General features: G+C 41.2%; 1 protein-coding gene and 1 pseudogene across 2 annotated transcripts; one reads left to right on the forward strand and one right to left on the reverse strand.

Moving 5' to 3' along the window:
* The first annotated feature begins 11,843 nt into the window (after window positions 1–11,843).
* Window positions 11,844–27,301, forward strand: SC5D (sterol-C5-desaturase). Of its 2 annotated transcripts, none has more exons than XM_003923584.4 (5): window positions 11,844–11,948; window positions 22,263–22,482; window positions 23,241–23,373; window positions 24,995–25,095; window positions 25,682–27,301. In XM_003923584.4, the coding sequence occupies exons 2-5, from the start codon at window positions 22,273–22,275 to the stop codon at window positions 26,135–26,137; spliced, it is 900 nt and encodes a 299-aa protein (XP_003923633.2). In that variant the 5' UTR covers window positions 11,844–11,948; window positions 22,263–22,272; the 3' UTR covers window positions 26,138–27,301. The 2 variants fall into 2 exon arrangements, with proteins under 2 accessions (XP_003923633.2, XP_010332724.2); XM_010334422.3 differs by lacking the exon at window positions 11,844–11,948 and adding an exon at window positions 12,003–12,204.
* A 5,300-nt stretch (window positions 27,302–32,601) lies between these two features.
* LOC101051563 (zinc finger protein 574-like) lies at window positions 32,602–35,937 on the reverse strand (annotated as a pseudogene).
* Between the last annotated feature and the right edge of the window lie 36,152 nt (window positions 35,938–72,089).

Here is a 72,089-nt window from a genome sequence, read left to right on the forward strand (position 1 = left end):
AGCCTCTTTTCAGATACTCCATATCAATCTGTAGACTCAAGACAATCACAGTTGATATGCCTGAAGGGTGTTTTTTTGTGAAAATTGACAATCTGATTATAAAATGGAAATGCAAAGGGCCAGAAGAACCAAGATGATCTCTAAAGAGGGTAGGAATATTAAAGGGCTTATTCCACTGGATATCAAATCTTGTCATAACGCTTCTGGAATCAAGTTAAGGTAGTGTTGGATTAAGGTTAAGCTGCTAAGCTGCTTGGTTACAAACCCCTTCTCTAAGGTTACAAACCCCTTCTCAGTGTAGTCTACAAGAACAGCTAGAAAAAGCAATTAGATAGATCAGAGTTCAGAAACAGACCTTCTATATATGAACACTTGAATTTTTGACAAATATGGCACTGTGAATAATAGACATTTTTCAGTAAATGGTGTTGAGTTGATTAGATAGCAGTGGAGGAATTGATCTTGATCCTTACCTCACATGGTTCATAAAAATCGATTTCAGATAGATTGTACATGTAAATGCAAAAATAAAGTTTTTAGAAGATGACATAGAATGTTTTTGTGACTTGGACATGCAATGATTTCTTAAATAGGATCAAAAGAGCACCAAATAAATATAAAAGATTGACAATGTCACTACATTAATGTTAAGAATCATACAATTCTAAATCACATAAAAATCCAACACCTAAGAATAAATCAAACAAAAGACATACACCAAAATATGCCATATGACAAAGAAAATTCAAGCTACAATCAGAGAGAATATATGTGCAAGACATATAACCGACAAATTATGTATGCAGAATATATAAAGAATGCCCCTGGCCCCAGAGCTACAAAAGTAAATAAATAAATAAACTCAAATATTGGTGTTAAGCAAACAGAGGAAATCACTGACAAGAATTTAAACTGAAAGCTAGCCCTTATAAATACTAGAGGCCAAATTCTTGCCATCTTAGAAACCTCAGAATGAGAATTTCAATTAGAGTGATCTTGGATTAGAAGTATCCTCAGAGGGCTGGCTGAAGCAAATTAAATTTCCCCATGGACAAACTCATCCGGGTCTCAAAGGATTCCAACACATACAAATCATTCATTCTTGTTCCTCATTTATAAAATGATTCTTCACTTGAGCCTTCTAATGCCATTCTCACATTCCAGAATATGCTGCTCTTTCACGTCTGTCATCCTTGCACCGGCAAATTCCCTTCACCTTTTAGTTCTATCTCCCGACCCTGTGAGCTCCCTTTTCTCCTTCCAAACTTAGCTTGAGCTGTGAAGCTTCTTGGACTCCCTTTGACAGTTAATATCCGCTCTGTGCTCCTGTCCTATTTTAGCACTTAAATTGCATGTATAACCCAAATTTCCCTGGGCCCCACAAGTCTGTGGTGATGAGTGACAACACATCAATATTAATAGCTCAGATGTCACAGATTAATTGTTCCTTTTCCTCTCAGTCCCACATAAAATCTCCGTTGGATAATTCTGGAGATGTATGGGTGTGTCCCGATTGCGCTAGTGAACAATGCTGTGCTCTGCTGTTGCTAAGAGAACCACATCACCAGCTTTCTGTAAGAGCATTGTTCCTGGCCCAGACTCCTAATCCCAGGACTCTAAAGTGAAAAAGTACAAAGATATGCAAACACCATAGCAAGCGTCATCATTCTTTGTTTGTTTGTTTTAGTAAAAGTAAATCGCAGAATATGCAGCTAGAATTGTAAAGCGCAGCTGCTCTGCAGAGCAGCATCGGGAGACAGGCACGGCTTTCCTTTGCTCTCTTTATAAGCTATGGTATTATTTGTATTTTTAAATGTTATATATGTATATCTTTGATACAAATAGACCAAAAACTTTTTAAATGGCACAGGATGCCTTTCATTCTCCACTGCATTGCAGTCAGACTGCCTTCTGTGAAGAAAACGAGGAGCCTGCCTCTTCTCACAGTGTGTCTCATTTTGTCACCACCTGGCCCCGAAGCAAATTGCTTCTACCTCTGTAATCCGCAGAGGTCTTTACGAAAACATCTCCTTCAGCCTCTGCTTGCAACTCCATAACCTAGGATCATGGTTCTACATAATGCAGTAAGGATGGCCTCACATTTCTTGAATAACATATGCACGTTCTTACATACTGCAGAAGAGAGTATAGGTAAGTGCTTAGAGTGTGAGCTCTGACTTTTGCTGTTGGACAAGATGGAATAAGGGTCAGGATTTACCCTCCTGCTTGAAACAACAGCAACAACTAACACAACCAAAATACATTTAAAAATGGCTTTTAAGATACTAGATATCAGGCAATGAAGGATAGCATTGCATAAAAAAATGAGAAATAAATCATCCATCAAATTGCCAGTGTACTGCCCTGAGAGAGTTTCTAGGCTGTAATGCAGGGACAGAGAACTAAGATGGAGCCTGGTAAGACTCCCTGAAATAAGGAAACAGAGCTGAGAGTATGGAGAGACCAAGGCAGCTAGGGTTCATTGGACAGAGCATCAGAGAGGAGAGAGCTGCACAAAGGGAGAATCCCAGAGATCTGTAGAGGGTCTCCTTGAGTATCAATCAGCAGATACATTTAAGAAAAATACCTAAGGCTGGGGGGAAAGTATCCAAGAGAATTAGAGGGAACAGGGCCCAACACCCCGTTGGCCATGGGGCCAATCTACTCACCACCTAGATAGGAAAAAAATCACCATTCTGGCTCTACCTTTTAGTCTTTTCAGACTGATAATGCAAAATGCCATAGACCAAATAGCTTATAAACAACTGAATTTAATCTCTCACAGTTCTGGAGGCCAGGATGTCCAAGATCAAGGTGCTGGTAGATTTGATGTCTGGTGAGGGACTGCCTTATAATTTATGAATGGCCATCTTTTTGCTGTGTTCTCACATGGCAAAAGAGGCAAGACAGCTCTTAGGGGCCTTTCATAAGGACACTAATCCCATTAATGGGGACTATGCCCTCATAATGTAATCACCCCCAAAGGCCCTACCTCTTAATACTATCACATTGGTGATCAGTTTTCAATGTATGAATTTTTAGATGACAAAAACAGACCATAGCAACCTAGCAACCTCTTACAAGCTGTGTGCCCTTGGGCAAGTGATTCCCATTCTCTGTGGTTCAGAGGGAAGGAAATAAAGATTCGAGCACCAATAAGTGAAACAGTGACTAGAAAGACAATGGAAGAGATCAACCAAACTAAGAGCTTTAAAAAAATAAACACGGTTGACAAATCTTTAGCTAGATTAACTAAGAAAAAAAAAGTGGATTTGAATTTTAAAAATTGTAAATGAAAGAGAAGACATTACAACTGACATTACAAAAATATAAAGCATCATACAAATCTACTACAAACGATTATATGCCAGAGAATTGAAAAACCACCTCCACCTCCCAAAGTGCTTGGATTACAGGCATAAGCTACCAATTGTTTTTCCCTTCACTTCGTGTATCATTTTTTGGATTTCTTTGCACGAGGCTTCACCTTTCTCTGGTTGCTCCCTGATTAGCTTAATAATTAACCTCCTGAATTCTTTTTCAAGTAAGTCAGGGATTTCTTCTTGGTTTGGATCCTCTGCTGGTGACCTAGTGTGATTTTGGGGGGTGTTGACAAGCCTTGTTTTGTCTTATTGCCAGGGTTAGTTTTCTGGTTCCTTCTCATTTGGGTAGGCTCTGTCAGAGGAGAGGTCTAGGGCTGAAGGCTGGTGTTCTGAGTTTTTTTTGGTCCCATAGGATGTTCCCTTGATGTAGTACTCTCCCCCTTTTCCTGTGAATGTGTCTTCCTGTGAGCCCAGCTGCAGTGTTTGTCTCTCTTCTGGGTCTAGCCACCCAGTGAGTCTACCCAGCTCCAGGCTGGTGCTGTGGGTTTTCTGCACAGAGTCCTATGAAGTGAACTATCTATGAGCCTCTCAGGCATGGGACCAGTGCCTTCTTCCCATGGAGGTAGCAGAAAGTGCAATGGACTCTATGGGGGGCTTCAGCTTTGGTGGTCTAATGCTCTATTTTTGTGCTGGGTGACCTCCTGCCAGGAGGTGGAACTTTCCAGAAAGCATCATCTGTAGTAGTGTAGCAAGAGACCAGTGGTGAGCAGAACCCTAGAACTCCCAAGATTATATGGCTTTTGTCTTCTTCTGCCAGGGTGGGTAGGAAGGGACGATCAGGTGGGGGTGGGGCTAGGCTTGTCTGAGCTCAGACTTCTTAAGCCTGTCTTGCTGCAGCTGCTGTGGGGTATGGGGGTGACATTCCCATGTCGCTGGAGTTGTGTACCTGGGAGGATTAAGGCTGCCTCTGCTGAGTCATGTAAGTTGTCAGGGAAGCAGGAAAAACCCAGCAGTCACAGGCCTCACCCAGCTCCCACGCAAACTGAAGGGCTGGTCTCACTCTTACCATGCTCCCAGCAAGCAGCCCCGAGTCTGTTTGCAGGTGGAGGGCAAGATGGGTTTGAAAACTTGCCCAAAGTTTTCTGTCTCCCAGCTTCAGCTTCTGCAGTGGGGGTATGTGTTTGGGAGGGGAGGGTCTCCCCCATTTCCACAGTTGGAGTACTCACAGTATTTAGGGTCCTTCAGGAGCAGTCTGCTTCCTTCAGAGGGTCTGTGGTCCTCTAAGGATTGCTAGTTTGCTCTTGTAGTCACTGTGAAGCTGTGGCACTAAGGGCTCCTCAGCTCCTATTCCTTGGATACTTCTCCTTCTTCCTTTCTCTCTTCCTCTCCCCCTCAGTCTGCGGGACACTCACAGAACTGCTTTTTTTAACTTTTTGACACTTTTGCAATAATACTTACCTTAAAACATGAAAGCATTGTCTAACTGTCTAAAAATCCTTTTTTCTTTATATCCTCAGTATAAAACCATTTTTCTTTTTCCATTTTTTACTGAAAAATTTTTTGTTAAAAACTAAAACACAAACACACACATCAATCTAGACCTACACAGGGTCAGGATCATCAATATCACTGTCTTCCACCTCCACCTCTTGTCCCTCTGTAAGATTTTCAGAGGCAATAACATACATGGAGCTGTCATCTATGATAACATTGTCTTCTTCTGGAATGCCTCCTGAAGGACCTGCCTGAAACTTTTTACATTTAACTTTAAAAAATATATAAATAGAAGGAGTACATTCTACAATAGCAATAAAAAGCATACTACAGGAAATACATAAACCAGTAACAGTCATTTATCATCAAGTATTATTTACTTTACATAATTGTATGTGCTCTACACTTTTCTTATAGGACTGGCAGCACAGTGGATTTGTTTATATCAGCATCACCATAAACACATGAGTATCATGTTGTGCTATGACATCAATAACAGCTATGACATCACTAGGTGACAGGAATTTTTCAGCTCCATTTTAATTTTATGGCCACCATCATATACACGGTCTGTCATTGACTGAAATACTGTTATGTGGCATATGGCCTTATATTGCAAAACTATAGTTGTCAAAACTGCATTGTCCTGGCATAAAAACAGATACATAGACCAATGGAACAGAATAGAGAACCCAGAAATAAACACATACATAAATAGTCAATTTACCTTTTTTTTTCCCCTTGAGACCAAGTCTCTCTCTGTCATCCAGGTTGGAGTGCAGTGGTGCAATCTAGGCTCACTGCAACCTCTGCCTCCCAGGCTCAAGTGATTCTCCTGCCTTAGCCTCTCAAATAGCTGAGACTACAGGCAACCACCACACCTGGCTAATCTTTTTGTATTTTTAGTGGAGACAGGGCTTCACCATGTTGACCAGGTTGGTCTAAAACTCCTGACCTCAAGTGATCTGCTCACCTTGGCCTCCCAAAGTGCTGGGATTACAGGTGTGAGCCACTGTACCTGGCTGTCAACTTACCTTTGACAACGGTGCTAAGAAAACAATGGAGAAGGGACAGCCTCCTTAAATGGTGCTGGAAAAGCTCGATATCCACATGCAAAAGAGTGAAACTGGACCCTTATCATCCACCACATACAAAAAGTAACACAAAATAGAATAAAGTCTTAAATGTAAGACCTAAAATCATAAATCTCATAGAAGAAAGCATAGGGTAAAAGCTCTTTGACATTGGTCTTGGAAATGATTTTCGGATATAATACCAAAAACACAGGCAACAAAATGAAGAAAAAAAGACATGTGGAACTACGTCAAACTTTTTTAAAAAGCTTATTCCCATCAAAGGAAGCAATTAACAAAATGAAATGGCAGCCTATGGAATGGGAGAAAATATTTGCAAACCACATGTCTGATAAAGGCTTAATATCCAAAATATATAAGGAACTTGTCTTAGGCCCTTTGGTCTGCTATAACATGATACAATAAGCTGGAGAGTTTACAAATAACAGAAACATATTACTCACAGTTCTGGATGATAGGAAGTCTAAGTCTAAGGTGCCGCCAGATTTGATGTCTGGTAAGGGCTCATGTCCTTATAGATGGCTGTCTTCTCACATGGCAGCAGGCCAAGGGATCTCTCTGGGGTCTCTTTTAGAAGGGCACTACTACCACTTATGACTGCTTTATCTTCATAACCTCAACACTCCCCAAAGGCCTACCACCTAGTAACATCACTTTGGCAGCTGGGATTTCAACATAAGAATTTTGGGGAGACATAAACATTCAGTTCATTGCAGAACTCACACAATTCAACAGCAAAACAAACAAACAAACAAACAAAAAGCAGCCAAATAGCCCAATTGAAAAATGAGCCAATGATGTGAATAGATATTTTCCCGGAGGAGACATACAAATGGTACAAATGGCCAAGAGGTATATAAAAGGTGCTCAACATCATTAATCATTAGGGAAAAGCAAATCAAAACCACAGTGAGATATTACTTCATAGCTATTTAGATGGCTATGATAGAATAGGTGAAAGATGACAAGTGTAGGGGAGGGTGTGGAGAAAAGGAAACGCTTGTATACTGTTGGTGGGAATGAAATAAGTACAGCCATTATGGGAAACAATATGGAGGTTCCTAAAAAAATTAAAAATGGAACTACAATATGATCCAGCAACCCCAATACAGGGTCCATAGCCACAGGAAATGAAATCAGTATGCTGAAAGATGTTCTGTGTTTCCATTACTGCAGCATGTTCACAGCAGCCAGGATAGGGAAACAACTTAAGTATCTGACAATGGCTATTTTTCTTAGCTATCATTCTCTTGATTTTCAGAGAAAATGATTTCTTTTCTTTGCAGACTCAAATTTTATCATTTTATGCAATTCAATTACATTATGTAAGTATGAGGTATACAGTAGAAATAAAAGTTTGTGAACAAACATAATTGACTCTTGGGGAGTATTCCACTTAGCAGTTGGAAGCAGATATGTACGAGTAAACCAAAGTGAAGGCTACTAGCTATGAGTCTTCAGTATTTTATGAAAATTGTTTGGCATATTTCAGAAAGGGAATCAAGAATATTACTTAAGTAGATGATGATTAGAAAAACTTCTACTGTATGCACATATGTATGTCCTGGGGACAGAGTTCATGTTGTCATCTAATTTTTGGAGGGATCTATGATCATTAAAATGTTAAGTGCTGTTAACTTAAAAATTACACAATTTACAAATCTAAGATAGAAGAGAAGAATTTATTTCTTACAAAGTGTGACAGACTGCAAGGTGACCATTCCACAAGACGGGAAGTGTGCCTTTAGCCAAAATCAGAGATGGGCACTTTGAAGAAGAAGGGGTTGGAATAGGAGCTTTATGCTTAACACGTTGGCTAAACATGCATATTCAACAGGTTATAGGAGGAGCAATGAATATTCATGAAGCTGATCCTGACACATGCATGTTGAACAAACATACCTGTAACATATGGCCATGTTCACTTTTGGATGAAGATTTAACATTTAAATATATTACAATTGGGCCTTATACATCAAAATGTTTTTTCAGGTCATGAAGTCACACTGATGTGCAACTTCTGTAAACCAATCAGGACTACCCCATGGTCAGTGGTATTCTTATCAGAAGAAAGTTACTAAAACAAGTCTTTTATCCAACAAAAGCTGTAGTTGTAGTTTGTGGAACATGGGATCAGTTAGTCAGCATCTGGTGAAGCTGCAAACTGTTCTAATATTGCTTATCTGAAGGCCAGTGTTTGTTTAGCTGCTAAAGAAAAAGAAAAATCTTGTGACAGAACATAGTTTATTCTTTAAGTGTAGGGTACATTACTTAACTCTTGCCTGGCACAACCTTAGGTCCTGATTATAATTTGGTATCGTGTTGTCACAAATAATCTGTTCTGCCAGTTTTGCAATCTTTGTTTTAACATCAGTGCTGGTCAGTTGTGTTTAAAAAGGGAGGGGGTAAAATAAGGCCTGTCTAACCTCTCATTCTATCATGGCTAAGTTTTTAAGGCTTTTCTGGATCCCTCTGGCTAAGAGGTGGTCTGTTCGGTCTGTGGGGAGCTTAAGATTTTATTTGTAGCTTAAAGTACCATAGTATAAATTAAAATCCAATCCATGAGGCCAGGTTAAGGAATAAACACTTTCTCTTCCGGTAATCTATTTTTGGACACTTGTGCATCCACATTTTTCATGAAGATTCTTTTCTTTCTAAAAAATAAATTCATGCAAACAGATGCTTCTGAGCTCATGCCAAACCAGCTCATCAGAAATATTCACTCTAAATAACCTGGTGCCTAGTGTTCTTAGTACAGTCCAATGTGATGTAATGAAGACAGGTTGATAAATTACTGATGCATTCAGTGGCAACATTTCACTAAGAAGGCTGTTCTGCTTTACACATCTGAAAGTCAGTTAGAAAGTAACATGGTTTGGATGTTTCCTCCCCTCCAAATCCCATGGTGAAATGTGACCTCCAGTGTTGGAGGGGGGCCAAGTGGGGATGCTTGGGTGTTGGGGCCAGATCCTTCAGGAAGGCCTTGGTGCTATCCTCACAACAGAGTGAATTCTCACTCTATGAGTTCACAGGAGATCTCGTTGTTTAAAAGAGCCTGAACTTAAAAGACAGTCTCCTCCCTCTCTCTTGCTCCCTCTCTCCATGTAACAGGCCTGTTTCCCCTTTGCCTTCCATCACGATTGTAAGTTTCCTGAGGTCCTCTCATCAGAACCAGATAGCAGCATCACACTTCCCGTACAGCCTGCAAAACTGTGAGCCAAAATAAACCTATTTTCTTTGTAAATTATCCAATCTCAATTATTCCTTTATAGTAATGCAAAATGAATGCAGAAAGAGAGTCTGCATTTCCTAACTTCAGAAACTATATTATCTGTAGTTTCCTTTGTGGTACCTTTGTAAAGCCAAAGGTTGTTAAACAATTTAGTGTTCTTGTTAAAGTATAACGTTATGTAATGAACGTGGGCTAATAAATTATTATGCATTAAATGGCAACGTTTCATTTAAAAAATTCTAACTTGCAATCTCAGTTTAGAATCTTCCAAGTGAATGAGGATCCCTAACTCTGTCAGGTCAAATGTCACCCCCTCAGAGGAAGTGAGTGACCATGCTGTCTAAAGTAACAGCTTCCATTAATTTTGATTCTCTTACCCTGTTTTTTCTTCATAGTATTCATCACTATCTGACATTATATATCTATTTATTATTAATTTTCTATCTTTTTACTAGTATGTAAGCTTTGTTAAAGCAGAGACTATTTCTTTATCAATGTATCTCCTCTGCCTACGACAGTACCTGACACTTACCACTGTTACATAATGATTTATTGAGTAAATGACTAAATGGTTTGTTTCCATGCTCATGTTCCAGCCAGACACATAGGCAGGTATTGTGGCTTATCTCTGAATTCCTTGGCACTGACTGGCTGGCATAGAACCTTGTAAAAAATGAATAAATAAATTACCGTTTGATCAGTGTGCCTGGATAGAGAAGACATGTGGGAATGCAGCACCCCAGGATGTACTATTAATATACTTATATACCATGGAATGGTATGCAGCCATAAAAAATGAGTTCACGTCCTTTGCAGCGATATAGGTGAAGCTGGAAGCTATCATTCTCAGCAAACATACACAGGAACAGAAAGCCAAACACCACATGTTCTCACTCATAAGTGGAAGTTGAACAATGAGAACACATGGACACAGGGAGGGGGACATCACACACCCGGGCCTGTTACAGGGTGGGGAGCAAGGGGAGGGAGAGCCTTAGGACAAACACCTAATGTATGTGGGACTTAAAACCTAGATGACGGGTTGATAGGTGCAGCAAACCACCATGGCACATGTATACCCATGTAACAAACCTACATGTTCTACAGATGTATCCCAGAACTTAAGGTAAATTAATTTTTAAAATACACTTAAAATTCATTTTTTTAACTAGATTGTCTCTTGAGGTTTACTTATGACTTCTTTGAGTTACCAGGAGTGAGTGCACATTTCTTGGGAATCCCTAACTCACCAAGAATACAGACCACTTGTAATAGCTAAGGTATATTCAACAATAAAATTTTAGAGACTCAGGGTACTTGATATTTGCTTATAGCATTTCACTTTTGAGCTTTTATTCATTTAATAAATGTTTTATCATCTTCTATGCTCAAGAACATTTTTAAGTGTCCATTAAAATCATTTCACTGGGCAAAACAATGTTCCTTTCCTGATATCCCTCATCAGAATAGCCATTTTGTCTCTGTGCCTATACCACCGGTTATTGTTTATTTCCTGTCTTTGTAATAAGCAACATAGTTATTTATACATGCCCATTTCTCCCATAGCACATAAGCTCTTTAAGTTGGGGACCCATGTGTCATTATTGTAACATCCCTTTCCATTCCCAGTTTTTAGCAAGATGTGTTATACGAAGTAGACACTCAAAAAACTTTTTAAAATTTAAGTTAAAATTATTTTTATTTACATAATCTGAGTCACTTTTTAAAAAAAAAAAAAAACCACCTACAGTATTTTAATTTCATTTTAACTTTGTCCAGTGTCCTATGTACATTTGAAGTTTAACTACCAGAAAAGGCTTTTCAAGGCAGATGGAATCACGTCTTTTTTCCCCTTAAAAATCCCTCATTTGTATCGTTTGATCTTCATGTTATTCATATAATAGATAAAGTGGCCCAGTTAGCCACTTTGAAGTGGCTAAGCTGGTATGACAAGTCAGTCCCCTCTGTTTTAACTTGTTTAAGGAAAGTCACTCTGAAACGACCAATCTTTTGGTACCTTATTTCTGCTTTCCTCCGTCCTCTTCTGGCTATGAAGCCACCCTCCTCTGCTAAGCTGTCCCTGGGAATGGGAGCTGCCCGATTCACGTGTAGCAAATCAAAGCCAATTCGATCTGCGGTAACTTTGGTTTTCAACAACTTGTCCTCTGAAAAGCCTTCTGTCCATGTTTACCCTCATCTTGCCACCATTTAGATCCCTACATAAACCGGCTCACTGAGCCTCCAGCCATTCAGCGCTAGAAAAGCAGCGTCTACGCGTTAAAACCTTGAGCACCTGTTTGGGAACGTCTGTGCTTCCTCCCTCGAGGGCGAAAACGCCCCCGACCCGCGAGTCAAAGGAAGTGTCCTCTATTACCCTCAACGCAGGGAACCCGTTCTAGAAATGTTTGCATCAACACCGTAAACCTGCCTGGTACCACTCTAAGTGACAGTCACCAGAGACAGTTTACAAAGAAAGCAAAAAAAAAAAAAAAAAACAACAAATGTAAAACCCGAAACGCCATCCTCCTCCCCCTGGGTCCAGGAACCCGGCGCCCAGCACTCCCCACAGCCAGAGGACGGAGGGGGCGTGGCCGAGCGCGCGGGGCCCACGTGACCGCGGAGAGCCACGCGCAGGCACGTCGCGCGATCTGCCGTCATATCAGCTTATGGCGCTGGCCGCTGATTGGCTGGCTGCTCTATCCTCGGGCGCCGGCTCGGCCCCTCCCAGCCCGGCCTGTTGGCTGCCAACCTGCCGGGGCAGTCTGCAGAGCAGCGGCGTGCGGAGCAGCGGCTGGCCACCTCCAGGTGGGGTCGGTGGGTGGGCGGGGAAGGAAGCGGAATACACCTGAGCGGGCCGGGCCGGGGAGCGGTGGAATGAGAGGGACAGAGACTTCAGCGCCTGGGACTCGGGCGGGCGAGGCTGAGGGTGTGCCCGGAGCTCGGGTTTTCTCCGCGCCGCGGGCGATTAGCGAGTGCCCTCTGGATGCCAGGCGCTGGGCGGGTGCTAGGAACGCGGTGGTGAAACGGATCAGAGTCCTGCGCCGAGTGGGAGGATAGGCTGGTAGGTAGCCGGGCGTCCCGGGGGGTGGCGGTGAGGGCTGTGCCGGGGGAGCTGCGGGCGTGCGGCTGCGCCACCTGGGAGCCCAGGAGGGATCGCGGGGCCCATGGGAGGCCTGGCCGTGAAAGAGCCGACCGTGGACGGGCTTGAAAATGCAGTGTTTTATGCTGGGTGTTTCACGTCTCTTACTGAAGGGAAGTCTGGTCTGGCTGCTGAACAGGAATGCTTTACTATTCCCTTCGTTCTTGCAGGAGTTTTTTTCTTTTAAGTTCCAAAGGAATCAGGCTCAAGAACTGGTCGGTATCAGAACTCCTGACCATTGCAGTGCAACCTTCTGTTACTGCAGCTTAATTAGGAGGGGCAACAATCTGGGATTGAGGAGACTAAAAGGAAACGGGAAATAATCTATTCCTTTAGCATCATAAAAGGAAAAATAATGTATGCTACCATCCCTGTGTTACCGCAGAGTAGATTTGGAGGTGGTACAAGTGAAGAAAACAAGACCTCAGTAGATAAAGTTTCCAAACTGGAAAGTTTGTGGCAGCTTGGTACTTTTAAAGGAAACTCTCTGGGAAGTTGTCTTTATATCACTATCATTTTTTTTTAAGAGTTTCTAACGATTAATACTTGATAAATAATAAGGATCACCTATTGATCTTTGATCATTTACAGAGTGCTTTTCCATTCATTATGTAATGTAATTAATTAGCATGGTACGCAGAATTCCTCATCTGTATATAAAACTTTTGTTTGTTTTTGTTTTTTGAGATGGAGTCTTTCTCTGTCACCAGGCTGGAGTGCAGTGGCATGATCTCAGCTCACTGCAACCTCTGCCTCAGGGTTCAAGCGATTATCCTGCCTCAGCCTCCTGAGTAGCTGGGACTACAGGCATGCGCCACCATGCCCAACTATTTTTTGTATTTTTAGTAGAGGTGGGGTTTCCCCATGTTGGCCAGGATGGTCCCGATCTCTTGACCTCGTGATCTGCCTACCTTGGCCTCCCAAAGTGCTGGCATTATAGTCCTGAGCCACCACGCCTGGCCAAACATCTTGATAGGTAACATAATGTGGTAGCAAAGAGAAAGGGTTCTGGATTGTACATCCCAGCAGGTTTTTTGTTATTGTTGCTTGTTACTGAACAAGTAATTTAAATACTCCTCACCTCAGTTTCCCTGTCTATAAAGTGGGAATTATAGAAGTACCTATCTCATAGAGCTATAAAGATTAGACGAGGTTATACAAAAATACCTGGTTCTCAATGAATATTATTTTCTATACTTTTTTTTTTTTTCTTTTTTGTGATGGAGTTTTGCTCTTGTTGCCCAGGCTGGAGTACAATGGTGCAATCTCAGCTAACCACAACCTCTGTCTCCCAGGTTCAAGCGATTCTCCTGCCTCAGCCTCCCAAATAGCTGGAGTTACAGGCATGCACCACCACGCCTGGCTAATTTTGTATTTTTAGGTAGAGATGGGGTTTTTCCATGTTGGTCAGGCTGGTCTTGCACTCTCGACCTCAGGTGATCCACCTGCCTCAGCCTCCCAAAGTGCTGGGATTACAGACATGAGCCACGGCACCTGTCCTATTTTCTATACTTTTTAAGTGAAGCAAAAAGATAATAGTAGACTGAGTTGTTCTAAGCCCAATATTGTTATTGTAACTGCATTTTAAGAAAAGGTTTCTTTAATTCTCCAAGGACAAAATATTTAAGCTTCTGTTTGAAGCAGTGATACTTAATTTAGGGTCTTTGGAACCCCTTACTTCAGGGCTTATAACCCCTTAAAATTATATGAGCTTGTAGAGGCACTGAGAATTAAAAAGAAAATTCAGGGATTACAACCTGAAGTAATGGTGAAGAGGCAGTAGAACTTGGCAGAAGTTCACAGACTTTGCAACCAGATTGTGTGTATTTGTGTATTTGCATCCTAGCTCTAGCATTTATTTACTCTTATGACCCTGTGCAAGTTACTTAAAATTTTTGTATCTATAAAAGATAAAAAAGTCCAGCTTCTTTATCTATAAAATAATACTAATACCTAACTTTTGGGGTTTCTCAAAAGGGTTAAATGAGTAAATATATGTACAATATTTATATTACCTAGTATGTAGTAAATATTACTATGTACTAGTAATATTTAACTGCTATCAATTATTTTTCAAAGAAAAATCAAGTGGTACCTGTTTTATCTTCATTGAAGTAATTTTGACTCATTTTTGACTGCCTTAATGATAACAATATAGGTGCTATTTTATTGCGTACCTTTTGTAGGTCAAATGATGTCCAAAGGCTACTTAGTTCCTAAACTTTATGGCAATCAAACATAATGTTTGTGTCCTTTTTGGTTGCACCATATACTGTTCTAGGTATTGTCTTGAATTAGGGCTACCTGGCACTGTAGGGAACATGGAGATTGGTTCATCAACTCTTACTAACCTTTAGTGATGTAGCAATATCCTTTTCAATTTTTAAATGTTTATCTTCCTCTGGTACTATGTACTTGGTACACTGTCCCTGCTACACCACCTCCCTTGACAGTCCTCACCCTTATCACTTCAACTACTACCTGTATACAACTAGCCTCGCTTGTGAACTTCACATTTATGTTTACATGTGGCCTATTGCTTATGTCTAGGATATAAGATGAGCCGGATAATTAGATTTTAAGATCTGCATTGAACCCATTGTGAACCCCAGGTATCAATTTAGGAAGTTTATTTTGCCAAGGTTAAGGATGCATCCGTGTCACAGCCTCAGGAAGTCCTGACAACATGGGCCTAAGGTGGTCCGGGATATAGTTTGCTTTTATACATTTTAGGGAGACATGAGACATCAATCAGTATGTGTAAGACGTACGTTGGTTGGGTCTGGTAAGGGGGGACAACTCACAGTAGAGGATTCCAGGTTATAAGTAGATAAGAGACAAAGGTTGCATTCTTTTGAGTCCTTGATTAGCTTTCCACTGCATACACAATTTAGTCTGGCTCAGTAAATCTGCATTTTTACATAAACAGTAGGGCAGAAGAAGCAATCAGATATGCATTTGTTTCAGGTGAGCCTCAGAGGGATGACTTTGAGTTCTGTCTGTCCTTTGTCCTCAAAGGCATTTTCTGAGGGCAAATTACTAGGGAGAGATGTAGCTTCTTATTTTTGTAACTATCTTATTTAGGAATAAAATGGGAGGCAGGTTTGCCTAACATAGTTCCCACCTTGACTTTCCTCTTAGCTTAGTGATTTTGGAGTCCCGAGATTTATTTTCCGTTCACACCATCATTCCTTACCTATCTCCTATTCCTACCCTACCCAAATCTGCTAGCTCTGACAGTATTCCCTATTTCAGTTACAACGACATCACCATCTACTCAGACCAGCTAAAAATCTCACAGTCATCCTAGATTTTTCTGTCTTTCATATTCCAGCATCTGTAGGTTATCCAAATCCTGTGGATGTTTTTACTTGTGAAATCTCTGCTGGCTAGTCTAACAGCCACTGCCTGAGGTCAGGCTGTCATTTTCTCTGGGTTAGTCTACCACAGGAACAACCAAACTAGTCTCCCTTCTTCTCACTGATAACTCATATTTCTTTTCTTTATTTTTTTGTAGTGACAGAGTCTTGCTGTGTTGCCCAGGCTGGTTTCGAACTCCTGGCTTCAAGTGGTCCTCCTACCTCAGCCTCCCAAAGTGCTGGGATTACAGGCATTAGCCACCTCTCCTGGCCCAGTACTCCAGATTTCTAATGCAGTGGTATTTTTATGAAATATGAGTCTAATTGTATCTTTTTTTTTCCTCCCCAGAAATCTTTAGTGTCTCCCCATAATGTGTGAAAGAAAGTCCAAATTCCTCAGCAGGATAACAGATCCCTCCATACATAGTCTAACAGCAATCTCCTTTACAAGTCCATTCCCTAACATGTTTTTTCCCTTCGTTCCACCCCTATCACTCTAATGCCCAGCAACCACTCCCAGTGAGCCATGAATACACCATGCTCTTCCCTGGCTTTGCAGTTGTGATTTCTCTTTGGAATGGCTATCCCTAACCTTTTCTTTCTGATGATATCCTTCCAAGTCCAAATCTAATGTCATATTCACTAGGAAGCCTCTTACCATAAACTGAGATAGTTGTGTTGTCTTTGCTGGTTTTATAGAATTTGCATATATATCTGTATTACAGCACATGTCATATTTATATAATTGTTTTTGTAATTGCCTTACCTTCAAAACTGATTTAGACTGTGTCTTTTTAATGTTTGTATGCTTACTACCTAGTGTAGTGCTTAACACTTAATAAGTTCTTATTTGAATGAATTAACAATGGCATGTATGATGAGGGATATACGTTGATATCTGGCATTCGGTGCTAATTAAATTTTTATTTCCCTGACAAAGTGAGGAAATGTTTATAATTCATATCATAAATGGACCACCAAACTCCCTAATATATAAGGAGCTTCTAGAATTTGACTTTTGTAAAGATACTAAAAATCCAGTGGGAAAATGTACAAAGATAAAAATGGATAAATGCAGGAAATAAAACAAATTATTCTAAATTTATGGGGTGATGCTCAACTTTACTTATAATAAGATAGATTCAAATTAAGTATACCCTGATATAACCCTTCTTTCCTGATGAATATGTGGATGTTTGGTGATATCCCCTGTTAGTAAGATTGTAGAGAAGTAGGTAAAGTACTGTCCTACATCATTTGAGGACTGCAAAATAGTTACAACCCTATGGAGAGAAATTCAGAAGTATCTACAAAAGTTATGAGTGCATAACTCTTTGGCTCAGCTCTTTTGGTTTTAGAAATCTGCCTAATGCAGGGCTTGTCATTGTAGCATTATTTGTAATAGCAAAACATTGGAACCTATCCAAATATCTAGATATGTGTTAAGTAAACACATATGTAACACTGAATTAGACATAATTCAGCTGAACTCACACAAAGGGACACAGGTCCATAGTCCCTAGTCACAGTTTGGAAGTCTGGAAAGCCCTGAAAAAACAAGAAGTTGTTTTGTTTTTGCTTTAAGTTCAGCTCTGAAACTCAAATTCTGACTCCAGCTGGCTGGGGTGCCGGTCATGTCTTGGCACACCTACCAGGTATTTCTGGTATTGCTTATTGTTTTGTTACTTTGGGTTGAACATGGCAGTGTGGGAACTACCACCATATGTGACTTAAAGAATAGAAGAACAGATTGTGGATGTTTTATAGTGGTAGTAAGGATTAAGAATTGATGAAAATAGGGAGATATTGCACAGGACCGAAAATGAAGATTCAAACAATGTTTTGGTTAAGTGGATTTCACGATAGAAAGTAAACAGATGTCACTGATTTCTTTGTTGATCATGAAAAAAGCTGGCATATATAATGAACTGCTACTGAAGGATGTATGTTAGTCTTAACAAGGAAGAAATTGAAATTCAGGGAGCAATGTGGTGAAAAATATCTAAAAGTATGGCCAGAGTCCATTGAAAAGTTCAGTATTTCTAGACAGCTCTTTTATGCATTCTCCTCAGCTGTATGTTATGTTAAAAACTTTTTATCATTTACTTTTCCCTCACTGTGACCAGAATACAGTCATTTTCTTTGGGTCTTGCTCTGTTGCCCAGGCTGGAGTGCAGTGGCATGATCATGGCCCACTACAGCCTTGAACTCCTCAAGCAATCCTCCCACCTTAGCCTTCTGAGGGTAGCTGGGACCACAGGGCTGTGCTACTATGCCCAGCTAATTTTTGTATATTTTGTAGAAATGGGATTTTACTGTGTTGCCCAAGCTGTTCTCCAACTCCTCAGCTCAAGCAATAAGCCTGCCTCCCAAGTGCTGGTATTGCAGTCTGAGCCACCATTCCTGGCCCGAATACAACCTTTTTCTCCAAGGAGTGTTACACTCTGGGAAAAATCAAGTGTATTGCCTGCACAGTTAAGGGAGGCCTAGGAATCAAAACCTCTTTTAAGACTTCAGTTGTAAAGATCCTGTTTCCAAAATTACTTAATACTTGAAATGATGTTAATAAATCAGCAATAATAAATGTTTAACATTTTAGCTGACACTGGGGTTTGAAAATGAACCTGTAGATACTTCGAAGGATTTTCTATCACTAATGAGATGATGGTACCTAATCCCTTTAATTAATTATCCCATACATTTAATGGCCAAAGCCATAAATATGTCTGGAGAAGCTGATGTTGAAGAAATGCTGGTGGCTGGTGGGCACCTGTAGTCCCAGCTACCCGGGAGACAGAGGCAGGAAAATCGCTTGAATCCAGAAGGCAGAGGTTGCAATGAGCCAAGATCACGCCACTACACTTCAGCCTGGGTGGCAGAGTGAGACTCTATCCCCCACCCCCCAAAAAAATGGGCTGGGCACGGTAGTGCACACCTGTAGTAGCAGCTACTTAGGAGGCTGAGTTGGAAGAATCACTTGAGCCTGGGAGGTGGAGGTTGCAGTGAGCTGAGATTATACCACGGCACTCCAGCCTGATTGACAGAGCAAGACCTTATCTCTAAATAAATAAATAATTTAAACACACACACACACACACACAAATATTTGATGTGTTTAAGGACAGGGTGAAATTTTGACCTTTGCAAAATGTATTCATAGAAATTTTGAATTCCAAAATATATCTGATGCCAAATGTTTTAATTAAAAATGGTAGTAGACCTGTACTATAAAAAAAGGAGGACATGGTGACTTCCAGAACAGCAGAATAAGAATCTCTGAAAATCTCTTCTTTATAAAAAGCAGCAAAACACTGACAGAAGTTGTCAGAATCAACTTTTGTAGAACTCTAGAAATTAAAACTTCACAAGTTGAAGCTTTACAATAATCTTAACAGCCTTTATTTGAGAAAAATGGTTGAATCTCAGTAAGAACAATTAGCTTTGTAGCATTTTTCATCTTTTTCCATGGCCCTTTCCCTAGCTCCATGGTAGCCTTGAAAACTAAGCCTTACAACACAGTAACTATGAAAAACAGCAGCCTAGCAACCGTGGAAGGTACAGAACAGGTTTGCAGCCCCACCAAAGGCCACAACCCAGAGAATCATCACCACTTGACCTCTCTGGCAGTTCTCAAGACTTGTGTTTACATGAACTGTCTTAAAGCTTGCTTAATGTTGTCCTGCCCCAGTGTATTTGTCAGGAAGAATCATTATTTAATATAACACGTCTTAGAGGCACTGTTACCAGCTGGCACTAACAAAAGCCTGGCCAAAAATACTTAAAAGGGGACACAGAAATGAGATATCCATAGGGGGCTTTGAAAAGCTCTAATATTTTCCTGAGAGTCTAGAATGATTCCTGTGAGAAGGGCTGTTGCACATACCCAAGAAAGGGGAGAAGGCCCTAATTTCTCTTCTTTGGCTGCCCTTGAGGGTTTATGCAAGCAGAAAGTTCAGGCCAGTCAGAGTTTTAGACTGACGACAGAAGTATCGAAAGCATGGCCCAGTACAGCATCTTGGCAAATGCTGGGGAACTTACTGGTTCAAGGCATTTAAGAAAATCCCTCCAGTTATTAGTAAGAGACTTGTAGCTGGACACAACAAAGAAAACAGGTATGTCATTAGTCCAGAGAGTCACTTAAGGCACAGCAACAACAGCAACCTAAAGCCCTGGGGCAGGGTGGGCGGTGGTGCATACAATCTGATTTCCAGAGTTACCCCATCATATTACTTAAAGTGTTCCATTTTCCACAAAATGTTACAAAACACACAAACAGAAAAGTATGGCTTATACACACAAAAAGTCAGTCAGTATAAACTGTCTCAGAAAGCCCATATGTTGGACTTACAGGGCAAACACTCTAAATCAGCTACTACAAATATGTTATAAAAGAACTAAGGAACATCATGTTTAAATAACAAATAGTAGGGAATTCCATGTTTAATAAATAATAAGAAACACCGTGTTTAAATAATAAAAAGAACATATCAGAACAATTTCTCCCCAAGCAGAGAATATCAATAAAATGATAAAACTTACTTTAAAAAGAACCAAACGAAAACACAGGATTTGAAAAGTACAGTGATTGAAATGAACTGTCTTGCTTAACAGCAGATTTGAGCCAACAGAACACAGAACCTGAAGACAGGTCAATTGAGATTACACAACTGGGAAGAGAAAGAAAATGAAGAAATATGAACAGACTTGGGGGAACACCATCACGCATTTCGACATAAACATAATAAGAGTCCCAAAAGAAGAAGAGAGGAATGCATAGAAAGTTTAAGAAAGAGTGGCCCCAGAATCACCGAATTTGATGAAAAACTTTATACATCCAAGAAGCTCAACAGTGTAGCGTTGGGGTTTCTTTTTGGGGTGCTGAAAATGTTCTGAAACTTGATAGTGGTAATGATTGGCTAGCTCTGGGAATGTGCTAAAAAACTAGTGAATCATGTACTTTAAAATAGCAAATTTTACGGTATGTGAATTGTGTCTCAATAAACCTTTTTCATTAAAAATTAAAAAAGGGGGAGCATGATCTTTATGTAGAGATGGAAAGATCTCCAAGATATATATTCAGTTTAAAAAAAGGAACTTCACATTGTATATAATGTGCCACATTTTGTAAGGAAGGAGAGAGAAATTTGTAGTTCTTCCATCTTACATTAATAAACACTGTAAGGATTCTCAGGAAATGGATAGATATGGTCACCCAGAGAAGCGGAAGTGAAATGACGGTGTGGTTTACAGTGACATGGATGGAAGCAGGACTTCACTGTATATCTTTTTCTATTGGTTTCTCATTTTGAAGTATGTGTGTATTATTTTTTAAGAAACTTTCTTAAATCCCTGTGGAGATTTAGTGGAGAAATCTCATAGGGAATCTAGTGGAGTGGAGGAAATAGGCTACAAAGAAGTAAGTATTTTCAAAATTTTCCTTACCTATGGGCTGTTTTATTTCATCAATTGATATTTATTAACTCGGCCCAGTATGTAGGAGATAAAGGCCATTTGAACACCTGAAATCTATTGTGGGTAGGCAATCTGCAGATTGGCTTCTTGTTCAGAAGTTTCAGTTCTTAGTGAGAGACGTTTTAGATTCTGAGCACATTTTCTTGTGCAAACAATGTAGTGAATGAGTAGATCATTAATGATAGATTCCATGGTCGGATCACAAAAGCTGACCATAATATCACCAAATTGTATTGTAACAGGACCAAGAGTATAGAGTGGACTTAAATATTTACTGAATTGTTTAAAGTGTTTTAGAGTTTAAGCATCTGAAACAGGAGTTGGCAAACTCTCTGTCAATGGCTGGGTAGTAAATGTCTTTGGTTCTGCGGGCCATACTGTCTCTGTTCCAGTGATACAAGCCCGCCTTTGTAGTAGAGAAACAGCCATGGGCAATATATAAACATCTGGGTATAGCTGTGTTCTATAAAGGTTTTTACAAAACGGCCTCCGAGTTTGGCCCATGGGCTGCAATTTACCAGCTTCTGATCAGGAGTATTATTAGAGGGAGAGAAGTAAATGTATTCTAGTTCTTAACACCAATAATACATCTTCCTTTGTTCTGTCTATTGGAGTGTCAGAAGAACAGACAGTCCCAATTCTATGGTTGTGGTGGCAGCATGGATATCGTTTAGGGAATTTATCTTAGGTGTCAGCACTGAAGCAACAATCTCTGAAGTACGAGTCCTTGAAGGAGAGAGATGCCACTGAAACTTGTAGCTGAAAGAGGAAACTATCTGTCTGAGTACTTAGTCCCCTGCATTCCCACCTTTACTACTTGCCATGCTGCCATAGGACACAGTAGGGAAGGATACTGAAATGGAATTCGATCTGGGCTTGTGCCACTTAGCAGCTTGATGACCTTTCCTTGGCCTCAGTTTCTCCAACTAAATTTTAGTATCCCCATACATAATGTGAAGAAATTAGACTAGAGATGATATCGAAGACCCTTCTGGCTCTGAAGATAGCATTTAGGGGATTCTGATAGCAGCAGGTATACTACATGTGATTGTTTTTAAATCAGGAACTTCAGATACAGGATTTCTGAAAAGTGTTTGCTTGGAAAAATGTAGACATGGTAAGTAATTGTCACTCATGCTTATCTTTTAGGGGCTAAGCGATGGACCTTGTACTCAGTGTTGCAGATTATTATTTTTTTACACCATACATATATCCAGCTACATGGCCAGAAGATGACATCCTCCGACAAGCTATTAGTCTTCTGATTGTAGCAAATGTTGGTGGTTACATCCTTTATTTCTTCTTTGCAACATTTAGCTATTATTTTGTCTTTGATCATGCATTAATGAAACATCCACAATTTTTAAAGGTACGAAATTTTTAAACCTATTTTCTAACTACTATTACAGTCAAAATAACAATATGATATATTTCTGAGATTTTTAGATTACGTGAATTACATGTAACCATTAAATAAAATTTTGGAGACTAGCCACAAATGGGTTAGATATTATAATGAAGGTTAATCCCATCTCTCCTTCCATTAATTTAAACAAATCTAACGTTTTAATAAACTGTAAGTGTAGTATCTTATCTTGCTAGATGCATATTGGAGCATTTCTATACTGATATTGATGAATAAATAAATGCATACATTTATGTAATTATTTTAATATGTGACTTTCACAAACATTTTTTTTACCTTTTTTTTTTTTTTTTGGCTAGATAGGGGATTCAAACTCAATAGTTTTAAAGTTGTTTATAATCATTTTTAAATTTCAGTTATTTGTGCTTGTCAGTGACTCCAGGAACTGAACGGCAAAAAGTAAAAAACAGAGAGGATTGGGGATGGAAGTTAATCAGGAAAGAACTGGGGTTTAGAATACAGATTTTATGGGAAGGAAAAAAAGGTTTCATAATTTTAAGTACTTATTGCATTTGCTCAGTACAAAAGGAATGATTTTCTTACATACCAGTTTTCATGTATTTAAAATTTTAGTAGAAACAGTTTGGAGGTAAGCCCCTTTGTGTAAAAGAGATTTTAAAAATCCAGTCCAGAACAGTTCAATGCTAGTTTTGTTTAACACAGATTTTGTGATTTTTAAGTACTGGAAATTTCACTTTCAGAATCAAGTCCGTCGAGAGATTAAGTTTACTGTCCAGGCATTGCCATGGATGAGTATGCCTACTGTTTTACTGTTCCTGCTGGAGATAAGAGGTTACAGCAAATTACATGATGACCTGGGAGAGTTTCCATATGGTAAGTAAATAATATGAGTGTCAGGAAGAGAGTAGTCTAAGCACAGATTAGTTTCCTTAAAAAAGTAAATCTGCCTCTTTTTTTTCCATCTTTTAAAATAATTACAAATTATTCTGTTGTTTTTAATGTTCTGTTTTCATGTGTTCATGTCTTGCCACGTGTACGTTTCTTTGCTTTTTTCTATCAATTTTAAAGTATGTTGTAGATGAGATTGGGTCTGGTGGAAGATTGGAGTGATTAGAGATTGGTACTTGCATTTGTTTTCTATTAGTTATTCAACTTCTAAAAAAACTTGAGTAGTTTATGGTAATTGCTGAAAGTTAGAAAATACAGATGTTTAAAATCCATTATTCTGCATCTTAGAAACTGTAACTCTTTTGGCATCTGTCCACCCACTTTTCTGTGCCTATATACTTCATTGTTTACATTTCACAGATGAAGTCCTGAGGCACATGGTGATTTGGACTCTTAATTTTTTTTTTTTCGCTTAGCAACTTACATGGTTGTATTTTCATGCCAATAAATATTGAGTTTATGTAATATATTAGTCATAGTATTGTATGGCTATTCATAAATTATGGAAATGACACCTAATTGTTAGACCTTCAGATCATTACTCTTTTTTGTATGATAAACAGTCCTGCAGTGACTAAACTTTTATGAAATTTTGGAAGTTTTTCAAGATATATTTCTAGGATCTAGTATGTATAAAGCAAGAATCATAGTATTTATTGAAGGCTGATATGTGTCGGTGACAGTTCTCAGCTCTTCACAAATACCAATCCATTTTTTTCCCTACAATTCCATGAGATAGGTACTATCACTATGCTCCTTTTATAGATGAGTCAGTGAGGTGTACTTAAAGTTTCAGTAACAAATAGGTAGCAGATCTGAGACCTGAACTCAGGCTTCCTGGCACCAGCACACCCACTCATTAAGTAATAAGTTACTTATTTAGAAGAGGGAACAAAAAATTATATACTAGGGTAATGAATTGGCTGGGCTTTGAAAAATGGATATGATTATGAGTAAAAATAAAAGGAGGCGGGTATTTTAGGTTCTTAGACCCCTATGAGGAAAGATACAGAGGTAAGACTTCCAAGACGTTGAGAGGATGTTGAGTAAACCTGTCCGGATAGAGCAGAAATACAGGAATGATGAGGTTGGAAAGATCCAAAAGGGTTGGAGTATGGAATAAATGCTAAATTTAAAGTATTTCGTGGAAAGTACATTTTAAGTAGGGAGATAATGTGTAAAGATAGGTTTTAGGAAGATTGATATGAAGGAAGTGATTATTCTCAGAGATTTAGATATAAAGATGCCTTAGGAGTATCCTGTATCATAAATAACTTTATAGTTTAATTAAGTACTTTAGGTAGAAAATTTCAAGTACTTATGAGAGGGAAATGAGGAAATGACTGGATTCTAGGAAGTCGGGAGAGATTAGTTTATATTGAATTAGCCAAAACAGATTGCTGATAGTGTTTGAGGCTAGGATCAACAGCTTGCTGATAGTGTTTGAGGCTAGGATCCCGTTTTGCACTTAGATGGACATGTGAAAAGTGAACTCTAATCCTAGGAGCTCAGTTTTGATTCTTCTGTTTCCCATTTTCTTATCTAGGATTGTTTGAACTCGTTGTTAGTATAATATCTTTCCTCTTCTTCACTGACATGTTCATCTACTGGATTCACAGAGGCCTTCATCATAGACTGGTATATAAGGTAATGTCACTTATGGGAAAAAGAGAAAAAAAGTTACACATTTCAGCAATGTATGATTATAAATTCTGTTCTCTGTTTCCAAGAATGTTCCTCTAACCATATTAAATGTCTAAGTAGCCATAATCATAACAGGTACAGGGTGCAGTTTGTTCATATTCTTCTTTATGGATCTAAGGGGCTGTCTTAAAATTGTTCTGTTCTGGCAGTAGGTACACATGGACTCACAGAGTGGAATAATAGACATTAGAGACTCCGGAAGGTGGGAGGATGGGAGAAGAGTGAGGGATGAGACCCTCCCTATTGGGTACAGTGTGTATTGTTTAAGTGTTCAGGTGCTGGGTACACTAAAAGCCCAGACTTCACCAGTATGCAGTATATCCATGGAACACCGCTGCACTCGTACCCATAAATCCATGCAGAATTGTACTGTTTTAGGGCAAAGAAGAAGGGCATTTTATAAAATAATTCTGCTGATTTCTACAGGACTTTTTAATTAGGTTGTTTCCACACCGTGAGTATGAGAAGCTGGGTTGAACGTTGTACAGGGTCAGGTTTGTGGTGCTAATTGTGTCCTTTTCCTCTGTAGCACCTGCATAAACCTCATCATGTTTGGAAGATTCCTACTCCATTTGCAAGTCACGCTTTTCACCCTGTCGATGGCTTTCTTCAGAGTCTCCCTTACCATGTATACCCTTTTCTCTTTCCATTACACAAGGTGGTTTATTTAAGTCTGTACATCTTGGTTAATATCTGGACGATTTCCATTCATGATGGTGATTTTCGTGTCCCCCAAATCTTACAGCCATTTATTAACGGCTCAGCTCATCATACAGACCACCATATGTTCTTTGACTATAATTATGGACAGTATTTTACTTTGTGGGATAGGATTGGAGGCTCATTCAAAAATCCTTCCTCCTTTGAGGGGAAGGGACCACTCAGTTATGTGAAGAACATGACAGAAGGAAAGTACAGCAGCCATGCAGGAAATAGTTGTAAGAATGAAAAATTATTCAATGGAGAGTTTACGAAGACTGAATAGATTATTGCCCAGTTATTCTTAAGTAAGGATGAAGAAGGGAATATAATATTTCTTTTTTTTTTTAATAAGGAAAAAGTGATCTACATACATCCAGGATACATAGTAAGTAAATGGTATCATTTGGAAATCAGCATTGTGGGCACTGCTGAGGAGTGATCATAAGCGTAGGTCAGGAGAAGATGCTGTGACCACTAGGATTTTAATCTCATGCTTAAAATGCCACTAGTTGTCCCGGGGACAACTTGTGTCTTTCTAGCAGCAGATCTGTAGTTTGTATAGTCTCAACAACAATTTTAAATAAAGATAGAGAATAAATTATTGAGGGGACTAGGCTATATCCATTTGCCTTAATCCACTCATTTTTGTTAAGAATTATTGTGCTTAATAATACCAAGACTAAGCACCATTCAAGAAATACTAATATAAAGACTGTTTCTTGTTTCAGGAGAGGTTAATTCTTCAATGTTGGTATGAGAACGATGACTTGTAGTACTTTATTCAAGTCAAAACATCAGTGTGGAAAAAAAAATTATGACACATTAGAGGTGAGGTAAATGACCTAATTGATGGCAGGTATAATAAGACTATCGTCTTCCTATACGTAGAAGGCTCATTTTCTGGGCACACTGTCTCCTGTTACATTTTACTGTTGAATAAATAAATAGGAATTTTAAAATATCGATACCACCATGATTGAATCCAGATCTGGGATTATGTAACTAAACATTGTGATGGTTATTATTTAAAACCATTATTTAATAGAGTAAAAATATGTGAATCTGGATATATTTAGAAAGAGAAAGTTGATGCCCAAATAATATATTAGGCACTACTGATCGTTTAGTTAAATTGATGCACTGCACTTTTGATATTTCAAAGTTACAAACCTGTGCGTTTTTTTGTAAAAGGAAATAATTGCCAAATACTGAGGCCCATTGCTGATGATTAGTTTTAAAATCACATTCCTCCTCTTCTCCCCTCACTTTTCCCTACTTCCTGTGCAAAAAAGATTTAACAAATACTTTCATAAGGAAATGTGTGTTGTAACATAAATATATTGCAAAAACATAGTTTGTAAAGGCATTCTATAAGCTATTTATGTAAAATCAATAAAAGTTGATCATTATAATTAAAGTGTATCAGTTAATGTTATAACAGCACAAAGTATTCTTTGTACAGATTTTGTGCCAATTTGAAGCCACAAAAATGATGTGGATTGTTAAATGTGTTTCAGAATGTCCCCAGATACTCAGTGTCAAGGGGAGAAAAAAAACCGGGTACCACATTCTGTTTATATTTCACATTTTAACTAGATTTGAGTGTTTTAGCAAGAAACCAGTCATAAAATCTAGTGTCTGGGGTCTAGAAGAAAATGTCTTTAATCTTTGAGTTATCGTCACAGTGTCGTTTTACTTAGATGTACCAATTAGTATTTTGTGATGGGCAAGTGTCGTTTAGAGCTTTTCACTAATCCCACCTGCTCCCAGTGCTCCACCTTGCCCGAGAAAAGGAAATTAAGGAAAAGTAAACTTTGTTTCCTAATATAAGGACAGCTAATGTTTATTGAGCGTTTCCTCTTTGCCAGGAGACTGGGACCCAAAGAAGTTAAGTAACTCTTCCAAGGTTTGTTTCTCTCTCCTATAATGTCCCATGTGGATGTTTGTGGTCAGTGGACAGCTTTCCACCTAGTCATTCTGCGACCCAGGCTCCTTTCTCTTGGGGCTCTGCCTTTCTCTCTGTCCATAGAGACCTCTTTGTTGAAGGAGCGCATAGGGAAAGAAGGAAGTCTGCGTGGAAAATGTTTATGGGTCAGGCCTGGAAGTGGTGCATATCTCTTCTGCCCATGTTCCTTTGGACAGAGCTCGGTCATGTGGCCCACCTAGAGAGATTTTAGAAAATGTGCCCAGCTGTGTGCCTGGAAAGAAGGGGTCACCATTTTCTTGAGCAGCTAGCCAGTTTGCCATATTTGTGTTATTCATTCCCCTCTTCTTGATGATGAAGTGGTGAATGAGCCATAAAGTATTTCAAGTTATCCACACACTAATCATCTTAGTGTCTTTAATTCAGTAACTCCAATGTGAATGTTAAAGTTTCTTCTAGATTCTTATTCCTGTATAGCTAATAGAGAAGAAAGAACAGCTTCCCATGAGGAAGACAGAAGCTTCCTTATAGGTGTTAGGAATAATCAGACTTGCCTCTGCCCTTTCATCCATGTCAAATTCTGGTCTTTTAAAGGAGTGTTACGTAAGTAGTCCTAGCATTTTAATATACACTACAACCACATTCTCCTATTTTCTATTAGAGGAAGTCAGAGAATATTCATGGAAGTGAAGACCAAAATTACCTTCTACGGGTGACTTTGAAACCTTTTGTAGATTACAGGACAGAAAGTGAAAATCAAGATTATGTTTTCTACTTTTGTGGTAGAAATTGAGAAGTGGGTAGATATGGTTTGAGAAGACCTTTCAGAAACCTAGAGACTGAGTCTTTGTCTTCCTTCCTGTCTCTGCATTACTGAGTGTGAATTTCCTCATTCCCCTGGATCATGTTTACTTCCCATCTTCTAAAAGCTGGGGACAGATTTGGAAGAGAATTGCAAGTCCAGTTTTTTGATACATGGAGTTTCAGCGCAGGCAGGTGATTTATATAGAAAGGGGGTCTGGGAAAAAGATGGAAACCAGGGAGACAACTGAGAACAAATGTATTTGGGATGAACCCAGATAGAAGAGAAGTTTGAAATCATGAGATTGCCACACAGAGCCTGAAAAAAAAAAAAGATATTCAAAGACACTTACCAACTTGAGGGGTGCAATGGTCTGAATGTCTCCTCCAGAATTCACATGTTGAAATTTATTCGCCAGTGTGATAGCATTTAGAGGTGGGGCCTTGAGCGAGTGATTAAGTCATGAGGGCTCTGGGATTAATGATTTAAAAAGAGGTGTGAGGCAGCTGTTCAGCCCTTCTGTCTCTTCTAACATGTGAGGACCCAGCAACAGGGTACCACTTGGAAGCAGAGACTGGGGACTCAGCAGACACCAAACCCACTGGTGCTTAGCCTTGACTTCTCAGCCTCCAGAGCTGTAAGAAAATAAATTTCTATTATTTATAAATTAGCCAATTGAAGATACTTTGTTAAAGCAGTACAAATGGAATAAGACAAGGGGGAAGAAACTTCCATTCCTGATCTTCCCAACTTCTTCAAATTCATAACACTTGAATGACAGTCTTATTTCAGCACTTACCACTATCACCTATTATTTTTATGTGTGCCTTATCTATTCTAGATGCCAGATTCCTTGGAAGTAGAGATTATATCTGAATCATCATTGTATTAAACCACTTATCCTTAAAAAATGCCCAAGACGTGGTTAAGGTTCAGTAAACACTTTGTTGAATTGATTGATAAAACGGCAGAAATGTCATTCTCTTCAATATATATTTAATAAATCCCTGACAGTTGCCAAGCAATGCACTCGGTACAAATGTTAAATCTCTTCTGATGCTGTCTTTTTAGCCAACGATTTGTTTCTCATTTATTCATTAGCTGACATCTGCTAAGTGCCTTGGAGAGGTCAAAAGGGGAAGTAAGAAATCAAAGATGGTCCCTACATCAAGGATAAACTCTTTTTGTCACTCCAAGTCATAACCCTTTGGAAACCAAACCCACCAGTATTCCAGATTTTGACCACAGATGAATCAGTAATACAAGAACTGGTTAGAGGGTTGAATGAATCTGTATACTCAGCACTTAACACAGTACTCTGGGTAAAAGGAAAAAGATCCTCAAAGATACTAGTTGTTTACATCAAGAAAGGGCAAACCTAGGAGTTTCATCTATCACTTCATCTCAGAGGAACAAGAGCTTTGGAGTTAAATAGGGCTCTGCCACTTGCAAATTACATGATTGTGGTTTCTTCATCTGTAAATTGATTAAAACACTGCCTATCTAGTAAGATAAAATAAGTTAGAAGCATCCAGTTAAATGTTTGTTAACTGAAGCTACTGTTCACGTAAATTGCGCTTAATGCTTTTTTCTTTCTAGGTTCCATGATTATTATCATTATACCTCGATAGGCCCTCAATAGAAATCAGTTGCAGGCGCAAAAGCCTAGATATTTTCACCTTAAAATAGGAGGGTGCAAGACACTGAGGTGAAATAGAGATAGAGGGTACAGAGAAAACTCATGTAAGTAAAACTGACGTTGTTAACATTATTTACTGTAAGTTATCTTTGTAAGAGTGGTAAAATACATACATTATTTGTTGTTACATAATTTCATTTAAAAAAACACTTCACTTTGTGTGTTTTTGTATTGCTATAAACCATAAGGCCAGTCTACAAGGTTTGTAGATGAAACAGAAAAAAACATAGCTTCTTTGAAAAGCAGAATACATTTCTTAAGAAAGGCAGGAAGTGTTTAAACCGTGAGTCAACAAGTTTTACTGTCAAAGCAGATTTTTGGTATGGAAAGAAAAATACTTATAAATACTTGTTTTAATATTTGCTTTATTAAAATATGTTTAAAATATAGCTTTTTTAAAATCTCTAAGCTTAACTTGGAGATCTTGTAAGTACTGTAAATTTGTTAAAAATGAGAAATTATATTCCCATTTCTTTAACAATTTGTAAGTTCCAATTATCCTGAACATTTAATGCCCTTACATATTTTCTGAATCACATTTTCTTAAACATTTGATAAAAGACAATAATATCTTGATCCAACTACCAGAAAGGCAGACTTGTGTACTTGACAGATTTTTCTAAATACTTGACAACTCACAATTCTAACATAAACACAAAATAGCATATCAAAAATTAATCACTCAATTTAAAAGCATTTATACCATAGGCTTTTATTCATTTCTTGAATAGTTTTGTTACATCTTCCTCTTTTAGGCTGCAATGAGCTATAATTAACCACATGCTGGGTGACAGAACAAGACCCTATCTCTAAAAATAAAATACATATATATATATGTATGTATCTTCCTCTATTATACTTTAACTCATTAAGCCATTTTATTTAGATGGAAACTTGGTCCCCTGACATGTTCTATCAAACAAATAGAAACCTGGAAATTTAGTGCACATTCAAATATTAAAACAGACACTGGTGTGGTGACTTTTGTCTGTCCTGTCCCTTCATTGGGACTTTTTTCTTTCGGATCAACCTAATGAAAGTATAATTTACATACAATTAAGTGTAGCCATTTTTAATGTAGAATTCAATGAGCTTTGATGAATGTGTACACCTAGGTAACCACCACCCCCAATCAAGATAAATAACATTTTGTTGCCAGAATAAATTTCCTTTTCCTTTGCAGTTATTCTCCCCAGCCCTAGGTCACCACTGATCCATCTTCTGTTACAGGAAGGTTATTTTCTTCCCTGTTTCAGAATTTCATATAAATTAGATAGTATGTACTCTTGTGTTTAGTTTCCTTAGCTTAAAATTTTTAGAGATACAAGCTGTTGCATATGTCTGTAGCTGTTTTGTTTTTATTGCTGAATAGTATTTCATTGTAGTATACCACAATTTGTTTATATATTTACTGATGGATATTTGCGTTTTTTCCAGTGTGGGATTATTATGAATAAAGTTGCTACAAACATCTGTGTGCAAGTCTTTGTGTGGATATATGTTATTATTTCTCCTTGGTAAATATCTGTTGGATTTGCTGGGTCATAGGGAAGAGATATATATGTATGTGTTTAATTTTATGAAACACTGTGAAACTATTTTCCAAATTAGTTGTAGCATTTTACCTTCCTGTTACCAATGATGAGAATTCCATTTTTCCCACATGTTCACAAATGGTACTGTCAGTCCTTGTTTGTAACCATTCTAGTGGGTGGGAAGTAATGTCCCGCTGTGGCTTAATTTGCATTTTTCTGTGACTAATGATGGTAAGCATATTTTTTCCTGCCCCCCCTTTTTTTTCTTTTTCAAACTTTTTGTATCTTTTGTAAAGTATTTGTTCAAGTCTTTGGCCATTTTAAAAATTAGGTTGTTTTTGTGTTACTGATTTGTAAGATTCTTTATATATTGACACAAATCCTTTGTTAGGTGTATGTGTTACCAAGATGTATATACTCCAATTTAGCTGGTCTTTTCCTTACTATCTTTTGATAAGGAAAATGTGTTTAATTTTTATTCATACCAGTTTATCAATTTTTATCTTTCTTATCTATTGGATTTTTTGTTCCACCTTAGGACTCTTTGCAAATCCAAAAGGAAGCCTGGAATTTCCTTTGTAGGAAGGTTTTTGATGAGTTCAAATTCTTAGAAGATAAAGACTTCATGTTTTCATCTCTTTCTTTGTCAATTTTGATACACTGTTTTTCAAGAAATTTGTTTACTTCATTTAAATCATAACATTTGTTGCCATAAAGTTGTAACATTCCCCCCCACACACACACTTTTTTTTTTTTTTTTTTTTTTTTTTTGCTGGCAACTCAATCTTCATTGACAGTTTTATTTTTGGGGTGACCAGTGCTAAGAGGTGGAAGGTGGGGAGTAACCTTTGTGTTAGGGACCCCAGAGCACCCTCCCAGGAGAGAATAAATCCAATTAAGAACTTACATGGTGGTGGGGATGGGAAGAAGGGATACAGTATGTACAGAGGCTTAAGGGGATGCTGGAGGGCCTTCAGCAACAGGGCAACAGGGCATGGAGGTGCTGAAGAGGAAGTCCGGCAGAGTCAGCCACTGATCTGGACCCCCTCAGCCTCGGCCAGAGGGTAGGTCTCAGTGGCTTCCACCAGGGGCAGCACCTCCACCATGGGCAGCGCCTCCATGGCGGTCTCCATCGCGGCCAGGCCAACAGCAGCCTCCGCCTCTGCCAGCTGCTGCCGCACAGCTGCCTGATGCTGCTGCTGATGGGTCTTGCGGTGCTTCTAGAGGTTGGAGAAGAAGCCATAGCTCTTGCCAAGGTCAGGGCAGGGGTAGGGTGGTTCGCCTATGTGCGTGCAGCGATGTTCTGCCAGGCGCATGGAGATGGCAAAGGCCTTGCCTCACACTTCGCAGGCAAAGGGCCGCTCACCTGTGTGCCGGAGCCGTGGTCTGAACCGCTTTGCCACAGTCTGGACACAGGCACGGACGCTCACCTGTGTGGATGCGCCGCTGCACCTGCAGTAACGTCTCTGTGCTGAACAGCTTCTTGCACTCACTGCACTCTAGACCCCGGCGACGGGCAGGGGCCGCAGGGGATGCCATAGCAGTGCCTCCAAGGGCTGCTGAGAGGCAACGGGCACGTGGGGCTCGAGGGGCAGGGGGCTCCTTAGCCAGGACCTCTCCAGGCCCAGCAGTCGCATGGGCCACCTCGCGTGCCTGCAGCCGAGCAGCTGAGCCCACTTTCTTGCCACAGGTGTCACACTCAAAGCGCCGTGGGGCCTGGGCAGCAGCAGCTGCTCAGCGGTGCTCCCGGAGCCGCAGTGAGGAGGGGGAGGCAGCCCCCGAGGATGGGCAGCGGTGGGGCTGGCGCCTGGCATGGACCAAGAGCTGGTGCACCTCCAGCAGCCGGCGCAGTAAGGGGCGGGGGCACTCGCGACACTTAAGGTGTATTCACCTGTGTGATGGTAGCAGTGCATGAGCAGGTGGTAAGGGCGGTGAAAACGCACCCCACATTCCTGGCAGCGGTAGGGGAGGTGCTGGGCATGCACCAAACGGTGCTGCCTCACGTGGAGCTTTGCGAGAAAGCCTTGCCACAGTCCCCAAGCCGGCAGGGCTGCTCTCCTGTGTGTGTGAGCCGGTGGCGGGCCAGGTTTGCGGGCGAGTTGAAGGGCTTGGAGCAGTCAGGGCAAGGGAAGGGCTGCTCCCCTGTGACATATGTGAGACTTAAACATCTTGCCACAAATGCCGCATTTATGGTGCTGCTCCAGCCGGTGCACAAAACGTTGGTGTTGAGTCAGCCGCAAGACCTTTTATTTATTTATTTATTTTTAAAGATGGGGTTTCACCATGACGGCCAGGCTGGTCTAGAACTCCTGACCTCGGGTGAGCCACCCACCTCGGCCTCCCAAAGTGCTAGGATTACAGGCGTGAGCCACCGTGCCCAGCCTGGCCTTTTAATGCCTATAGGATCAGTAGTTATATTTCCTATTTAACTCTGGATATTGATGATCTGTGTTTGCTCCTTTTTTTATTGGTCTGAGATAACATTAATTTTACTTATTTATTGATTGATTTATTTAGAGACAGGATCTCACTCTGTCATCCAGGCTGGAGCACAGGGATTTGACCACAGCTCATTATAGCCTTAACCTCCTGGGCTCAAACAATCCTCCTGCCTCAGCCTCCCAAGTAGCTGGGAGTAAAGGCACCTGCCACCACACCCAGCTTTTTTTTTTTTTTTTTTTTTTTTTTTGTAGAGACAAGGTCTCACTATGTTGCCAGGGTTGGTCTTGAACTCCAGGACTCAAGCAGTTCTCCCACCTCAGCCTCCAAAAGTGCCAGAATTACAGGCACAAGCCACTGAGCCACACCCAATTTTGTTGATCTTTTTAAAAACCAACTGTTATAGGCTGAATGTGTCACACAAAATTCATATGTTAAAACTTAATTGCCAATGTGATAGTATTAAGATGTGGGACATTTAGGAAGTGATTAGATCATGAGGGCTCTGCCCTTTTAAGTGGGATTAATGTCTGTATAAAAGAAGCTACTGAGAGCTTCCTCTCCCTGTTTCCCATTCCTTCTGCCATGTGAAGGCACAGCATTCATTCCCCAAACCCCATCCCCAGGGGATACAGCTTTCAATGTGCCATCTTAGAAGTAGATACTGGGCCCTTGCCAGACACCCAACCTGCTGCCCGCTGGTGCCTTGGTCTTGGACTAGCCAGTCTTCAGAACTGTGAGAAATAAATTTCTGTTGTTTATAAATAACTCAGTCTCAGCTATTTTTTTTTATTTTTTTTTTTAGCAACACAAGCAGACTAAGACACCAACTTAGCCTTGTTGGTGGCCTTGTTGATTTTTATCCATTACTTGTCTTCAATTTCATTCTTTTTTTTTTTTTTTTTTTTGAGACAGAGTCTCACTCTGTCCCCCAGGCTGGAATGCAGTGGCATGATCTTGGCTCACTGCAACCTCCACCTCCCAGATTCAAGCAATTCTCCCACTTCAGTTTCCTGAGTAGCTGGGACTACAGGCACACACCACCACACCCAGCTAATTTTTGTATTTTTAGTAAAGACGTGTTTTCACCATGTTGACCAGGCTGGTCTCAAACTCGTGATCTCAGGTGATCCATTCACCTCGGCCTTTAAAGTGCTGGGATTACAGGCATGACCCACTGTGCCTGGCCTCAATTTTATTAATTTCTGCTCCTGTATCTTTCTTTCTACCTATTGTGTATTTAAGTTGCCTTTTTTACCCCTAGATCATTTCCTATGAGGACTGCTATAGCTGTATCCCACAAATTTTGTTATGTTTTCATTATTATTAGTTCAAAGCATTTTTTATTTCTGATGGGATTTCTTTGACTAGTGGTATGGTGGCCTTGAATTGTTACCTTACCTGAGCCAGAGCTCTGTTTCCCAGAAATACTTTCTTGTGTCGTTGCAGGTTAGCATGGCTACAATGGGATCGGGGTACACAGGCTACACGAGCATGAGATTTAGAAGGTGGAAGTGGAGCAGTAGCCATTTTTATATGCTTGGGAAGTTGGAGCAGTTCATACAAATACTGTTGCAATCGGCTCACATGTTGTCACTTCATTGGCCTGAGCAGCAGCTGCAGCTCCTTTCTGATCCTCCTTCAGCTTCTCCAAATTCCAGGCCTGCTGTATGTTTAACTTCATGATGAAGGGCTCCAACCTCTGATGCAGGACAATGCCACCTCAAACTTGAGGCTTGGAGATGGTGAAAGAAAGACAAAGGGGCCAGTCTACCATCAGAGTTGTCCTGCTCAACCTTCCAAGTTTGTACTTGCCTCCCCCACCTCACATTCATCTTTCCTTCCTGACATCCTACTCTGTAGACTTCAGATGCCAACACCAGATACAGGAACAGTCATCTCACATAGACCATAAAGTAGCCTTCACAGTTGCCTATGGTCAAATCCCTGCTTCACTGATGGAACACTGTTAAAGAATTTGGCACCAAAAGTGGTTCCAGAGATCAGCATATTAAGAGTGTGGTCTCTCAACTGGTCCTGTGTTATCTGCAATTAGTTCTCTTACATAATTAGATTTTAAGTTAATGATCTTGTTTGCAATGGCAAAGGGGGTATTGGAAGTCCATGATGTGCACAAAAACAGCAAACAGTTACTAAATGATCACCTATAGATACCTGTAATCAAGTGCCAATACAAGGCAAGGCTTGAGAAGAACAAGTATTTGCTGCATAGACTGTTTTAGTGGAAATAAGGTGTATGGTAAGTTTGGTTGATTGTTTCTAAGTGTCCCAAGGAACTTGGGCAAAGAAAATGATGATCTCATGACTAAATTCCCAGATTAGGTTCCTATTAAGGAACTCCAAAGCTTCTACAACTGCCCTATAATAAACTCTTGTCTCCTATAGTTGTAATGCTAAGATTTCTGAAAACTACCTCAAAGTTTAATTCTGCAGACAGAAAATTGAGCCTCCCAAACTTACCGAGTTCTGTGTGTTAAAATTATGTCAATGATTGGGAAGGAGTGAGACTCCGAAAATGAGCTAGCGATATGCAGGGAAATTTGTATAAAACTGGGGAGCTTGAACCTATAAATTCTGTTATGCCTTCCTTGTCAAGAGAAAATTCTGTTACTACTTCCTTGCAGTAGCCAAGGTATATTGGGGGAGCACTGTTTAATAGAAATATGGCATATAATTAACACCAGTTCAGATGCTGGTTCTGAACTTATGTTTAAGGATTAAGCATTTCCAATATTACAAATAGCTGCCGTTACTGAATACCCATTTCTTATAATGCGTTCTGCAGAGGTCTTTACATACATTGTTTCATTTAATCTTCCCCCAGAAAAACTTTTGGGCAAATTCTTTGCATTGCAGATGAATACACATGAGACTAGAAAGGTTAAGGTAATTTGCCCCAAATTACAGAGCAAGTATATGGCAAAATCAGAATTTGAACTCAAGTCTCAAACACAGGTCTGTATCATTTCATAGCCTGTGATTATGCACTAAGATACATTGCTATAATGTAAAGATAAACTGAAATAACATTTGCAAAGTGGTGGTTGCCATTGTTATTATTCATTCTAACTCTGCTAACTAAAGCCCTTTTAATACTTTATTTTACTTCCCTCAGGTGATGAAGATCGTCAAAATCTGTTCAACTCTCAGTACTCTAAACGTCTTTCTCTAGGTTAAAGCTGCATGATTCATTCACAGGTAGTGGTGAATAACTAACATCTTAACTCTTCTTCAAGAACATTTTATGGAATCACAAAAGGTTAGACCTATCTAGGACATCAAGGATCATGAGTTCAACCATTTACTTGCAGAGGAAGAAACAAGTTCAAAGAGAAAAGGTGAATTACTCATATGAATAGGCTGAAATAATAACTCTGTTGAGAAGGTTAAGAGAAGGACAAAACACTAAAGCAGGTGTTCATATTCCTCCTAAAGGAACTGTGCTAATGATATCATGCAGAGAAACTCCAGTTGTAAACTTCGTTGCAGTGCTGGAGTTGTAAAAAGTAATCGCCCTTGATGAGTGTGAAATCACTTACTGGATAGTTATGGATAATCCTTGCAGAATTCCATTGTTCTAAGTACCATCCTGCAGGAAATTACGAAATCTCCTCTATCAGACTTCTGAGTGAGGAGCTAGCATGGGAAGTCCCCACTCCCTTAGGGGTGCCAAGCTTCTAGCTACTTGAGTAGCAATTAAAAATTGGGTGTTTTTTTTTTTTTTTTTTTGATAGGGAAAGACCTCTGTAAGGGCCCAAACTTAGAAATTAGTTAGGACTAAGAATGGGGACTTCCAGTGGCATGGAAGTGTTTTCTCTCTTCCTTTTCCTGTTTTCGTCTTTCTCCGTGATTCAGTCCTAAAGCCATCAGGTTGGGTCAGGCACGTAAGACGTCCGCATTGGTGATGGCCAAGTGAAAGACCCCAGCAGGCTGAGGAAGGCTTTGTGCTTCGTGTGCTGTTTCGTATGTACATATTACATTTCAAGATAAGTACAAGTCTAAAATATAGATCTAATTGACCTTTAAAAATAATGAAGGAAGAACTCTTGGGGTGCCATTTCAGATAAGGTAGTCTAGGAAGCCCTTTCTAAGAAGCTAACATCTGACCAGAGACTTGAATGAAGCGGAAGAGCAGACCACACGGGCATCTGAGAGAAGAGCATTCGGGGCAGATCTTTCTCTGGTATGTCTGAGAAGGAACAAAGGGGCTGCCTCATAGGAACTGGAGAGTTGAATGGGAGGAAGATTATAACAAGGACAAAGGTGAGAAAGGTAAGGAGGCCGGAAGGGACAAGGTGTGTTCAGGTGTCCTGGGACACAGAAGAGTGAGCAGAGGGGCTGTGAGTGAGGGAGAAAGAATGCGAGGTGTAAAATTTGAAGACAGCACTGCAAGGTTGGATCAATCTTGGAAGCAGAGAAATCTGATCTATGTCTTACTGGCAGTCTGAGTGCCTGGTCTTGGTGGTCACTGTGTAACTGTGGACAGCTAACATAGCTCTTCCAGTCTTTGTACCCCACGTGTCAAAGGAAAGGCCAAATTCTCTGTCTCCTCCTTTTCTCATGAAATGGCATTTCCTATTAGACATTAAATATCTGAATGAATAATTCTTGATAACTCTGTAAGACACTGTTATTAAAATTATAGTCACTTTTAAAGGCTAGATGAAAAGTATAGATTCTTGGGGTAATATTCACTGTGCTGGACTCTGAAATTGCATTCTTTCCAGCGGGCTTTCCCTCCCCTGTTCTGTTTCGTTGTTTTTCCTGGCTGAGGCTGAGCAGTTTCTAGGATCAGGCTGTAGGTGGGGCAGTTAGGCTTCTCACCCGTGCTGCAGCAATAAAAGCAGAAGCATCCGCATTTCATGTCTAGACAGACGACGTGCATGGAATCATAAAATCTTGAGACTGGAGGGATCCGGAAAGGTCATCTACTCCCTCCCTTGTCTTTAGAAAATTGTGCTCCTAAACCAGCCTTGTGGTGATGCATCCTCCCTGCCATGTTCCTTTTAACTGTGTTTAAAGCGCCACCATTCCATTCCTAGCTGTTTATTTTAGGCTCAACAACAACGAAACACAAAACAACAGACTTCAAATATAATCAAAAATATGCACACATCCCTTCTCCGTGGGACAAAATGCCACCCTTGGCACTGCAGGTTCTGGGCAGTTCTTTACATTCGGATACTTTAGCAAATGTTATCTTTGGATTCTCGTGAAATATTTTGCTTGTCTTAGGTTAAGATTTCCTTGTATTTTAGGTCCTGATACAGAGGGGAAAAACACCAGGTAAATATCTTTACAAAAAGGCAGGATTAAACATCAATAGGTCAAAATTTAGAAAGATGCAACTTCTCCATAGGCCCCCAGGAAGACCCATGCCCCATGACTTATGTCTCACCCAAAAGGATGTATATGGAAAGATATTTCTCAAGTACATGAAATTGGTGCCCTGGAAGTTTTTCTGTGAAGTTGTTGTCTTCATATCTAATCCTTTTTTTCCCACTTGGAATCACAGTTTGTTTGTTTGTTTTCCTTTGGAAAAAAAAAACAACTAGATATAAGAACTAATGAGGCCACATTTAGGGTTTAATAAATATTTTTTAGATGTTTAAAGGACAATGTTGGCCAGGCATGGTGGCTCGTGTCTTTAATCCCAGCACTTTGAGAGACCGAGGTGGGTGGATCACTTGAGGTCAGGAGTTTGAGACCAGCCTGGCCAACATGGTGAAACCCCGTCTCTACTAAAAATACAAAAATTACCTGGGTGTGGTGGTGCATGCCTGTAATCCCAGCTACTTGGAAGGCGGAGGTGAGTTGAGACTGTGCCACTGCACTCCAGCCTGGGGGAAAGAGTGAGGCTCCATCTCAAAAAAACAAAACAAAACAAAAAAAGGATAAGCTTGTGATTATCTATTAATCATAATCTCAAAGCAGGATTTAGAGTATATGTACAAACTACTCAGCTGGTCTGAAGATAAAACAGTCAAGAGTTGTTTGAATCAGATGTTAGACACCTTTTCAATTAAACTCACATTGTGTCCTACAGCAGGAGTTCAACACAGCTGCCTGGATGTTGCAGCCTTTTCCTCTACAATTTTATAGAAGAGCCCACTTGTTATGAATGAACAGGCTTGTTTGGAAGCAGCAGTTGGTTAGTAAATGGGAGAATACCCAAGGGGCACCTTCCTGAAGGGATGTCAAAATTCTCAAAACATGAATGCTCAGATAATGTTAATTATCATTTAGCTAAATTATTTCAACAAATAATTTTGATTTCCTGTGTATATCAGGTGTTGTACTAGAAGGTAGGATAAAGCAGTAAACAGTTAAGAAGGAATATCAATAAAGTATAGTGGAAATTTTGACAGGAAATCTATGGAAGATAGTAAGTTAGCAGGAGATAACATAGCCTAGGGAAAATTCTCCTCAAAGGATACAACACTTAACCAGAGGTCTGAAGGTGACAGGCAGGAAGGCCAGTAGAAGAGGGTTCTGGGTAGAAATAGTTGGTTGAAGGAAGGTTAAGAGTGGGAAGAGTATGGAACCGTCAAGACACTGACGGAGGTCCAGCATGGCTGGAATGTAGAATTCTGGAAGACTGGAGAGCAAGGTGAGGCCAGATCCTGGAAAGCTTTGTTGTTCCTGTAAAGAGTTGGTTTTATCTTAGGAGCAATAGAAAGACACTGAAGAGGATATTCTGTGAGGTGATGGAATCAGGTTTGTAGATGAGGAATATCATGCTCACTGTTGTGTGAATGGATGGTTGCTAGGAGAATACAGATTTGGGAGTGAGCAGGTATAGATGTGAAGAAAAGCCATGAAAACATGACCCAGAGAGTGTGCATTGAGTGAGAAAAGGGACAAAGATGGAATCCTAAGGAATATGTAAAAGTCAAGAAGAATAGCAAGTAATAACAAAACCAAGAAGGAGCCAGAGAAATGAGACTAACCAGGAGAAGTTTGCTTTGCAGGAACCAAGGGGGGAGACTGCTTCCAAACGAAGGAAACTTTTCAGTGGTGACAATCGTCACCAAGAAGCCAAGGAAACTAAGGACTGAGGAGCATCTAATGCATTTAACGCAGGGAAGCCATGGGTAAGCTTGATAAAACCAGCTTCAGTAGAGTGGTGGCAGCAGAAGCCAGACTACAGCAAAGAAATACAATGACTGGTTGAGGAGGAATGGAGATGGCTCTTCTGGAAGTACAGTTCCAAAGGTGGGGAGAGATAGAGTCAGTAGTGGATGATAGGGGATTGGGTGTTACATAAATACGAGAAATTTGGAGGATATTTAAGTGCAATTTGGAGGATATTTAAGGACATGGCAAGTTGAGTGGGAGGATGGAGGAAGTCCCAGATGAAGGTTATCAAGAAGGCTGGAGGGGCTGTGATTCAGAGCACAGGCGTAAAGCAGTGGCTTTAGCTGGGAGGAGGGATGGGCTTCTGCATTTCTGTGCATTTCTCAGTTCAGTGGCAATGGTCTGAGAGTGTTCCTATCTGGCAACTCTCATTCTCTCTGTGAGGGTAAAAGGTATCAGGGACTATATTTTTCTGCATACCAATTGCAAAAGTTTAAAATCCTTATCAAAAAGGAAGTTTTTAAAAAGTATTCATAAAATTGGGAGAGGGATGGAGAATTCCTAAAATGTATTTAAAAAAAAACAAATTTAGGCAAAAGTAATTGATAGCCAAGACACTTATGAAAGTAGATACTCACCATGCACTCTGCCTGCAGCAATTGATGGTGGGCGCACTAAAGACTTGAATTCAAACAAAAACTGTACATCTTACTCTAATAAACATTTATGATCAAGTCTAATGGTTAGGTGAATGAAAACAATTCACCTTCCATATCCAGATTTAATGTTTTTGATCTGAGTAGTTGAATGAATACATAGCCACTAATTGCAGTAGGATTATATGAAAATCAGGTAGTTTAATAAACTCTATAGATCTGAACAATAGTTAACACAATAACCTGAATTAATTAGAAGCTCAGATTAAACGCTGGCAATAAGCAAATGCTTTCTTTGATGTCTACTTTAAGCATATACTAAATATCACAGCATGGGCCGGTAAGAATAGACACAAATAGAGTCGATGTTTGAGGAAATGAGACAGAACAAATAAATCACACTCATATTCATGCCACCCTGGCGGTGGGTGGGCACAGGAAAGCTTATTTCCTTGTTTTAACGTCATTATGTGGAATCCATTGTTTCGAACTATAAAGAGTTAATCCTTCTTGCCAAAACCATCTGTTTTGTAATGTTTTTGACAGGAGGAAGCACTTATCCTCTAGAAAAGGACCTATAGAGCATTAGGAGGGCTCCTCGGCAGCAGGAACCAATGTTCTCTTTGTTATAACTCAACCCACAATTTTCTGTCTTTCCAACAGAGAGAGAAGAATGGGAATGTGCTGCCTAGGAGTCTACAGAAAAATCCCCCAAGTAATCATTCCAACACTCCTTCCAATCTGGTCTCCTTACATGTCTTCTCTGCAACATTTTCTTCTTATTACTTTTCCTCTATAGCAAAGTTATGAGTTAACTTGAAACCCACAGGTGCGTGAGGGTACAGAAGCTCCCCTATTCTAACGGTTTTTTAAAAAATAGTATTCAATTTTATGGATTTGTTTATTTCCATATTTGTTTATTTTAAACTGGCCTGTTGAGGTATAATTGATGTACAGAAAAATGAACATGCACAATTTGATGAGTTTGGACAAATGCGTACGCCATGAAACCATCACAACCGTCAAGATAATAGACATATTCATCACCTCCAAAAGTTTCTTTGTGTTTCTGTTTTGCTTTTGTCCTTTTGGTGTAATTCTAAATGAACTACAGCAAATTCCGATTTGGTGCAGCAGACTCAGAAGCCGTACTCACATGAGTTCTATTCCAGGGACTGCCAGGAACTGACTCTAGCCCTGTGTCCCTTCATCGTATCGGAGTAAGTTGTTCACAGCATCAGGGAGGAAACAAACATCTACTCTCTTCATGAAGATCACCAACCTGGCTCCTCAGGAATTGTGGGAACTTTGACTCTCATGCCAATATTGGCTATCCTGGGAACTGCAATATCTTGACCAGTCCCATCACCTTTCCTGGCTCTATTTTAGGCCAAGACGCAAAGGCTATACAGCCAATATTGGATTTTGGTGGAAGGACCAGTGACCACACAAGGAAGCCACACTTCTGCACTTCCTTCCTCCCTCATTCTCTTGTGAAAGTCCCATCAACTATATTCTTCTTTCTGACAGCCTTTTAAAAAATCATCCTTGCCTGCTTCTGTTACCTCATTCTCCCCCCGCTATTTTTTTTTTTTTTGAGACAAGATCTTGCTCTGTCACCCAGGCTGGAGTACAGTGGTGCAATCATGGCTAACTGCAGCCTTGACCTCCCAGGCTCTACTGATCCTCCCTCCTCAGCCTCCTGAGTAACTGGGACCACAGGTGCAGGCCACCATGCCTGGATAGCCTCATTCTTCTTGACCTTCATGTATTAATTACTCAGAAATGTCAGGCTTGTTCTCCCTGGTGCATGTTAGGGATGTTGTGTGTGTGTGTTGATGATGTATTACAAGCAAAGATAAGTGCGTGCGTAGCTCTCTACTTCTTTCCTAGATGCCCATTCCTGTCTCTGTGTAGCCCAGCCTCAGATGATGCCATTCTCAATTGGACTGTTTATTGTATTAAGGGTTAGGCATGTGAGTTTTGGCATTGGACTGATCTGGCCTTGGATCCTGCCTCTTGCCACTAGCTAAGTTTGAAAACTGGTCCTCATTTTCATCATTAGTAAAATGAGAATGTAATGCCAAGTATTGACGTAATGCTCTGAGTCCAGTTGTTAGTGAGAGTCTGAGATTTGATCTTTACCCATAACAGTTTTATAGGAAGGAGACCATGCTTTTTTTGCCCTGTGCTGGGTAAGATACTGCCTTCATAGATACTAATAGCCCAAGGTGAAAGGCATTTTCATTTCTCTTTTAAATGGCAAAAGGAACCATGTTCCCAACTACCCAAATGGGATGAGCCTTAAATCAAACTGTATTTACTAGAGTTAATATATTTTTACCATCTTATTCTTAAACTTGAATATCCTAAGATCAGATGCCACCCATCTTCAGTTAAATCAGTTGCATGAGTCTTCTTCATAGATAGATCTAAACACAGCTAAGAAAGGCCTAGTGTTCTAAGTGTTTGTATTTTCCATAAGAGTGTCATGAATCAGAAGGAAATGCTGAACATCACACTTCTTATTTAACCACTATTCATTAAGCTTCAACTAAGACTAAGTTGACAGCCACTGTGCTCGATGCTGGGACTGTCGTAAGAGATGAGATGGGCCTGGGCTCTGCCCTCATGGAGCTTAGAGTCAAGCAGAGAGAACCCATTCACAAGAAAACGAACAAATCACATGAACGGATGTGGGCCATGAAACGAACTGCGCACTGCAAGCCAGAAGAGTGATGAGGGGACCCGCTGCGGATAGTGTGGTCAGGAAAGGCCTCCTTTAAGGGGCAATTTTAACCCAGAACCTAGAGGATAAGAAGCTGAGGGAAGAGGGAGGGAGACAGTGCTGCCTGGAGGGGAAACTATGGCTGAGAGGGTTTGAGGTTGGAAAGGCCTGAGTGCTGAATGGATACTAGAGGAACAGAGCTACCAGAGCTTGTGGGGAGCGGGAGAGGCACTTCCTAAGAAACGAGATCCTGTTTCTCCTATTGCCTCCTTGAGTATTTCAATAATCCATTCAAAAATGCTCTTAGAAAGCACCTACCTACACGTTTAACAATTTAGAAATTAATAGGTTATTAAAGCAAATTGGGAGTTTCAACAGAGCGTAGCAGGTTAGGCAGAACATTTCAGGCTTGGTAGCCTAAATTGGTAACTGGAACTGCACTGATTCTTTTTGAAATGCCCATCACCACCTTCTAGTATAGAAGACTGCTGCACCACAGATGCCTTTGTGTTAGGAATCACCTGGACGCTCGGCAGCCAGAGGCACCTTTAACACACAGCAGGTTTTCCCTTTCATGCTGAAGTGTCCATACAGCTGTAGTCTCTGACATTTCCCCTGGCTTCATTTTCTTCAGTAGTTTTGAAAATAATAATGGTAAGTTCTTGACAATTGAAAAAGTTGTCTGCAGGCTAAATGAAAATGTTTTTGGAGCACGGACAACACTGTCAATTTCATTGTTTGGCTCAAATCAAGCTGCTTATTTAGCTAGGTCAGTTTGACCTGCAATGGCTTTTTTTTTTTTTTTTTTTTTTTTCAGATTAAAATCACACACCCTCTCTCCTTCCCACCTCTACTTCTGAAGAAATATACACTCGCAAAGCACAGAATCCCAGGCAGCACTCCTGCCATGGTGACGAGCAGCCTGCTCTGTTTCTGCTCTCAAAAAGGAGCGGTGGTGCCCAGCGTTTATATGGTAAGGAACTGCTTTGATTCTCAGGCCTAGAGGGTGGATTCCTCTCACAGATAGCCCCTTCTATCCCTTCCTCTCTGAGACCCTTCTCACCTCTTCTGTTTAATGCAGTTAACAGCAACCACTCACATTGGACTTAGATGCATCTCATTGATTTTAACAACAAAATAATAGACCCTTTGAGGGGAAAGAACTCTTTGCCACCATCCTTCATGGGTATGATAATGAAAGCAATAACCTCCTCCTTCATTGACTGTAAGGTACTTCTTAATGCCTGACACATATTAAATGGGCAATACCTATTGGATATTAGCTAGCATCATCATCATCATTTTCAGGTATTAAGCACACTCTAAGTCCCAGACCACTATGCTGAATCCTTTCCATACATAATCTCACCAAATCGTTGCAAGAACCCCACAGATGAGCACATATCTTACAACCATTTCACAGATGAGGAAATGCAGACTCCAAGAATGCAAGTGCTCACATTCACAGGTCTGATACGTTTTGGAGATGAGATTCAAATTCAGTCTCCATAGCCTGTGTATCTACTTTCTAAGTTGACTGTATTTTTCTTCAACTAGGAATGATTTAGAAATAGTCCTCGTAAAAGTCTGGGATAACCTCAAGCTGAATGAGTCTCTTAGACTTTAAAATTCTGTAATAAAGACTTGGATGGCTTATTAAACATGAAATGCAAGTAGGTGGGGTACGGGGAGGAGTAGAAGAAAGGAAGAAGAGAAGAAACATTTATTGAGGGTATATTTGTATGTCTGTATTTATTGAGTGTATACTTATCATTGACATATATATGTGTGTATATGTGCATATAACGTCTTTAGGACTTTCTTTTTTTTAAAGTATTTCATTTTTTAAAGAGATTAACCATCTCACGCCAGTTAGAATGGTGATCATTAAAAAATCAGGAGACAACAGATGCTGGAGAGGATGTGGAGAAATAGGAACACTTTTACACTGTTGGTGGGAGTGTAACTTAGTTCAACCATTGTGGAAGATAGTGTGGCAATTCCGCAAGGATCTAGAAATAGAAATACCATTTGACCCAGCAATCCCATTACTGGGTATATACCCAAAGGATTATAAATTGTTCTATTATAAAGACACCATGCACAATTATGTTTATTGCAGCACTGTTTACAACAGCAAAGACCTGGAACCAACCCAAATACCCATCAGTGATAGACTGGACAAAGAAAATGTGGCACATATACACCACAGAATACTATGCAGCCCTAAAAAAGGATGAGTTCATGTCCCTTATAGGGACATGGATAAAACTGGAAACCATCATTCTCAGCAAACTGACACAAGAACAGAAAACCAAACACTGCATGTTCTCACTCATAAGTGGGTGTTGAACAATGAGAACACATGGACACAGGGAGGGGGACATCACACACCAGGGCCTGTCAGGTAGTGGGGGGCTAGAGGAGGGATAGCAGGGGGTGGGGAGATGGAAGAGGAATAGCATTGGGAGAAACACCTAATAGAGATGACAGGGTGATGGGTGCAGCAAACCACCATGGCACATGTATACTTGTGTCACAAACCTGCATGCTCTGCACATGTACTCCAGAACTTAAAGTATAATAATAATAATTTTTAAAAAGAAAAAAAGAGGTTAACTTGCACAAGATCACCCAGTTAGGTGGTGGTCAATTCAAAATTCAAATCCAGGTTGTTCTGGCCTCAGAGTCCAGCCTCCTACCTCCATTTGTGCTCCGATTTCATAACTACTGCACTGCAGGTGCTTGAATAATAATTTCATACTTTCTACTAAGACACTAAAATGGCTTATCAGAGACGATCAGGCAGGTAGGTTCCTTAGAGAATAGTGAGGGAAACCACTAGACAGTTGCATTTAGGGGATGGATTTTCAGTGCAGAACTACCCAGAGGTATGAAGACAGATGAGCTGACCTCTTAGGTCCTTCCCAGTCTCAGAGCTACAGGATTTATTTGCCAATGAAAATGTCAGGCTTTTTCTTCCATAAAATGATGTATGATGGTCTGAATACATTCTCCACTTCTACCCCCACCTCCTTATAGCTGATTAAAAAGCAAAGATTAAATCAGCAAGAAGAATTTTTGCACCAGTGATGTGGTTTCCCTGAGACAAGGTAACGGGGAGTTGAGGGGGTGAAAAGGGATGCATGGTAGTAGGAACAGGATGAATTGATCACGTGTAAAGTGGTGGATGGAACAAAGGACAAATGCAGTTGAGTTATGAGGGCCATTGCATTGTACCAAACAACAGGCATGACCTGTAAACCAGGTCTCTACTTTTGAAAAGAATCTGCTCTAATTAAACAAAACTAATGCCTATGAAACAATGTGAGAGCCATGCATTTTTAACCAAGGGATAAGAGGTCAGCTTTGAATCAGAACTCGTTCAACCAATACTCAATGTCAGACACTGCTCTGGGTATGGCGGATACAGAAATGAGCAGGGCAGATCTAAATCGCCACCCTACTGGGGCAGGCAGAAAATGAACAATGTAAGTAAAACATGCAGTATTCTAGTCAGTATCAAGTGCTGAGTAGAAAACAATGCAGAAAAATGCAGAGGAAATGTCAGGGGCAGGAGTAGGAAGTGGTAAGATTTGACAGGTGGTCAGGGATGCCTCATGGTGAAGGAGATACCTGTGTAAAAGAGCTGAGGGTGGAAGAGAGTGTGTTATCATGTCACCTGGTGGAGAAGAATCACAGGCAAGTGAACACAGTGAGAGCTCCTGAGGTGGGCATGAGCACGGTTCCCCAAGAAAGGGTGAGGATGCTGAGTAGAGGATGGAGTCAGAGTTTGCAGAGGCCGGATCACACAGAGCACTGAGAGGATCTGAAAGGATTTCGACTTTCACATGGAATGAGATAGGAGCCGCCACTGCAGGCTACTGAGCAGAGAAGGGACATGACGGACTCACACTGCAACAGCATTGCTCTGGTCCAGGCTCAGGGGACGAAGCATGGGAAAGAGGCTGGATACTGGGAAGGGGAAGGCAGGGAGACCATTGCCACTGTTAGGATTTGACAGGAAACCAAGTTCCTCGCTCCCTCCATTTTCACTCAGCCTGCAGGGTGCCCCTGTCTTTCCTCTTCCCTCTAACCAGACCAACTTGAGCGTAGATCACCATTGCCTTGGTCAGCGTCTCCTCTCCCATTCTGCCTGGTGCTCACGCCAAGCCTTCACTCTTCTTCTTAAGTCCCAGCCCTCTGTCAGCATGTGGTCTAGCCTCCTATTTCATCATAAAAACTGGGGCCACTAGCATGCACTTATTCTGCTTCCTCTCTCTCCTCCTGCCTCCTTAAAAAACAGTATCAACAACCAAGCAAGCCCTATCACACGCTACCACCCTTCCCTCTTCTTCATTGCCTCAGGGAAGAAAATACCACCCCCCACCTACCCCATTCTGACTCTCTCTCTCTCTCTCTCTCTCTCTTTCTCTCTCTCTCTCTCCTGTTTGCCCCACACTCATATCAGCTTTCATTCATTATCTCCTTTCCCCTTTGGGACCTTGCCCCATGAACAGTTTTCTTTCTTCTATAAATTAACTCTCTTGCCTTCTAGTAGTTCATTGCCCTCAGCCTATAAATACATCAAAACTCACCTATCGAGGAGCAAGTCTCTCTTGACTTTCCTTTACTTCTCGATCAAGCATCTTGAAAATAACACCTATTTTGTAATGACAAATACTTGGAGTCTTTACTTCCTCACTTCTAAACCCACCGCTGCCTGGCTTCTGACCTTACCACTCAACTCAAACTGCTTTCAAAAGCATCACCTCCAAATACTCAAAGACACTGGACACTCCCAGTGTTATTCTGACTGGGCTTTTCGTTTGACACTGTTTCTTATCCAGACCTTTCCAAATTCTCTGCTCCTTTGACATCTCTCATGATTCTCCTCCTACAGCTCTGATCATTGCTTTTCGTTCTGTTTCACAGGGACTTTTGCCTCTGCCAGCTTTTAAGTGTTTGCATTCCCCTAAGGATTTCCTTCCAGTCTACTGATTTATTTTTTCGTTTTCTGACACAGTCACTATTTTACTGCTCACCTCCCTATGCTAATAGCTCCCAAATATAAATCTCCAAGACCGACGTTGTTGCTGGACTTTAGACTCTTACCCAACTGTAGTCTGCTAGACATCTCCCCGGAGAGCCACACGTGGAAATCAACATGGCAGAACTAAATGCGTCATTGCCTCACATCTCTCTATTGGAATCCTTTTCTTCTCTTTTTTGTCTATGAAACGGCATTTTAATCTAGTTAATTACCAAAGTCAGAAAACCGGGACTCATCCCAGATTATTCTTCCTTATTTGCACCAGCACAACTTGGCTATGTAGGATCCTAACCATATGCTTGATCAGCCTCTCTTCTTTGTGTTTTTTCCCTACCATGGCTCAGGCCTCAACCTCCCTGGTGCACATGAATCAGTCACTTCTAGATTGGTCTCCTTGCCTTTGGTCTTATTTCTACCCCACTGCCTACCCCCATGTCCATGCTCTGCAGTGTTGCTGGAGAAAGTAACCTAGAATGCAATTCTGAGTGGGTTACCTGCCAGCTTAAAACCCAGTTCGGAGGGATCCCATATATGGCCTTCAAGATAAAGGACTGCTTTGAGCGGCCTCTTCTAGACCTGGCAAGCCACATCTCCTGCCCTGCCCTCCCCACTCCATACCTTGTGTTCTCATTGTGTTGGGGTTCTAGGAAGTTCATGACATCGCTCTTCTCTTCCCTGCTGGAGTTGTGAATCAAGTAACAAGGCAAGGAGACTTCACATGAGAGAACAACATACCCGCTTTATTACTCATTAAGTCAGTACTGCAGAAAACATCTCCTTTCTGTAGACAAGGGCATTTCCTCATTGTGAACTCCAGAACAAGATACGCACATGTTCCCTGTGAACAGCCCATTCCCATCAACAAGAGAAGAGAGTGGCATCAGGCACATTCAAGTTATTCTTGGATTTACTAATTAGAATTTACTCTCGTCTCCCCACCATGAGCAGAAGTAAAGTGAGAGAGGGCAGGAGTTGATAGGGGAGCTCCCTCCATGTGGAAGTGCACCATGACAGTGGAGAAGTGAATGTCTGGGGGATACCCTTCACACGGCCTCATATCTGTGAGACTTTTTCTCATGTTGTTTTCATGCCCTGCAATAGCCTTTCTCTATTTCTTCACCTGCCTAACTAATCTTCCATGCCTCAGTCTGATTTGACCTCCTTCAGAAACCTTCCTTAACTTCCCAGGACAGGATCCTTCTCTGTGCTCACAAGTCCCTATCAGAGCATTTACTTTAATGTAACTAACATCTCTAATTTGTGTATTTTCCTTCAGGGAAAGCATTATGTCATTCACTCTTGTATTCCCAATACCCAGCATAATGACAGGCATAGAGCAGGTTCTTGAAAAATTCTCAATAGGCTGGGCACAGTGGCTCACACCTGTCATCTCAGCACTTTGGGAGGCCAAGGTGGGAGGATTGCTTGAGACCAGAACTTTTCAAGGCCAGCCTGGGCAACAAAGTGAGACCCTGTCTCTACCAAAATAAATAAATAAACAATTAGCTAGGGGTGGTGGTGCATGCCTGTTGTCATAGCTGCTCAGAAGGCCGAGGCAGAAGGATCACTTGAGCCCAGGAGGTGGAGGTGCTGCGAGCTATGATTATACCATGGCCCTGCAGCTTAGAGGACAAAGTGAAGCCTTGTCTCTCAAGGATGGAGCAGAGGTCTTCCAGACTCATCTCTCCATTTGATAGATGCTCTTTAAAAGCTGCATTTAACTGGAGTCAGACAGACTGAATAAATCATAGTGGTCATTATTTTATTGCTGTTCTTATTAGTAAATTATATTTCATTTGAGAAAACAGTTTAGTTGAAAGAATATAGCAATTAATAATGGTATAGTTCCTATCCTCAAGGAACGAAAAAAAGAATATACATAAGCAAAATAAATTATGCTTATGTATAAGTGAAATGAATTACAACCATGATACGAAAGATGAGAAGGAGTAGTTAGGATATATATTTTTTATCATAAGGTACTTGAGCTACCCTTTAAGTGGTATAATGTTATTTGCAAGTGGACCTACGTGACCTTGGGTATGGCAATGACTTTTTAGATATACCACCAAAGCCATGATCCATGAAAGAAACGCTTGATAATCTGTCTCCACTAAAATTAAAAGACTTCTGCTCTGTGAAAGACAATATCAAGAGAATGAGAAGACAAGCCACAGACTGGAAGAAAAATGTTTGCAAAGGACACATTTGATAAAGGACTCATCCAAATATATAAAGAATTCTTAAAATTCAACAACTAGACGATGATCTATTTGATTAAAAACTAAGCAAAAGACTTGAAGGACACATCACTAAAGGACATATAGAGATCACAAGTAAGCAAGTGAAAAGAATTCAACAGCAGCCGAGCTCAGTGGCTCATGCCTGTCATCCCAGCACTTGGGGATTCTGAGGCGGGAGGACTGCTTGAGGTCAGGGGTTTGAGACTTGCCTAGGCCATGAGTGAGACCTCATCTCTACAAAAAGAATACAAAAATATCTGGATGTGTTGGCACATGTCTGTAGTCCTAGCTACTTGGGAGGCTGAGGTGGGAGGATTGCTCAAGCCCAGGAGGTCGAGGCTGCAGTGAGCTATGACCCTGCCAAAGTGAGCCATGTCTTAGAAAAGGACATTGAACTTCGTATATCATTAGAGAATTGCAAATGAAAACAATAAGTTACCACTACACACCTATTAGAATGGTCCAAATTCAAAACGCTGATAATATCCAATGCTAATGAGGTTGTGGAGAAACTGGAACTCTCATTCGTTAGTGCTGGGAATGCAAAATGGTACACCATTTTGCAAGATAGTTTGGCAGTTTCTTACAAGACTAAACATAGTCTTACCATGTAATCCAGCAAACACATTCCTTGGTTATTTCCTAAATGAATTGAAAACTTAAGTCCACCAGAAAACCTGCACACAGATGTTTATAGCAGCTTTATTCAGAATTGCCAAAACTTAGAAGCAACCAAAATGTCCTTTGGTTGGTGAGTGGATAAATACACTCTTCTACATCCAGACAATAGGCTATTGTTTTTCAGTGCTAAAAAGAAATAAGCCATGAAAAGACATGGAGGAAATGTAAACACATATTACTAAGTGAAAGAAGCCAGTCTGAAAGGTTACATACTGTATGATTCCAACTAGATGACATTCTGTAAAAAAAAAACAAAACTATGGAGACAGTGAAATATCAGGGATTGGAGATTCAGTTGAACTACTGGGGGAGGGAGAGGTGAATAGGGAGAGCACAGAGGATTTTGGGGCCAGTGAAATTACTCTGTACAATACAGAATATTGCACTGGACAGTAATGGTGGCTACGTGTCATTTATACATTTGTCAAAACCAATAGAATATACGATACCAAGAGTGAGCCCTAATATAAGCCATGAACTCTGGGTGAAAATGATGTGACAATGTAGATTCACTGATGGCAACAAATGCACCACTGTGGTATGGGATGTTGATAGTGGGGGAGGTTGAACACATGTGGGGGCAGCAGGTACGTGGGTACTCTCTGTACTTTCTGCTCAGTTTTGCTGTGAACCTAAAGCAGCTCTAAAAAATAAAGTTTCTTAATTAAAAATAATAAGCGGACTGCCTTGGATTTCCTCTCTTTCACCTTCCCACAAGCAGAAACAGACATACTCACAGGTCACATTGGACCATGCTCAGCCACCAGTCTAGACAGCTCATGTTGGGAGTGTGTGTAAGAAAGACAGAGGCTACACTTTGCCTTTACTTTAAGCTAGAATAAATGAACGAATGGATGCATTTATACCACCCTCTAGCTCAAAAGGGCATTTAAGGTAGATTACAGTCATTTGTGAGGTAGATCACAATATAAAACTGCATTAAGAAGAAACAAATGAATAAAACATTATATACCAGGAACCAGGTAGGATGCAAATGCATCTGAGACTAGTTACCAAATTTAAACAATGAGTTTAACTCTGAAATGCCTGCAAATTAAGGCAAAGAGAGCACAACCACCACCCCCACTCTTGCCCCCCATGTTCCCTTACTTCGCCTTAGTACCTAGTGTCCCAGGTACATTGCAACTCTGCCAGCCCCTCTGAAACTCCAATTTCTGACTGCGCTTCCTAGAAAGGAGAGGAGGTAATGAGGTCAGCACTTCAGAGAACAAGAATTGAAGCTTATAAAGCTGGGAGGAAATTCTGTTAATTATTGTATTGTAACGTTTCAGTAGAGGAAGTCACTTGATCTTTTCAACCGACTCTGGGAAAAGCAACACATCTATTTAATACTGACCTTAGATCACCTGTTCATTCAGTACAATTGTTCCTCACCTCCCCAAAGAGATTTGCTTGCTTGGGAAAAATCAGTTGCTAGATTGCAGGGAGCTTTGTGAGTTTTTCTTCCCTCTCTAAAACCTGGTTCTTCGAGTTAAAATAAAAATCACAGGCCTGGGAGGAAAAGAGGGCACATAAGTAAGGTGGCTGAAGCTGATGAAAGGGACTCTGTAAATAAGGGGACATTTTATTTGCCAAGTTGCCATAATAAAACACAGGTTTCCAAGTGTTTATTTGTTAATAATTTTCATAAAAAATGTTTCTAATACCTGTGCATTATAACATTTTTAGAAAGTACACAGAAACACAAGAAAGAAAACCTGATTACCATCCCATGGAAACCACTATAAATATTTCAGGGGTTAGCCTTTCTCTGGGTCTCCCCACCTCTGACAGTCTCTCCATCTCTCGCTATCTCTCCTGACCTCTTTCTCTGTCTTGCTCCCTGTTGTGCAGAACTGGAATTATAAAGTACATAATGTTCTAAATTTAATTATTTTTTTCTTTGTTATTTATAAGAAATGCTTCTTCTTTTTTTTTTTTTTTTTTTTTTTTTTTTTTTTTTTTTTTTGAGACGGAGTTTCGCTCTTGTTACCCAGGCTGGAGTGCAATGGCGCGATCTCGGCTCACCGCAACCTCCGCCTCCTGGGTTCAGACAATTCTCCTGCCTCAGCCTCCTGAGTAGCTGGGATTACAGGCATGCACCACCATGCCCAGCTAATTTTTTTGTATTTTTAGTAGAGACGGGGTTTCACCATGTTGACCAGGATGGTCTCGATCTCTTGACCTCGTGATCCACCCGCCTCGGCCTCCCAAAGTGCTGGGATTACAGGCGTGAGCCACCGCGCCCCGCCAATACTTCTTCATTTTTAAACACACACAGCCACAAGAGGATGATGCAGCTCAAAGCTCTTAATTCAGGGTGTGTTTATGTGTAGCCCAAATACTTATTGAGTGCCTACTGGATCCTAAGCTCTGTGCCGGGCCTTCATGTGCTGAGAAAGACCTGGTCTCACGGAGCTTACCATCCAATGGGGAAGATGGGTGCTAAACGATACCCAGCAGGGAAACCGCTTCTGCAAAGTGCCTGGATACTTCTGTAGATAGTGTTGGCTTGGAGCCAGCAGCTTTGGGCTGCCTGCGGAAGGTCCCACAACTGAGGTTTACTATTATTATTGGGTTTGCTGGTGAGACACACACAGAGTCTGCATAGCATCTGCCTGCAGGGTGGATTGTGGTTAGCCAAGGGTTCCTTTTTACGGATGATAGCTGTAGTGAAGTTGCAGACTGACCTCTAGCCTCCTCGATTTCTGATGAGGCCTGAGTCTGACAAATAGTCCCGTGTCCCCAGTCCCCATCACTCTAGCCCTGCTATAAGCTGGCCATGTTTCTAGGAGCCAGCCCAAAAGAGAGGAAGACTAATACTTTTCAGGCTGCCCAGCAATAGCCCGTAGAGCAGAGGTGAGGGGAGGGCACAAGAGAGAATTCTAACCACCAGCCCCACTGATGTCCACCTCTAATGGCCAGTGCAGATGAGCATCCAGGGCTGCAGGACCTTCATGTGTGTGTGTGCTTGGCCCCACTGCCCCTTTCTTCTTTGTACGGGGCTCAGCACAGCACCATATACAACTTCAAAACTTGATAGGGTAATTTTTATCTTAAAAGAAGTCCCTGAGAAGTAAAAGTTCTGAGCCTTGTAGAGAAAGTAAATAAAGTGTAACATTCTGACCTCAGAGCTGAAGGGGTTGTTACAGAGTTATACCAGGGGCTAGCCTTTAATAAAACCTCCTTTGAAACTGTGTTAGATGTATGTACCAAGTCCCTCTTTCATCTAATGCTTCCTCTTTGGGGAATTAGGTTGAGCATAAGCAACAGATGTCCACACGCTTCCCATAAAGAATGTCAGTCATTGGAACTCAGTTGCACTGCTTACTGTTCTCAGGCTTGTGGTCCACCATAGCACCTGATCCTTTTCACCTGTGTCCGCGCCCAGCTCTCTTCCTGCATTTGTGCAATTGAGTTACTCTACACGCATTTGTCCCCACTGAACAGCATACGGGTAATTTCTGACTTACCACTTCTCCAATATAAGGGACCAGTTGAACCACAAAGAATTCTCAAATGGCAGCTGCCCTAGATTTATGGGTATGTGTGTGGGTATTATCCCTAAAAATAATGAGAGCTCATGTCTGCGGGGGCTCTGTAGTCAGAGCAATAATTTCAAAGCTGGGTATCAGCAGAAAAACTAATGAGACCATTTAAAGTGTGTGTTAATGTGGTATGTGTGTAAAATTAACAACCCTTTGATGGCTAAGCCACAAACACCCTCCTGAGGTCAATCTGGAAGTCATGGCGAAGACTGGCTCTGGGGGGCAGTGTGTCAGATGTGAGTGGGAAGGCCCAAGAGCCTGGAGATGACCCAGCTGCATCTTAAAAATTAATACTGTGTTAAATTAGCTCCCATGTAAATGCCGTTTTGTAACAGCTGCCTGGGCTGTTTGTGGGCGCAACAGCAGCTGGGAGCACACGGGGTGCCACTTCGGGACCATCTTCCTCCTTTTGATTAATCAGTACCAAACACTCATAGCAGAACTACCACCTAAATAACAACGGTAGCCACCACTTACTGAGCGCTTAGTGTGTGTCATGCTCTGTGCTAAATGCTTTGCACACACTGCTTGTTCTTCCATCACTGTGGGTACTGCTGGTGTCCTATTGAACAGATGTGGAAACCGATGCTCTGAATATGATGTGCCCAAGCTCACAGGCAAGTGGGTGAGCCGGGATTTATGAGCTGGGACTGACAGACTCAGACAGCTGCTTTCTTAACTTGAGTGTTCTTCCAGCGGTGCGCTCCCTTCACAGAGATGTGTGTATTGCCGAGGTGGCAGGGGGAAGGGCGTTTCTCTTTCAACCAGAGCGCAGAATATTCCAACCAAAGGACTGATATCTGTTCCGCTGGTAGGCGGGGCTGGAGGCCTCTGCATTTTGGTTTAGTAAGATCTACTCCTAACCCTGCCGCCAGCAACAGAACGTAAGGAGAAAAAGCAAGGGCAGACTCTTGTCAAAACGCAGTTGAAGAGCAGGAAAAAAGTCTTACAGAAATGAATCATCTCCACAGGACAGCTGAGTGTCGGTTAATTGCCCGGCATTTTCTGAACTAGTGTGGACCAGAGAAGAGGCATCTGTGACCTTAATCGAATGGCCTGGTGTCTTGGCGAATGGGAAGCCATCCATACTGGCCACGCCTCCCACCTCACACACAGGTAAGCTAACTCTGCCACCCACCCTCCCCTCTTCCCCATTCCAGAGACCCCTGAGGGGCCGGCAGGACTGCTGTGCTGGAGTGTGCTCCCCCGGGCACCTTGGGGTGAAGCCCTGACACATATACTGTCTCATGTTGCACAAGTCACACTGAAGCTGCCTCTGCCAGCAGAGAAGTGAAGGCCTTTCAGAAACTATCAGAAATACAGCCAAGAAATCCATCCCATCCCTATGAGAGGGAAAGAAAGAGAGGCAGTCAGTTGACAAGGAGGGAAAGCTCCTGGCAAGAAGGGTAGAAGGGAAAGAGAAAGAATTAGGAAAGAAACAGTCAGCAACTTATGCTCCTTTCTATTTTCACAAACAAGATCTGCTGGCTGACCTTTCAGGCCAGCTGGGAAATGATACTGCACATGGAGCATGCAAATAGGACCTGCTGTATTTTCCTGACACTCTACACCCCGCCTGCTCCAAGACCGCACAGAGACCCTGGGGCCACCTCAGTTACAGCAGAAAATCCCAAATGAGCACAGCTTGGCTGGGGAGCCAAGATGAGGCCAAGAATCAGGATTCAGTATCTGGGGCCATGTGCTAAAATCTGTTCTGGGGCATAAGTCCTGGTTACTAAGGTGACCGGCCCAACCTTTCATGCCAAGGACAGGAGGATGCCTGCTGAGCCTTGGTTGGAAAAGGGGCTTGCCAGTGCCAGCTCCCAGGAATGCAGGCCACTCAGCTCCTCCCTCTCTTGAAAGCATATAAAGGGCAAATGGCCCTCCCAACCACCAGATAAATGTCTGTTTGTCCTTGGGGTGTATTTCTTTTTTAGCAGCCTGAACTATCTTCGTCACCTTCAAGCTCCAATGCTATTCAACACCCTCCACAATTTGGCCTAAACTTAGTCTTGCAGTCTGCCCTGTGAAATAGCCGAAGGGAACCGTTCACCACTCTCTGGCCTTCCATCCAACTTGCCATGTCTTTGTTTGAGCCATTCTCTGTGCCACGCTTGCCCACCTCCTCACCTCCTCTTAGTCAATACAACCCTACCAATCCTTCAGAGGGCAGCTTGAAGGCCACCTCTCTGGCAACAATGTCCCTCACTGTTTCCAGACACAGGTGGTCTATGAAATTCGAGCAGCCACCCTCCAAGACTCCTCTCACATAGTATACACGGTGGATACTTGTACGGTTCTCCCCATTTACCATATTGCAAACTCCATGTGCTTAGGAAACTGTCTTTTGTACTGTCTCCTGTTCCTCTCATCAGCTAATCCAATACGATGTCACAATTCCCTTTTCGTTGTTCTATCTCATTCCAGTCCCCACCCTTTATATATGGTGTCTCTCTACCCTGCTCTGAACAATGATCTGACTGTTTTTCTGGCCTGGTGGCCTCTGCAGATCCTGGTATGTTTAGAACTACACTTTAGAAGCTTAGTCCGAGGGCATCGCATGGGAAGGAACGGTGTTGGGAGAAAATTGGTCCACAGTTCTGCACTGTGCATTTAGAGAGACTTTCAGGTAAATGGTGCCCCATGAATCGTGCACCAGGGCTGTGCAAAACAAAGAAGCAGCTGGAAGACGAATGAGGGGAATTTTTCAACAACCGAAGCAAATATCAAATGTAACCCAGCTAAGGGGGAGGCAGAGGAAATGAGAAGAAGAGAACAAGTGTAAGTGGCACTGTAAAGGAAGAAGCAATAAGACAGGAGACTCTGAGGGTCATTTGCTATTTCCTGCTTACCTAGTATCTATCCCCTCACACAGAATTCTGATTGATCTTCCTTTGAGGGACCATCTTTACCATTTACAGGCCATGTGGCTTGAGCGGTGAATGTACCTCCAAACTTGGCCAATGAGATCATCATATCCCCATGAGGACTGATTTGGGGTAAGGATATAACCTAAGCCTGGCAAATAAAAGTCTTATCTGGGACATTTTTTTGTTTTTTTCCTTTTTAGGCTAGTATGGCTAAGCTAGAGAACCTTTCAAGAATGAAAACAAATAAGAAAAATAAAGCAAAAAGATGACAGTCTTCCCAATCCTGTGAGCCAGCCTATATTCTTTTGGCTTAAATCAGTTGGGCTGGCCTTCTGTAATGTTCAACTGAGAGTCATGACTAACCTAAGAACTGCCAATTTTTCGATATAAGGGAAACTGAAGAGTGAAAGAAGCCCTGATATAGTGGGATCTGGGAGGAAGGTGATTACCATCATCAAATATCCAAAGCACAAAAGACAAAGAGATACTGTAAATACCAATATTTAGAAAGAAATACACTGCATGAGCTGAAACTTACATAAAAATTTCAACCAAGACTGGTATGTTCACAGCAAAAAAGAGAAGGGAGGGGAAATGATATATTTTTGACAACCAGTGGAAAGTGAAATTAATTCAGAAGCTATTGTACTTCTGCTTTCTTTAGCAAGTGATACCTTCAAACTGAAAAGTGTAGTACAAATGCCATGAAAAGAGAAATGAAGGTGAAGGGAAATGACAATCTACTCAAAGAGAATTTATTCCCTGAAAATGTGTTCACGGTCCCAGGCCTGCTTGGACAACATCCTTGAGCACGGAAGGAACTTGCAGGTGTGACTCAGCATCACTCCAGGTAATCTTTGAGAACAACAGAAGAGAGGAGAGAGAGATGCCAAAAGACAACGCCCCGACTTTGAACAAAGGAAAGGGAGGCAGCTTTTGAAAACCTCACACTGAAAATCTAACATCAATCTGCAGCAAAATTCCAGAGTTGATTATTAAATGAGCAGATGGGAATACTTTAAAAATGAATGCAGTGGTCACCAGAAACTACTGTGATTATATGTAAAAACCAACATCATTGTTTGAGTCTTTACCATGTCCCCAAAACCCTCCATAATCTGGTGCCTGTTTACTTCTCCTTCTTGGCCCCCTATCACTCTACCCACTTAGTCCACCCCTCACCCCTATTCCCACCCACTGCGCACACGCACATGCTCTCCCTCTGCTAAAGCCACCTTCATTCCATTTCTGGAATGCACCAAATTCATTCCTTCCAAGGGACTTTGATCTGATGAGTCCTGAGACCTGGAGCCCTCATTACATCCCATTTTAGCATAGCAAGCTACTTCTCACCTATTAGATCACCTCAATACTACCTTCTCAAAAAAAGACCATAATTATCCAGCCACGAAAAAGAATGAAATTTAGCCCACTGCAGTGGCCCACGTCTGTAATCCCAGTACTTTTGGAGACCGAGGTGGGCAGATCACTTGAGGTCAGGAGTTTGAGACCAGCCTGGCCAACATGGTGAAACCCAGCCTCTAATAAAAATACAAAAATTAGCCAGGGGTGGTGACACGTACCTGTAATCCCACCTATTCAGGAGGCTGAGGCAGGAGAATCACTTAAGCCTGGGAGATGGAGGTTGCAGTGAGTTGAGATCACGCCACTGTACTCCTGCCTGGGTGACAGATTGAGACTCTGTCTCAAGAAAAACAAAAACAAAAACAAAACAAAAAGAAGGAAATTCTGCAATATGTGACAATACAGATTAATCCTGAGGACATTATGCTAAGTGAAATAAGCCAATCACAAAAGAACAAATACTGCATAATTCCACTTATATGAGGCATCCCACATAGTCAAATTATCTAGAATCAAAGAATGGAATGGTGGTTGCTAGGGCTGGGAGGAGGAGGAAGTGAAGAGTTACTCATCTACAGGTGCAAAGTTTCAGTTATGTAAGATGAATAAGTTCCAGGAATCTGCAGCACAACACCGAACTGATGAACAACAATAATGTATTGTATGCTTAAAAATTTGTTGAGGGTAAAGCTCATGTGAAATGTTCTTACCACAGTAACATAAAACAAAATAAAAGACTTGATTAAAATAACTCCTATTCACTCTTGTTAAATGTTCTCACCACAGTAAAATAAAACAAAATAAAAGACTTGATTAAAATAACTCCTATTCACTCTTGATCCCCAATCTTATTTTATTTTCTTCATAGATCATATTCCTATTAAAAATAATCTTATTTGCTTGTTTACCACTCCCTACAACTATCCTGTCCAATTGGGTAGCCACTAGCCACATGTGGCTCTTAAACACTTAAACTGTGGCTAGTCCTACCTGAGATGTGCTGCAGATGAAATGCGTACTGGTTTTTGAATGACAGGTATAAAAAAAGCTAAATGTCTCATTAATAAATATTTTGTTTACATTAAGTACACTGCAATATATTATTAAAATTAATTTTAGTTGTGTCCTCACTTTTTGTAATGTGACCATTCAAAAAATAAAATTACATGTGTGGCTTCCAGTATATTTCTATTGGACAGCAATGGCTTTTTTTTTTTTTCTTTAGGGTCTTGCTCTGTTACCCAGGCTGGAATATAGTGGCATGATCTCAGTTCTCTGCAACCTCTGCCTCCCAGGTTCAAGTGATCCTCCTGCCTCAGCCTCCCAAGTAGCTGGGACCATACCCAGCTAATTTTTATATTTTTTGTAGAGATGGGGTTTTGCCATGTTGCTCAGGCTGGTCTTGAACTCCTAGGCTCAAGCAATCCGCCTGCCTTGGCCTCCCAAAGCCTTGGAGGGAGTTTTTCACACAGCTATAGATATAGATATAGATATAGATACAGATATAGCTTCACATTTAGCACTATAAATTACCTGTGTTTTTCAACACAGCTATAGATAGATATAGATATAGATATAACTTCATATTTATCACTATAGCAGGTAGTCAATAAAAAATTTGCTCATTGAGTCAATGAACTGCCTTTTAAAAAAAAATAAGGTCACTAGATTGGTATATCTTAGAAATGCTATATCTTTTATTCTTCAAGACATTTGACAAATGCTGTCATTCGTTCATAGCAAATCCAAAGTCATCAGAAGAGTTATTCCCTAAAAATGTTGACTCCAGTTCACTGGGATAAGCTACTTTCAGAAAGAGGAAAAGCAAGTTCAAATTACTGAATTTTACTGAATCTACGTCACCATCCACTGTAAATGCACTACTAGTTTATATATACCAGAGAAACAAAAACTGCCAAATTAACTACGATGCACTATTGACGGTAAGCTGTCACCTAATTTCAGAGATGTTAAAATGTGAGGGAAAATGTGTGTCTTAGAATGTATTCATCTCTCCTGACTCCTCACCCAGACCCTATCTGGACCATCTGTGTGGTGGCTGAAATTTCTGTTTCTGTCTTCCTCTTCATTCCTTCCTTCACTGCACCCTGGAAGGAAGAATGTATTTTGTAAGACAGTAAAGAAGCCAATATTTTGACCATAGCAACTATTTGACAATATGCTATGTGAGATGGTGCAAAGGTGGTATTGGGACTGTTCCAGTCTAAAGAATTTGGAACACCCGCACGTACTCCTATGACAGTAAGGAATTTCATCTCGTTTTCAGGGAGGATCCAGGAAATTTTGGGCAGAGTAAAGAGGTCAGGACACCAAAGAGAGAGGTGACTCCATGAGGCTTTTAGGGAATGAAACCAATGAAAACATCTTCAGAAGAAAGCAATGCTTTGGGACATCTTTTGGACCCTGTGTCGTTGTGGTGAAATGATAGTGCATTGGTTTCCTTCTTATAATAAATTATGCCTGCACATTTCCACAGATTGCTGGGCATGTGAACCATTTCTCTTAACCATGCTACAGACAAAGAGAGATGTTGACAAAAGGAAAATATCTAGACCAATAATCCTCAAGCAATGGTTTGCAAACCAAGAACATTAGGGAGTTATTGGCCACTGTGGGCACATTGTGGGGTGAGGGGGCGGGTGGAAGAGACCTGAGCAGGAAGGCCTTAGAAATCCATTCCAGCTCCTGTTTTATGGGTTTTCTCTGTTTGCCTACTCACACAGGTCTTCTAAGAGCAAAGCAGTGCCTGGACCATTTTTAGAGTTATAGATGCCCTATGCATAGCTCTATTTTCCCATCTTTAGAGTTGGCTATTACAAGCTGACAGGCTATGGTTAGGACAACCATTTATAATCAGAACTTACCATTATCGCCAGACAGTAACCTGTATTTGAAAATTCTTGAATTCAGAGCTCCACCCTAATGGCCCCCCTACTCTCTACCCTTTCCTGAAGGTCCTGCTTCTGTGCAAGATACGGTTTTCTATCTAAATAGGTTACCTTGCTAAAATAATTTGAAAACCGCTAATTTAAAACAGTGATTCTAAAACGTGGTAGAATATTGACATAAGTTGATAACACAATATCATTGATATTACAATACAATTTTTTGGGTCCCATCCCAGACCTACTAAGTCAGACTCTCTGGCTGTTGTCCAAGAATAAAGCTGATTGCCTGGAAAACAGGTGAGCTGTCTATCACTGGAAGTGTTGTCATCATAGCAGATGATCAGGATTCAGCCAAGTTCATGGAAGTTCCTTTATTGGGAGTTAAACTTGAATTAGAAAAGCTCGCTAATATGACCTCCAACAGTATGAGTCTCTGATTTTATCACTAGACTGGAAATTAAGATTTCTCCCCTAAATTCCCTGCATTTAGCACTAGTGAACTGTACAATAGGGGTACTCAATGAAGTGATAAGTATCCCAGGAACATTTCTAGTACTTTAACAGGAATAAGACTTCATGATAATTATGCTTTGGTTCTGATATATTTCCTAGACAGAAGAAATCAATATAACTAATTAAAGAATGGAGAGAAACAATGCAAGCATAATTTGAATTCATCTTTTGGTTGCAGAGATAATAAATTCATACATTTGAATATGGATGAGCTATTGATGTATTACAAAACTAATAATAAACTTCAACTCAGCAGGTGTTGCAATGCTTCCCCGCATCCTCTCTGTGCTCCACCTCATGTTTTCGTCCTTGTCACTCCATGCAGGGATAGATAGCATAAACTCTAAGACTGAACGTGTCGGTCCCTGTCCCTCTGTTTCTCTCAACTATGGGATCTAATTTCTTGGGTTCAGTCCTGCCCCACGTGTGAGTCATTCCTGACCAAATTGTGTGTGCCTGTGTTCCTTCATCCAACAAATATCCATTGAGCCCTTGGTTTGAAAAATGCCTTAAGTTTTGTGATGGGACTAGAAATGTTAAGGACTGAATCCTATTACTTCAGGTGGAGAGGCAAATAAGGGATTCTAGCAATCAAGCTTCCATAAACCCAGAATCTAATTATGAGTCCTCCTTTCCTTAATCCCAACCACACATGCTCAACCCATCCCTGGGACTTCTGCCTCCATTTCTCAATCATACTCCAATTTCTGAGCTGGGATAGCAGCCCTGCTTTGAGACCCATCTCCCTTGGTTGAAACTCTGCTAACAGATCCCATTTCATTCTCCTGGGGTCAAACCTTAAAACAGTATCAAACTGAGATGCTTCTTGCAATCTCCCCCTCCCTAGCCCCATGCTACTACCTGTCTGATTTTGATGTAAGTAGAGTATGAAACTGCCTTTGCAAAATTATAACTGAGGAAATTATGACAGTGAAAGATAGCAGATCCAACTGACTCCATCTTACTTCTAACCTTTAAGCTGTCCTTGTTCATTCCTGGGTGTTGGCCAAAATAACTTTGGGAAGGAATTCAGTTCATGGCTTGACTCTGAAACAAAATTGATAACAGCCTTTTCCTAAAAAGACCCCCTTCTTGTCTGGGGACCAGTCTGCCTTTGCAGCACTAATAAATTAGCTATAAGATTAGACATTACAGTTTGGGGGTTGTGCAGCCTCTGGCTCCAAGAGACTGAATCTCCCCAAATTGCTCCTGGAGAGCAATTTTACATCATTATTGTAAAACCTAAGATGAGTGCTTGAGATATTTTCCAGACCCTGTACTCCATGGATTAGCTGACACCACCCAGACCAGTAATCGGGCTCAGTGGTTCTGCTATCCCACCCAGGAACAGAAAACAGCAAGAAAACCTCACTTCAATCCCCTATAATTCCATCTCCAACCTGACCGATCAGCACTTCCCACTTGCCAAGCCCCTACCTGGCAAATTATCTCTAAAAACTCTGAACCCCTAATGCTCAGGAGACTTACTTGAATAATAATAAAACTCCAGTCTCCTGAGTGAATTACTCTTTCTCCACTGCAATTCCCCTGTCTTGATACATGGGCTCTGTCTAGGCAGCCAGCAAGGTGAACCCATTGGGTGGTTACAAGTAGATCTCACCATTCTGAGGGTATAGATGGAATCATGGTAACCATAGTAACTAATTTTGGGTATCATAGGTGTGGATTCCAATACATGTTAAGGAATTTTGTACATTTTCCATTGTCACTGTTGCAGTCCTATACGCTAATAATTGCCAGACCTGAAGGCAATCTAAGAAACTGAGCACTCACTGTCCTCAAAATTGCCCTTCTTCTTTTTGAGTAAGACTTTTTCCCAGGGTCACATACCTGGTCATCTCCCCCTTTAGGATAAATTCACAATCTTGTCTCTTGATGAAAACTGTCTTCTGACTACTCAATTGACCACTAGTCTCATCAGCTCCCTGAATATATCCACTGCATCAGGCTCCTTGGCATATTTACACTGCTTGAAATCAAGCTCAAATTTGCCAAACTCCTGTGGAGACTGTTATGTTTTGACTGATGCCCCCTACCTACCTCAAGGAGATATGTTCATGTCCTAACTCTTAGAATCTCAGAATGTGACCTTATTTAAAGATAGGATCATTACAGATGAAGTCATATTGGAGTACGGTGGACCCCTGATCCAATATAACTGGTGTTCTCATAAGAGGAGGGAAATTTGGACTTAACATGTACAGATGGAAGACCATGTGAAGACACACACGGAGAATGTTACCTGATGACACAGGCAGAGACTGGTGCTGTGCAGCTGCAAACCACGGAGGCTATTAAAGGCTGGAAGAGACAAGGAAGGGCCCTCCCACAGGTTTCAGAGGGAGCATGGTTCTGCCAACCCCTTGACTTTCAACCTCCTGCTTCCAGAACGGTATGACAATACATTTCTGCTGGTGTTTGTTTGTTTGTTTGTTTTGTTTTGTTTTTTTTGAGACGGAGTTTCGCTCTTGTTGCCCAGGCTGGAGTGCAATGGTGCGATCTCGGCTCACCGCAACCTCCGCCTCCCGGGTTCAGGCAATTCTCCTGCCTCAGCCTCCTGAGTAGCTGGGATTACAGGCACACGCCACCATGCCCAGCTAATTTTTTGTATTTTTAGTAGAGATGGGGTTTCACCATGTTGACCAGGATGGTCTCGATCTCTTGACCTCGTGATCCACCCGCCTTGGCCTCCCAAAGTGCTGGGATTACAGGCTTGAGCCACCACGCCCGGCCACATTTCTGCTGTTTTAAGCCACTCAGTTTGTGAGTCCTTCGGTTAACAGCAGCGGCCCTACCGAATGAACACAAGCACCTTACCTTCCCCTCCCTCCACATCCCTCCAAGGGATGTGAAGGAAGGAGGTGGAGACTGCAACCCTGCTCTGTCATGAAACTTTGCAGCTGACTGTAGTCCTTTTGACCCTGCAGCTGGCTTATTTATCCCCAGAGCTGCCTGGCTCTCACTCCTGCTCGTCCCCTTTCCCAAGGCCAGCTGCTAAGATCCTTGTAGGCTTCCCAGTTTATCTATTTGATTTGTGACAACAGCAAAGACTTTCAGTCTGCCTGGCTTACATCTTCCTGGGGACGTAAAGAAAAGTAACTGCTTTTGTCTAAAAGATTTGTTCACCTAGCATCCTCAGGGTGGTAGGCTGCACGAAGAGGGGGAAAAAAACAGTTAGATAATGTGCCGTCAATCATATTCCAAGATAATAGATGCTCACTATCAAAAGTACACTTGCTTTTAGGCTGTTTATCTACCAGTGGTGCTGATCCATACCCTCTTCCCCACCTTGTGAAAACAGATAAGAAGATAAACTGTTGCTTCAGGACTGAGCAAAATTAATTTTTCTACAGGGGAAATGGACCTAACACCATAGTTCCAACGAACAGATTATATCATACAACCGAAAAAAAGTTAGAATTCTCTGTTGCAAGTTTACAAACTATCTCAAGCTGGCTTAAGGAAAAAAAAGAATTTATTAATTTAAAAAATAGATTGTGTCCACAGCCAAAGGCCCGAGGAAGGGGACTGGAAACAGAAGCAGGAAAGCCAGTGTGTTTGCTCTCCACCTTTGGCTCTGCTCCTCTCTCTGTAAATGATTTATTTTTTTCTATCTGAAGACCAGCTTTCTTGGTGCATCAATTACTTGGTGGAAATGGTTCCCATGTTAACATGTTAAGGTCAGCCATTAACCTTGTCTCAGTGCCAATTCCTAATTCCTAGGAAGAGACTCTGATTGGCCCAACTTTAGCCAAGAGCCCAGCTCTGCACCAGTAGGTACGGTGCGGTAAGGTGAGGAGGGAATGGGCACAGCACAAGGCTGGCACATAGCTGCCAAGAGTCATTCCCATAATTGTAAATGGCAGTGTCAAGGAAAATGGGCTAGCTAGACAAACAACCCTAAAAGTATCTTCTACCATGATGCTCTGACAAACTTCTCTAATGAGCCACAAACATGCAATAGTAATGTCAAGAAAAGAATGAAAATAGACCAAATGATTGATCTTTCCTGGTTCTCTATAGGATTCATATATGGGCTTAGGGACAAATCCTATGACTGGCACCACCCTGTACTTGGAATTGCCCTTCTCCTGCCGTCTCTCCCTCAGTATAAGTTCTCTGGCAGGAGACCCTTCAGTCCTTTAAGAAAATGGGCTGCTATTAACACCAGTAAGCCACAGTGCCAGAAGAGGGAAGATCATGTAGACCAGAGATCCCCAACCCCCAGGCCATAGACAAATACCTGTCTGTGGGTTGTTAGGAAGTGGGCTGCACAGCAGGAGGTGAGCAGTGCGTGAATGAGCATCACCACTTGAGCCCCGCCTCCTGTCAGATCAACAGCAGCATTAGATTCTCACAGGAGTGTGAACCCTATTGTGAATTGTGCATGCAAGGAATCTAGGTTGAGCACTATTTATGAGACTCTAATGCCTGATGATCTGAGGTGGAATAGTGTTGTCCTGAAACCAACCCGCATCCCATTGGTGGAAACACTGTCTTCCACAAAACTGGTCCCTGGTGCTAAAAAGATTAAGGACCACTGATGTAGACCACTGAGTGGGGCTCTATAAGTGGAGCTGAAGAAGGAGGAGTTGGTTCAAGGTGGGATATGGATCTTCTAACTCAGAGGATATTTTCTAAAGAGGATGGGTTAATTGCCAAATGCATCCTTCCTACTTCTTTCTAGAGAATACAGTGTTGGGCGTAAGAAACACTAGTTATTGTATAGAATGACGTGGGGTCAGATCCTGACCTCCACATTAACATTAAGACTGGGGCAAGTTACTTAAGCTTTCTGCAGAGAAGCTCAGCTCCGAGGGGACCAGCCCCTTTCCCAGGATGGGAGATGGATCCCTTAGTCCATATCCGGTGGAGTCATTATGTGCTGTTTCCCTATCTATTATTGTCAGAGAAAATGGAAGCAGCTAAGATGGAAAGATCAAAGACTTTTGGTTTTCTTTTGTACATTTCCAGCTGAAGCAGTGAATATTGAATCACTTTTGCATGAGAGATGTTTACCCATCTGTGATGTGATCATAATAATACCTTCCTCGTGGAGCTGTCAAGAATTAAATGAGATCATCCATGACAAGTGCCTAGCACAGTGTATGGTTCAATATTCATGGGCAGATGTGAATGTTATAGCCAGGTTTGACATCGTACCTCTTACTGACTTCTCTGGAGCTCTAGCATTCTTTTTTTCTATGACTTCCTTTTCTGTAGCAGAGAAGATATCCCATAACAGAAATCCTCAAATCTCAGGCATGGTTCTGTTTTAATAGAAGATGCTCCCACTTGGCCCCCAGCATTAGGATTAGGAGGAAAACCACCGGCCTGTTAGTTAGCCTTTCCATAAAACCCAAAATACCGTGGAGTCATAGTCTGTGACTTTAGCCTCTCTACAGCTAAGCTGGGCATACAGGATTAGGGAAGAAGTTTAGGATGCTTTGGAGGGAAAACAGAGGAAAGCAAAATATTATTAACACTCTAGTAAATCAATCACAGATGGCCTTCAGAAATTAACCCAAAAGCAGAATGCTCATTTTCAGAGAGTGCCTGCCTTCTTGAAATAATCTGGAAAAGTCCCAAGAACATCTCTCATGTAAAAGTGATTCAGTATTCACTGGTTCAGCTGGAAATGTACAAAACAAAACCAAAACCAAAAATCTTTGATCTTTCCATCTTAGCTCCTCCCATTTTCTCTGACAGTAGTTGATAGGGAAATAGCATATAATGACTCCATTGGATGTGGGTGAGGTGATCCTTCTCTCATCCTAGGAAAGGAGCTGGACCCCTCAGAGCCAAGCTTCTCTGCAGGAAGCTGCAGCAAGTAGGATTTGTCTCCCTGGGTCCAGGATGTGATTATCACCCAGAGGGCACCTGAACTGCCCCAACTCTGCTGCTTCCCGTAGCCCATGGTCTTTTTCCACTGAAGAGTTGTTTATTGCGTAATTAATAAAAGGTAATGGCCCTTGCAGATACTTTACCAGGGAGTCCAAAATTTAAACTCATGCCGCTGATTAAGATGGACTCTTCTCCTCCGCTCTTAATTACCCAGCTCTGTAAAACACTTTTAAAGCTCATGGGGCCTCTGAGAGTATCCTGGGTTGTTAATCTCAGCATCAGCAGACTCTACTCTCAATCAACATTCCTACAAAAATACCACAAAAGGGCCTACCAAAGGGGAAGGAGGCAGGCATTAAGTTTTCCCCTTCGCCCTGTTACCTACTTTCTCCTAGGAGGAAAAGCTCAGCTCACAGTTCTTGGTTAGCTGGTCAGAGCCCCAAGGATTGCTTCTGCTCCAAATTTTCAACACATGGTTAAAAATCATAGCTAATGCTTCATGGAAATAAATATTTCAAAACCACGTGCTTTCTGGCCTGCCAGATGGCTGCATTTCACACTTCCAACTGTGTCAGACTCCAAGAAACTCAGTGACTCAAATTTTGTGGTGGGTTTTATGATCCTAGAATAGGGGTTGGGGTGGTGGATGGGTAATAAAAGGAGGGCTTTTCTAAATTAAAAGAAAATTTAATGGAGTGAGTCCTACTTGCTCTGCTTAAGTAGCATAGGCTAGTCATATGAATATTGTTCACAGGTAATTTGGCAGCAAAAATCCCAGTTAGTCAACATAGTCAGCAAAGTTCTTCTCATATTTTATTTACCTTGCCCCCACCACCTCCGCCCTCACCTCCAGCCTGCATCAGTTTAGTTGTCCCGTCTTCTCGTGCTCCCTGCATGGATAGACTTGGCCAGCACATCCTCTAGATTGGTCAACACACTTAGAATTGTGTGCATGTTAGATGAAGATGCACACACACACAAAAACCCAAGTAGGACTGAGAGGTAGAGTCCTCTGAATCCTTTTGCATTTTCTCTCTTGATTTCTTAACAGTCCATCTCGACCGTTTTACGGGCATTGTGCTGGAAGAGGCATCAGGATAGCAGGTCATTTAAGTCTCTCGTTGCCTGACATTTATTATTATTATCATTAATAGTAGCATTGTTATTATATAAGTTTTCTCTCTCTACGTATATACTCATCAAAGAAAAATTAGAAAGAATAAAGAAAAGAAGCCAAAATTCAAAACATACGTATTCACACAGCACCCTGAATCTTATAGCACAGAGAAAACCACTACTAACATTTTAGTATCTGTTCTCCCATGCTTTCTTTGAATATATCTGCAGACACATATATGTATTTACAATGTATTTCATGACACCAGGTTCGTGCTGTATGTGGCATTTTGAAACTTGCTTTTTTCATTTAACAATGTATTGTGAGTCTTTTTCCAAGACTGTACAAGCCCTTCTGCGCTCATATGTGTGTGCGCATACAGTATCAGGATCACTTGCAACCAGAAGGAGTTTCTTCCCCGAGAGAGGCCCACAGATGTCAAAAAGCTTGGCGTCATGGGCAAGCATAACTAACGAATAAGAGCAAAAGGATGCTTTTTTCCCCCTGACGCTGGCAGATGCTCCCAGTCTCAGCTCTGATCTGCTCTGGTTATAAGTGTGGGTTAGGAAGGGAAGGGTGGTGACCCCAGTACAGGCAGCATGAAATGAGGCTGAGCTCAGGTACTCTGTGTGCGTGTGAGGACAGGGGAGATTGACACGAAAGCTCTGCGAGTGATTCCAAAGCGGAGGTCCTTGTTCTCACCTATCCTTAGACAAAGCCTAATGTCCAGCATCAAAACATAAATCAACACAGCTGTGGATGCTGCCTCCCTTCCTAATTAGCATGAGAAATCTCATGTCCTTGGCAGCTCCCACGGCCTCTCTCTCAGTCCATGAAGCCAGTTGAGAGAGTTTTAGCAGCTGGGAGCCTCTGTAGCCCTGCCAACCAGCCTTTCCCCAAACCCGAGGGAGCTGCCACCATCCCTGAATTCTCTGCCAACAAGCCTGGCAAGAAAACTGCTCTTCAGAAATCACTGCCTCTTAACAACCTTCTCCAGGACAACTCCTCACCTGACGGGCAACCCAAACCATAGAGGCCCTCCTGGTCCTCAGTACGCCAAGTCCTCTAAAGCTCTATCAGCAGTAGCCTTTGCACAGAAACTGTAATATAAATGAGCTACACAAGCATCCTACACACAGAATGTGAATTGCTCCACACAGAACATATGATACAAACATGAGGAAACCGAA

This window comes from Saimiri boliviensis, chromosome 6 (assembly GCF_048565385.1).
Source record: "Saimiri boliviensis isolate mSaiBol1 chromosome 6, mSaiBol1.pri, whole genome shotgun sequence".
Classification (NCBI taxonomy): Eukaryota; Metazoa; Chordata; class Mammalia; order Primates; family Cebidae; genus Saimiri; species Saimiri boliviensis.

Excerpts from the sequence above, each read along its gene's own strand:
- SC5D (XM_003923584.4), top strand. The coding sequence starts at position 22,273 with ATGGACCTTGTACTCAGTGTTGCAGATTATTATTTTTTTACACCATAC. Across the intron at positions 23,374-24,994 it reads CCTGGGAGAGTTTCCATATG|GATTGTTTGAACTCGTTGTT; the intron begins GTAAGTAAATAA and ends TTTCTTATCTAG. Across the intron at positions 25,096-25,681 it reads ATCATAGACTGGTATATAAG|CACCTGCATAAACCTCATCA; the intron begins GTAATGTCACTT and ends TTTCCTCTGTAG.